General features: G+C 42.9%; 1 protein-coding gene across 1 annotated transcript; it reads right to left on the bottom strand.

Moving 5' to 3' along the window:
- Positions 1 to 3,761: 3,761 nt before the first annotated feature.
- On the bottom strand, positions 3,762 to 46,364 carry SP4 (Sp4 transcription factor). The gene is made up of 6 exons (XM_066627965.1): positions 46,219 to 46,364; positions 45,569 to 45,666; positions 43,625 to 45,152; positions 7,999 to 8,230; positions 7,641 to 7,840; positions 3,762 to 5,929 (listed from the first exon to the last, which is right to left on the bottom strand). The coding sequence occupies exons 1-6, from the start codon at positions 46,223 to 46,225 to the stop codon at positions 5,682 to 5,684; spliced, it is 2,313 nt and encodes a 770-aa protein (XP_066484062.1). The 5' UTR covers positions 46,226 to 46,364; the 3' UTR covers positions 3,762 to 5,681.
- Between the last annotated feature and the right edge of the window lie 14,584 nt (positions 46,365 to 60,948).

Genomic DNA, 60,948 nt, shown 5'->3' with positions numbered 1-60,948 from the left:
CTTTCATTTTTGGAACGTCAGGGAGCCCAGCAGATCTTTGCGCAGGGTTCTCCGTACCCCCGGGAGGCTGCGACAGGGACTGGTGAGTACATCCCAGTCCCTGAAGCCCCCCTTAGTGACACGATCCTGGGGATTGCATCACTGTCTTCCCTCTGCCCCTGCCCCTTAAGGGGGCAGAGGCCAGGGGGTATCAGGCTGGGGTGTCATGACACCCAGTTTGAATAGCTCTGAGAAAGGGAACAAATGTTCCCTTACATGGAAGAGGCCTCCATAAGTGCCTGCTCACTGCAGGATGCAGCACGTGCTCTCTTGGCATGCCTGCACTAGTGCTGGAAAATTGGATAGGATTTGGCCCTCAGTCAGGACATTTGCTTTTATGTATAAAGGTTCTTATATGCTCATTGGTGTAATCTGTGAAGGTTTTTTTAATCATGTTTTTCTTTTATTGTTGTGCAATCTGAGTGGGTACAGAGCAGATTCTTCTACGTTATGGTGGCTGCCATCCAGTGGGATGCCCCTCAGTTTGGCTGCCATCCCTCAGTTGCAGATACATTCTACCACCTTTATCACCGTCTGCCATTTTTTTTTTAATTTTCGAAGGCATTTTGTGTTATTGGGAGCCCAATCCTGTCCATGTCTACTCAGAAGTATATCCCATTATAGCTAATGGGACTTACTAACAGGAAAGTGTGGATAGGATTGCAACCTAACTGACCCAGTCCTATGGGTGGGACACAATTATAGCACTTACAATTCATCATTGCCTCCCATGGGCTGCTGGCATGGCAGCAGCTCTGGAGAGCTGGCATAAGCACAAAGGCCCAGAGGATGTGCACAGGTGCCAGTGAACCCCATATCATCTGCCACACCCTTAAATTGGGGGGGATGGGGGGAGTAGGACAGGCTGGGAAGAACTCAGTGGCGGCAGCAGCAGCTAAGATCTTTTACTCCTGGCCGAGGCTTAACATACCCCCTTGGTCCTGCCATGTTTTCACTAGCTCTCTGAGCAAATCCATTGGATCTCAGGGGGCAGTGGAGTGGGTAAGTAAAACATTTCTTTACTTACCTCTCTGCTACTGCCTGGTCCCAGCTGGCCTGTGGGATGCAGCGGAAACTGTGTTTACGCCACTGAATTATGAAGCTTGCAGAGCATAGGATTGGGCCATATCCCTGGTTAGGAGTAGGTTAGAAGTGTGCTGTTGCTGAACTACACTGTGCTTTTATTTTTGTTTTTGATAAATGCCATTTGGGTGGCTTTAATGTTGTTTTATTGTATGCTTCCTTGAGGGTTCTGTTTTTAAGTAGAAATGTGATTAAAATGTTTTAAATAAGTATACACAGTATATGAAAAAACCAAGTATTTAAGTAAACATACAAGTAAACTCAAGATAATTTTAATAGGTTACTTGCAAACTGTTATTGCAGGCAACAACGTCTACACAGTTTTAGTTTGAAATCCACAAAAACACACAAAATTTATACAAATTAGCATATTAAAAATGTTTGCCTTAGAGGCTTGCTGGCAGAATTAATTTGTAGATTCTAGAATGGGTGTTTCTTGTACTTTTTTCTTTTTTCCTTTTTCTTACAAAAAATTTACAAGTGAAATATTAATACAAAACTTTTTATAAGGATTTTCTGCAAAACATTTACAATTTTACCACCAACTATTTCTCTGTTTCAAAATCATTATGTAGATTTAACATCCTATGCTGCACATCAATTTTTGTGGGATGACAATTTAGTGACATGCATTTAAAAAAAAAATCACAAGGCATTAGAAATGGAGACTTAAATACAAATATTGTTGCAATAAAACAGTTAAAAAATTGAAAAAGAGGACCCAAACATCATGCTTACCTAAGTTTGACAAATAAAACTTTTTCTCCTAGATTACACACTTTAATTACTTCTCTCATGAAACAGTGTGATAAATAATGACTTAACACCAATTTCTAATGTAATCAGAAAACACATACACAACCTTATCCCAAAAAAGTATATTGTAAGGAAAACAAAACAAAAACAATTTCAACACTGAAGTTCTACCATGATAAATACACTTTGCACTGATAATTACAACAAAGCAAAATTTTATAATGGTGGAAAGGGAATGAATAGTGAAATGCTATTAAACAAGCTTCTACTGCACATCTGTGCCCTATTACGTACAACAGTTACATCCCACTGAGTCAAATAAAGGACACTGAAATTTACGATCCTTCTAAGACTGAAAAGTGGACTCAGAATGGTATGCAGAACAGACTATCAAAATATTTCTAGTTCCAGGGTAAATAAGTGCACCTGCTAACACAGATTAATCTATATTGGATTCTGTGATGCCAATCAGATTTCGACACACTTGTAATAGGGTTTTTGAAGATTAACAAATAATTTCCATTTTACATTTGCATATGAAGTATGCAAAAAGTATATCTAACAGCTGTGCAGAGTACTCATACCTTCAGTTTACAAAAATTATTTACTTCTAAGTAAACATGATTCTATATGGACATTTTATTTGTGTAACTAAATTTTAATAGCACTGATTGTGTAGTATAATTATAAAATATATATTTGATGTTTTTCATTTGCAACAAATTAATTAGCATTACCCAGTGGCCATCTAAATTAAATGTATCATCTAATTGATTCTGATGTTTTAAAGCCAGGTACATCAGTTGAGGATATTTTAAATAAAATACACAAAATAATATACAAAAACTCAACTAAAATGTGAAGACTTTGTTAAAGTCTACAAAAAAACCTTGAAATTCATAACCACAGTGTAAAATTATTTGCTATTTATGTAAACTGAAAGTATAAAAAAAAACTTTCAGCTTCACATTTTACTACACAGGATATCCCTAAAGTGTACACAGTACAAACAATTATCATTAGATCTTTGTTTTTATAATGCATGCAATGCCACAAAACTGATACTTGTATAAGAGTATAAAAAGGTATGTGTTTAGTTTCAAACAGCTCTCTACAGAAATGATATATTTTAAAGGAAAAGTTTTAACTTCTTGCACTGTACTTAAGTAAAATCACCAAAATATTTTGGTGTAAAATTCAGTCATGAGATGTTTCGCAACTAGGTAAATTTGCAAATGTAATTTTTATGCCTATGGGAAATATTTAAGAATTCAAAGAATATTTGGCCAAACTGCTGCTGTATATTCAAATTTACACGAAAGGGGTTATAAGCTAAGGGCCTAATCCTATCCCACTTTCCAGTGTCGACGCAGCTACAATGCAGCCCCAAGGTAAGGGAACAAATGTTTCCTTACCTTGAGGAGGCCTCTGTGGCTGCCCCCAGCCACTGCAGGATGCAGCACATGCCCCATTGGCATGGCTGCATCAGTGCTGGAAAGTTGGATAGGACTGGGTCTCAGTTTAGTCATGACTAAGTTCCACTGATTTCAAAGGGACTTACAGCCCAATCCTGAGCTGCCCGGGGCTCCCAGCCTTGGCTGCATGAAGAACGGCTGCCACTGGATCCTGTGTGCCCAGATCCTGTGACTGCTTTCATCCCCTTCTCCCAAGTAAGATAAGCAGCCCTGTAATGGGGCTACTCACTTTACCGCCGACCTTAAAAGTGTTTGCGTAGGGTGCCGAGCCCCACACAAACACCTTGGATCCAGTGGAGCGGAGCTCTACGGACCCGCCTCCCTCCCTCCCCAGTACGCCTCCTCCCCGTCCTCTCCCCGCCCCCCACCGGCTTCTCCCCTCCCCGGAACGCCTCCGCCCCACCCCTGCTTACCATGCCACAGCTCGGTGGTCCGTGAGACCACTGAGCCATGGAGGCTGGGCACTGTGCTAGCATGGGTGGCTGGTGCTGGGTTAGCATGGGCGGTAGCCTGGCGGTGAGGCTCGCAAACGTGCCTTACGACAGAAGCCATGGCACTGAGCCCAGGATTGGGCTCTTAATCATTACCTAACCATGGATATAAGCCAGCTGCTTCAATCCAGCAAAGATTAGTCTTCTACATGTGTAGTTGATATGGATGCAGTTACTTTATATCCAGTTACTGTGCATCCTAATCCATACACTGCAATGCTTACCTAAAGCTATAGGCACAATGCCACTCACCTCCTTTGCATCTTGTTACCCTTAGTATGCCATTAGCATACAACCCCTTTACCTTATTAAGGGGTACTAACTATTCACCCAGCTAGTTTTCTGTGATCAGGGCTGGATCAAGACCAGATATTAAACTGGGGGATTTTTTTTCACCTTTTTGATCTCTGCTATAGTAAAGGAACACATAAAGGGAACATAATCATTTTTCACTACTGAAACAAATCAACTTTTTTTTCTAATATGTCTTCTGACTAATGAAACAAAATTATTGATAAAGTAGGGAATTCCTTAAAGTAACTCTTTACTTGCCTGGTTATAACCCTTGCAACCAATTACATGTGCCCAAACAGGCTTTGGGCGAGTTTCTCAATCACCAACTCCCTATGCCACGTAGCAAATCAGATTTGAAACAGGAGGGCCTTTCAAAAGTAGTATTTTAAATGGTATGGGGAACTATTGTATAAAAAAAAGGGTAAAAATTTTTAGGGGATTTCTGCACAGACCAATTAGTATCTCCGTAGATTTTGGCCATTACTTTTAAAAGAGAATAGATTAATTCAGAGTTACACTTTTGGTTGAAGTTATTCATCCTTTTCTTTGGCTGGTAATGTCAAAATCTAAATAATTCAGTACATTATCCACAATATTTGATATTGACAAAAGCTTGACAGTGGTGCATAAGCTTTACAACATTCTACATTCCAACATTTCCAAGTATTCTAATAAAATTTAAATATTTAAATTACACATTCTGTAGCTGAAGTGTCTTGAATTGGGACAAATTAAGGAATAGGACTTTATCACATAGGTTCTCATATTTCATTTTTATATAGAAATTAATTAAAATCTGAGGTCAATCTACTTCTAAGTTTCAGTATTTGCTACAGTATCCACTGGCTCTACAAATCTCTTACCTCTCTCAGGAAGAGAATAATCTGTGTTTACTGATTGTCATTATACACACTACTATAATGTAGTGGCCAAAATTATCTGAGATTCACCTCAGACCCACAAAGCAGCTGTATTGCACCTGCTGCCATCTGAATTATTTTTAAAAAATGAGTAAAGATGGCCAAATTTATTATGTATGTTTCACAAACTAAAAAGAAACAAAAAGTGTTCAACATCACTAATTATGCGTCTTTGTTGTGCCTTTTGGAGAAACAAAGTTTCCATGAAAATACTAGAGACCTTCATGTGAAAACGACCCTAACCAACAGCCATTCTGTTGCATATTTATACTGTTTGTTGCTGTAACAAACATTAACATTTAATGTTAAAAGAGAAGAAAAAAGCCAATTACAAATTCTTTACGTGATACTGCAATAGATTAATTAGTACAGTGTGGAAGCAATATTTTCCTCATCTGCTTTATCCATAATTTATTCATGGCAATTGGCCCTGTTTTCAAGTTTAAATTTTTTGTCTTGTACAATGTACACTTCCTGTGCTATTCCTCCAACTTGGAATACTTATAGAAATCAAGACTGACTACATGATTTCCTGCTCTGTAACACACTTTAAACAGCCCACTTCCGTATCTTGAAAGGTATGTAAACTTAAGTGCAGCTCTAGGCATTAGTATAAAGTTCCTTCAGAATTCTTCCATGTTTGTTGAAACATTGGGGGTTGCTGGATTCGAATCTTGAGAAATGGCTGCAACTGTGACAATCCTTGGAGATCCAAGAACCTCAGTAACTGAAGAGTCCAATTCACCTGAGGTAACAATAGCAAGGGCTGTTCCCCCACCCTTCTTGTTCTGATGAGTTTTTACATGCTTGGAGAGATGGTCACTTCGCATAAATCTTTTACGACACTCTGGACATTCAAATCTTTTCTCACCTATTTAAAAAAAAAATGTGACTCCATGATTTAATGGTTCAATAATAACTTTTTCTACTAACATTATGGGGCAATTATCTAGATGATAGTGGTATAGATGGTAGTGGTAATCAATAGTGGTATACCATTTATTTCAACTGGTGAATTTATCTTTCTGTTTTAACATCCTAAAAAACAGATTTGCCAGGTCTCCTAGGGTGTTTACATAGCAATACTACAGAGAAATTACATGTCCAGCCTATTTATGCACTGATTTTTAATACATGGATTTGACTCAACAGGAATGGCCACTGCAAATGAGAAGGAATGTGCTGATCCCTGGAGAAGGGGAAAAATGCACCCCTTTAAAATCAGTTTAAAAAACTGAACAGTCTTTTAACAATAAACCAGAGGCTTTCAGAGGATGGGAAGGGTAGTGGGAGCAAGCCAGGCATCACTCAATGTCACAGGCAGGGGCAGGCAAAGTGGGGAGAAAGCAGGCCATTACAGGGAAAGGAGGGAAAGTTATTTGTAGACATTTATCTGTAACTTTCATACTCATAGAGTTCAAACTTGGGTTCTGATGGCCTAGCAGCAATGTGCTTTACAGCAGATGCAAAACGTGATCTGCCATTCTACGCAGCCTGGCCGCTGCCACAACCAGGGGGCACTGCATAGGGGATGGGTAGAGAGGAATGGGGTGGAGACCAAGGTAGAGAGGGGGTATGTCGAGGCTGGGAAGGGGGGAAGTATCGGCATTGGCAATGCCAATGATATCCTATCCTCCTTCCCAGCCTCGATCCACCTTCCTGGGTTCACTTGGACTTGAGTCAGCTAAATTGTTGGTGCAGGTCCAAGTAAACCAAGCCAATGGAGGTTTACCCTGGGACAAGGGAACAAATATTCCCCTACTTTGTGGAGACCTCCATGACCACCCCTCCCCCCCTTGCAGGATGCAGCCCCAGGATTTTGATAGGCTTGAGCTGTCAATTATATTTACAACTGGATCCCTAGTAAAGATCCAGTAAAGGTCATAAATGACCACAGCAAATTACATTGTATATGCCAGGGACTGCTGTCAACAACAGATAACACTTTTAAAGGAATGGCTTGATAAGGTTGGGTAGTATCCAAAATCATTATCAAAATAGCTGAATTTCATTTATCAAATATTGTAATAATAGTTCAGTATACCTGGTCATAAAATTTGCTATCATTTATAAGTTGAGCCAATATAAATACTGAGGATTGCAGCTATTCTTTTACTCATGCAAGGAGAATTGCTCATGTGGCCATTGTCACATAAGCATTTTGCACCCAGAAATCTAAATGGAATTCTAACTGGCTTTGTGCTTGTGCAACACAATACATAAGATGTCACACATAATCCTCATTGTACCTCATTGTGCACCTCAAAAATCACACGAAGAAAAGCCCCAAATTCCACCTTTTCGGATTATGTTCTTTAGGATACAACTCTGTGTATATTGTTTAAATTATTTAAAATACGTTTTAAAAGCTCTGTTGATATATTTTTTCTTTGCATTAGTCATACATCTATGGTGCATAGAGCAGCCAATTCCTAGAGCGTAACCATTCCTCCCTTTTCTTCTCCAAAAGATCTGATGAGAAATCACATTTTTAAGTTCTTTTATTAAAAAATTAGAACTCCCACATTAGATATTTTCCAAGGTATAAAATACCCTTTACACTGTACAGACAGCTCACTGACCTGTGTGGGTTCGCCTGTGTCTTTGCAATTCATCACTCCTTGTAAATCTTTTCCCACAGAACATCCAATTGCATATAAATGGCCTTTCTCCAGTATGCCACCGAAGGTGTGCTCGGAGATGAGATGTTTTCCCATATACTTTTCCACAACCTTCAATGTGGCAGATATGCTGTTTCTTTTTTCCTGGCTCATTACTGCCCCTATCAAACACAAAAAATGAACAGTAATGCTAAACGGAACTCAGGAAAAGTACCCAGTATTCAGATAATCAGTTTTGTCATGAAAAGAAGTAAAAATCATTCAAAAACAAAAGCAACACCTTGGATGCCTAATATCTGACTGCTATCATGGTAGTTACCTTCCTTCTCCTTCTCTGCAATTTGGGCACGAACAAGCAACTCTTCTCAATCTTTTGCCAGGCTGCACTTCTGCATCAGAACCTTGCTGGGCTTGTTGCAACTGCACCTGAGTTATCTGGTCAGGACTAACAGCACCAATTGTTGCATTAGCAATGCCTCCTACTGCTACAGTTACAGGAGCTATTGTGGCTTGCTGTACTTTCACTCCTCCATCCTGTCCTTGTTGTTGACCTGTAAAATAAGAAAAACTTGTATCATTTATCAATCACATCATTGCCATCCTAGGTACTCCATTACATGATAGAGAAAACTGACATGAGATTTTACTTCACATGCAAAATATTTTGGGGTGGACTTCCCCCCCCCCCCAAGCAGGATAATTACCTTGTTGTGAGCTGATTTGGGTGCCTTGGAAATAGTAGGAAAGGCGGATAGAAATATTTTTAAATAAATAAATACAAAACACCAGATACTGTACATTAAATAAGGAAACCACTGAGTTCTCATAAATATATTGTGATACTTTCAAACAGTGGGTGGAAAAAGGTTCTGATAACAAAATGACTGCATTCCTTAACTTAGACAAGTTAACTTGACTGCAGTGCTATAAAACCACTGTAAGTAAAGCTTGCTGTCAACAGTGGGCAAGTGTCATGGAAGAAAATTAAAGTGTTAATAATAAAATTGGGCACCACTTCCAGAGCTGTTGTTCTTTAATAAGGTTTTGTGAGTTTAATGATAATATTAACTGACACGTTGCAGATAAGGATGAATGGTATTCTAATAATTTAATAATGTGACAATGGGATTACAGTACTTATTGGAAACCCAGGAGCCTCTCTCTCTCTCTGAAAGGTATTCTGCACCTCTGCACATGCTCTGAAAGGAGAGTGATAATAGGGGCAGGAAAGCAGGATATGTGACTATACAGAAAAACCAGCTTTAAAGATGCCACACTTGGAAGGAAGCGAACACAGTCACAAAAATGTGGTCAGACAAGAGTGGTGGATAATGACAGATTCACCTAACAGATTATTTCTAATTTCTCCTTTGGTGTTATGCATTGCAAAGTATATAGAAAAACGAGACTTGCGGAAGGATAATTAGCATAGCGTCTGTGAAGTCCAGTATCACTAACTTCTAGAGCAGGGGTTCTCACACATTTAGCACTGGGACCCATTTTTTAGACTAAGAATCTGTCAGGATCCACTGGAAGTGATGTCATAACCAGAAGTGACATCATCAAGCAGGAAAACTTTTCACAGTCCTAGGCTAACATCCTACCCACACTTACCCAGGAGTAAGTTCCATTTAATAACATTGTTAGAAGAATAAACATAGTAGCTTGTTAAAAGTACATGTCTGTAACATTTCCCCAAATGTAGTCACATACCATGGTAGCATCAAGTCTATTATATTAAAAATAAAATATTGAAATGAATGGGGACCCACCTGAAATTGGCTTGTGACCCACCTAGTGGATCCTGACTCACAGTTTGAGAAACACTATTCTAGAGCAGGCATGTCCAACTTCAAACAGGTCGTGATCACAGGTTGTGATCTACTTTTTCTGGCCAAAAGTGCCGGTGATCTACCACCATGAAAATTAAGTTTCAAATTAGTTTCAAATTAAATTTTAACCCAATAAAGTTGGAGGATTCCCCCCCCCATTTTTAATGAACCTTCTGTCATTTACTTGGATGTGATCAGCTGTTAAGCAAATTGTTGGCAACCTTCAGTCTCGAGAGACTATGGTATCGCGCTCTGAAAGGTGGTTTTGGAACATCGTCTAGTGTGGCTGAAAAGGCCAATTTGGGAGTGACAATCCCTTCCACAACGGGAGCAAGTGCAGTCTGTCCCTGGTCTGTCTCCCTGGCTATGGGCCTTCCTTCTTTGCCTTTTAGCCTCAGACTGTTGGCCAAGTGTCTCTTCAAACTGGGAAAGGCCATGCTGCACAGCCTGCCTCCAAGCGGGCCGTTCAGAGTCCAGGGTTTCCCACCTGTTGAGGTCCACTCCTAAGGCCTTCAGATCCCTCTTGCAGATGTCCTTGTATCGCAGCTGTGGTCTACCTGTAGGGCGCTTTCCTTGCACGAGTTCTCCATAGAGGAGATCCTTTGGGATCTGGCCATTATCCATTCTCACGACATGACCGAGCCAACACAGGCGTCTCTGTTTCAGCAGTGCATACATGCTAGGGATGCCACGTTTTCCAGACTCACAAAGAGAGTCTGGTCCAACAAGAAGCTGATGGAACATACCAAGATCCAGGTCTACAGAGCGTGCGTCCTGAGTACACTTCTGTACTGCAGCGAGTCATGGACTCTTCGCTCACAACAGGAGAGGAAACTGAACGCTTTCCACATGCGCTGCCTCCGACGCATTCTCGGCATCACCTGGCAGGACAAAGTTCCTAACAACACAGTCCTGGAACGTGCTGGAATCTCTAGCATGTATGCAGCATGTATGCACTAAGCAAATTAAGCAAAAACAAAACAGAGAGACGAAGATCCAGTAAGAACTGCGAGGGGAAATGGAAAGTACATTTTTTCTTAAAGTTTTATTGAGTAATAACTTTCTTTAATTGTCTTAATAACTTTCTTTAACTTTTATTGAGTAATTTGTGTTAAATTTAGGTCAAGTATTGATCCAGGCTGATCTTGCACAATCTTTAATATTTCGCTCTTGCTCATTAGTGAGACGTCTGAGCCTGCATTTCATCCACCAGCTTTTTGAAGTTGGGTGAATATTGCATGAGGGCCAGTCTCAGGGAATCCTGGAGATGTTCATCTGTCATGTTGGAACACTGTGTACTCTTTGTCATTTTCAGATGGGAAAACGCAGATTCACACAAATAAGTTGAACCAAAACAGGAGTGTACAGCTTCACTGCATCTTTTCAAGTTGGGAAATCTGTCTCTAGGCACTAGCTTCCAAAATGATTCTTGCTCAGCACGGGTCTTGCGAAAAATGTCATTTTTAAGGGTTAATATTTCGTTTTCAAGAGATGGCTTGTTCAATGAGTAATTTTTACTGATAGCAGCTGCAGTTACTTTAATGCCCACATCTACTTTGAATGGGTATGACAAGTACTCCACAACTGTTCCAATTGTTTGGAAGTCACAGAATCTATTTTCGAATTCCTGGATAACGGATCAGATTTTTGTCACATACTTCTTGTTCTGAAAAACAAAATTTGGATATTGTCCCAGATGGTCCTGCATATTAGGAAAATGATCAAAAGTGTTGTTTGCAAGGTCAGTCATCATTAGCTCAAATTTGCTCTTGAAGGATGAAACTGTACTCATCGTCTCGCCAATGCATTTGTTTTTACCTTGTAGTTCAAGGTTCATATCATTTAGTTTGCATGTAAAGTCAGCAAGAACTGCCAGATCACATAACCACTCCTCAATCTTCCAACTCTGCTTGGTCATCTCCCCTCTCCTTCAAAAAACTTTCATTCAGCAAATCACGAAATCTTTGCAGAAATTTGTGCCTACTTAGCCACCTTACATCTGTGTGCAAAATGATTTCCGCTGCCCCTTCATCAAGAGTAAGATTGAAAAGCTGTCTTTGAAGTGATCTTCCATGAAATGAATTTACAATTTTGAAAGTGATGTCCATGACAGTCTTTGTATTGAGTCTCTTGCTTGCCAAAACTTGCTGGTGAATGGTGCAGTGGTAAGAAAGGAAATCTGGGAAGTCGTCATGCTGTCTACAGAGGACTATGAAACCGTTAACCTCACCTGTCATTGCTCTTGCTCCATCAATAGTGATGGAAACAAGTCTATGCAATGGAAGATTACACTTTGTCACAAAAGAATGGAAAGAACTGAATATTTCCTGACCAGTAGTTCTCCCTTTTAAAGAAATCATTCCAAGTAGTTCTTCTTCTTGGATGGTTTTCAAAAACCATCTGGATAAAGACTAGTAACTGGGCTATGTCTCTTATGTCTGTAGATTCATCCAGTTGGAGTGAGAAAGCAACACAATTTGAAACATCCAACAATTGTTCAGTTGTGTCTCGACACATCTTTTCTATTCACCTCACGATGGTGTTTCTTGACAATTGTACTTCTTGAATAGCAGCTATGATCTCTTTCTTATTTTTAAATCCTTCAAAAAGATTGTCAGCTGCTTCAAGAAAACAATCTTTTACAAATTCCCCTTCAGTGAAAGGTTTGCATTTCTTTGCGATCAGGTTGCTGACCTTGAAGGATGCTATGGTTGCATTGACCGAATGTGACCTTGGCTTCACCATCAACTGTTGCTGAGTAGCCAATTTCGATTTAAGTTCTTTGAGCTTCAGTTTACGAATTTCACTTTTGGTGGAAAATCAGCATCAAACTTATTGCTATGCAGAGCCTTATAATGACGTTCCAGATTACCCTTTTTGGGCAAGGATACTGGGGCGTTACAAATTAGACAGCAACACTTGTCTTTCACCATGATGAAGAAGTAGTCCATTTCCCATTCATCATGAAAGTGGTAGGTTTTGCTCTTCTTTGGAACACTCATCTTCGTTATACTGGGGTGGATGGATGTAAGAAAGCCAAATCTGCTAAGTTAGTATAAACACTGGCTGAATCTGGTCTAAAAGTGTCACTGTCCCAAAGTATTAAAGATCAACAGGAACTGAAGACCTCTGGATGATGTGCAATACAAGGATTGGTGATGCCAAACCCACACATGCAGTTCTAAAAGTAAAAATAAGAATTCATCATACTGGCACCAATCATCAAATACCACCAAACAATCAAAAAAACTCAAACACCTGTCCAGCAAACCAGATAAAATCAAATACCGCCAAACAAGTTCAAATATCACCACACGTGATTTAATAAATTCTGCACACAGTGTGGAATCAATGCAAAAGCAATGCAAAATAAAATTGCAGTGTAGAATCAACACAAAGGCTAGGCAAAATAAAATTGCAGAGGCAAGCAAAAGTCACAGTGGTTTGAACCAATTCGAAGGCAAGGCATAGGCAAGTTAGAACAAAATTGGAAAAGCTCGCCAAAATCACCAAATTCTTGACACTTTGTTCTGTCTGCCTGAAAGTGTTTAATGAAAGCGAACTATAAAGCAACCAACGACCAGCACACGGCACAACTAATACGGTAAGTGTATTCAGTTAAAGCCCGGCCGAATAGATATCACCCGGTATATAACACACTTCTAAGGGGTGTTGGAGCGGGGGCAGGAATGGGTGATTCTGAGAGGCAGGAGACCAAGTATGACGCGGGGCCTGTGGCGTCTTGTTGCGGGGCACGGGCCCCCTGGGGTACCCACAAACTATTGGCACGAAAACAACAAGCGCCCCCAATACACCCGCAGGCAAGATTCCCGCAGGCAGGGAGACAGGGAAAGGATCAGCAGCGGCAGCAAGCCCTCGGCAGATGACCTGCCGGCACAAGCTCTCCCCTAGCAACAGGGCGAGCTGCTGGAGAGATGGAGCCAAGTGCGGCTGGCGATCTACCCCTGACCCCTCCATGATCTACAGGCAGATCGCGATCTACCTGTTGGACATACCTGTTCTACAGTTTCTGAGAGTGTCAATAAGCATGTGGATAGGGACAACTCCAGTTGATGCTATATGTTTGAACTTTCAAGATGTTTTTGACAAAGTAAGCCACCAAAGGCTCTTAAGTAAACTTCACATTAAGGGGGAAACATGATTTGTCCTTTTACGGATTGGTAATTGATTAAATGGGTATCAGAAAGTAGGAACAAATGGGAAAATTTCATAGCGGAGGGAATAAACTGCCTTGGGTGCCCTTCAGGGAGAAAGGTGGGATATAAATCAGATAAATAAAATAAAAAGTGGGATCCCCCAATGACTGTTTCTTTTTACCTTGTTCATAAATTATCTGCAAGATGAAGAAAGCAAAGAGGCCATGTTTGAAGATGATACAAAACTATTCCGAATGGGAAAAACCAAAATAGATTGAGGAAAAACTCCAACAGGACCTTTCCAAATTGAATGGATGAGCAAATAAATGGCAAATGAATTTCAGTATCAATAAGTAGAAAGTGTTGCACAGTGGGGGAAAACATCTCAACTTTACTGATGGGATCTAAGTTGTCAGTGATGAACTATGAAAGAGATGTTAACATTGTGGTGAATAGCTCAATTTTATTGACCCAGTGTGCAGCAGCTGCACAGAAGGCAAACCTCATGTGCGCAGTCATAAGGAAAGTGATCAAGAATAAGATTAATATTATATACATCTATAATACAGCCATATTTGGAATATTGTGAACAGTTCTGACCATCACACTTCAAGAAAGACTGCAGAGCTGGAAAAGGAAAAAAAGGGGGTGAAATCATCAGAGGGCTGGAACACATTCTTTATGAGAAAAGGTGTGGTCGGTCTGTGGAACTTCTTGCCGCAGGATGTGGTGCTGGCGTCTAGCCTAGACGCCTTTAAAAGGAGATTGGACAAGTTTCTGGAGGAAAAATCCATTACGGGGTACAAGGCATGATGTGCATGCGCAACCTTCTGATTTTAGAAATGGGCTATGTCAGAATGCCAGATGCAAGGGAGGGCACCAGGATGAGGTCTCTTGTTATCTGGTGTGCTCCGTGGGGCATTTGGTGGGCCGCTGTGAGATACAGGAAGCTGGACTAAATGGGCCTATGGCCTGATCCAGTGGGGCTGTTCTTATGTTCTTATAAAGGTTGCAACATTTGAGGCTTTTTCACTTGGAAATAGGGCAAATAAAGGGGACACATGATTGGAACAATTTTGCATGGTGTGGCGGGAATAAACATTTTCTCCCTCTTTACAATACTAGAGCCAGGGATGATTATTGAAACATTAGTGGGAGATTTAGGACAGACGAAGGGAAGTGCATCTTTACACAATGCATAATTACATACTCTGGAATTTGTTGCCACAAGCTGTGGTGATGGTCACTAGTTGGCGTGGCTTTAAAGAGAAATGGAACAAATTAACTGAGGGCAAGCCTATCAATGGTCATGATGGCTATGTGCTACTTTCAGGTTCAGCAGTAGTATGCCCATGAATAAGAGCTGCAGGGAAGCAGTAGCAGGATAGTGTGTAGCAGTGTGCCTTTTTCTCCTCCTTGTGGGCTTCCCAGAGGCAGCTGGTGGGCCACTGTGGGAAACAGGGTCTGGACTAGATGAGATTTTGTTCTGAGTCAGCATGTTTTTCTTATGATTTTAAAATATATACACTGTTTCTCAACGAGATAAAAAACGCAGAAAGCAGTTACATAGCTAAATAAATGGTTCCCTGTCTCCTAAGGGCTCATCTAAAATGATTTTTTTTGGGGGGGGGGGAAACACCCGCAGACAGCCACTAAGGGTGTAATCCTAACTCGCACTGGGACAGACAGGCCAATAGGCCTGCGCTGTATCCAGCGCGAGGTAGGTTGGGGCTGGAGCGCAACTCAGAGTAAAGGGATTTTATTCCCCTACCCCGAGAAATGCCCCGGGCAGCCCTATGGGGCTACTTGGGTCTGCGTCCATGATTTCACCAGCACAAATCTCAGCAGCCCACGTAAAGCTGCTTGGGCTGGGGCCGGGGGTTAGGATCTGGCCTACGCTGCCTTGGCTGGTCCCACCTTGCACTCAGGCCTGATCCACCTCCTGGGTCTCCCTCCCCCCACCCAGAAACGACCCCTCTCCCAACCTCATTCTGCCTTCCTTCCACCCTCTCCCACCTCCTGTGCCGGCCTGCAGGCAGCACATACTGCATTCAGATGCTGTGTCTGCTGTGAGGCCTGAGCATGTCTGTGCACTGGTCCCCTTCCTCCTGAGTCACTGCAAACATGCTTTAAAGTACGTTCACAATGGCCAAGAGCTGGCACAAAGGACTTGTGCTGCTTCAGGGGGAAATAGAAGTGCGCTGTAGGAGAGACACTATACTGGAATGAATAGGGACAGTTGCTCTCCCTCTGCTAAATATAAGAGATGCACCATTTAAAAGGTAATTCTTGGCCTAATTAGCAGGGCTTATGTTCTCTGAGTAGTGTGGAATAGAATCAACTTTCATTTTCCACACTGACTACAAGACCCAGGTGCTAAAGTATATGAAAAATAATTAAGATATGAAAACATGCATATGTGGATTATTCGGAAAGTGAACAGTTATGAGTGAAGGACACTTTGAGAAGACCCGCCATACTGTAAGTGGATTCAAATTACAGAATTCCCTTTCCCAGATGGCCCAAATGCTTCAGGTATAGGTGACTTTAAGAGTTTAGTGAAGACATTTCTTTCTAGCAGGTTTTTTATTTAAAATTTGCTGCTTCTGTTTTTAGCTTCTATCCTGCTTGTGTCTTTACAGTCATGGTCTTTTAAATGGTTTTCCTTTTAAATTGACTTTGTTTAAACAGTTTTATTGTTAACACTGTGTGCCACCCTGGTGGCCTCTGCCAAGGCAGAAAGACAAAACAAATTTTTAAAAAATATATATATATATATGTAGACCAGAGGATAGAGCTCTTTATTTTCTGTAACAGAGTACAATTGCTATATGAAAAATGCAGCCTGTGTACAGGCTATAACTATAACTGTGTACAGTTATACTGTGTACAGTAACTGTGTCACTATAACTGTGTACAGGTGGGGAAGGGAAGAAAAAGAAAGTTGCAATGCTTAATGGGGTTTCTAAAGAGTTGCAGTACTTAATGGGGTTTCTAAGAGGTGCTCATTGTATACATACACTTGTATATACAAGTACATACAAACAATGCAAACTACATGTCTTGCATTCTGTGAAGAACACTTTGTTGTTCTCAATTTTTTTTTTACTTATCTCTGCAAAGGCATTCTGGCCACCTGGCATTCTGGATCATGCCATGGATCCAAGTCCAAGGAGAGACAGAGGGATTCTGGGGCAGGGTTATGGGGACAGGATCTGGTCTGTGAGAGTGCTGCTGGATAACACTCTCTACATTCCCTAGTACTTCTCTGGAAATGCCTCAATCCTACCTGCCCACAGCCCTCCCCTGTCACCAACTTACCAGTACTGGCAGAGCATCCAGTCAAGTCTGGTGCATGTGTGGACTTACTGGCTGTTTCTGTAAGTGGCTCTATCGCACAATAAATGCATAAGGCCCATAGGATTGTGCTGTGTATGTCATTACAACTGTGAAAGAAATTAGCCACATGAAGCCAAAATCATGTAACAAACAAATACTATACAGGTGGGCCCTCCGTTTCTGTGGGGGATCTGTTCTCAAATCCCCCATGAATACAGAAAATTGTGGATAAGGAAATTTGTAATCTTTGGCCCCTTAAACTCTCCAAAGGGGACTGGAGGAAGCCTGCAGAGGCTGCATGTATCCGCTCATGGATTCTGCAGACTTCAGAATGGTTCGCAGATGCAAAAAAAGTGACTTCTGGTTTTCTGAGCAATGGTCTGGTCACCTTCGGATGGTTCAGGTGGGGCCACATCTGGCTCAATGCGGGTCCAGGGGACCCGCGTTAGCCAGATCGGCAGATGTAAAATCTGCAGATATTCAGGCTCCAACTGTATAGGCGCCCCCCCCCCCGTATCCATAGGGGATGTATTCCTGGCCTCCTTGCAAATACCGAAAACCACGGATAAGAGAGAACCCTATCTCCACAGCCCCCCATGCCCTATTACCTTTGTTTAACTTTGGGCGCAATCCTAACCCCTTATGTCCATGCTTTCCAGCCACTGGCATAGCGGTGTCAATGGGACATGTGCTGCATCCTGCATTTGGGTCTCACTCATGGAGGCCTCCTCAAAGTAAGGGAATGTTTGATGGAAAGCACTGACATAAGGGTTAGGATTGCGCCCTTCATTACACTTGCATGAAAGGTCTCTTACTTTAACTAAACAAACAGGCTGGCAGCCTCTTGCAGTTACAATTACATCTCTTGCTTTAACAGACAAGCAAGCAGACAGAACACTAACAGGAAGCAGGCAACGTTCACTTCTTGCTCATCTGTTAAAGCAAGAGATATACAGTAATTGCAAGAGGCTGCCTGCCTGTTTGTTTGGCTAAGGCAAGAGACATCCTGCCTGACTGTAATGGAAATAAAAAAAGTTAATGGACAAGCGGGCCACAGGGAACTATGGATAAACCGACCTGTGGATACTGGGGGATGCCTGAAAATACTACCATCTCAAGCCTCCTTTTTCTAATCAGAATCAGTCTCTAAAAGGTCATTAATTTCCAATTCAAAACTTTTTTTTTTTTAATTCTATGGACTTCAGAGAACTGAAGATCTGCATGGATTGAAACTTCTCCTTTTTCATGTGTTAGCTTGTTTCTTGATTTGGTGTGTATATTTCTAAATACAGACATTTCTTCCACATTCTGCAATAGATGGAGAAACCTGAACAAGGCAAGAGGATTTGGGAACTTTCAGGTCCAACCCTATACCACTTTCCAGTGCCAATGTAGCCTCTATGCAGCCCTGAAGTAAGGAAGCAAACATTCCTTGACCTTAAGGAGGCCTCTCTGACCCCCCCCCCCCGCTGTGACCAGTTTCCTTCATAAACAGTAGGGTTGTAAAACTTGTTTCATACAGACAGCCAAAGTTAGCATTCATGCCGCCTGCTTACAACCGGAAGTGACACAATTAAGCAAAAACTGACATCATTAAGCAGATGATGGCCAGAAATAAGCAGTTTGTTCTCACACAGAAACTCATTAGCTGCAAATTACAGAAGAGAAAATGTGCAAATCTTGTTCCTATTTTCAAGATATGAGAGTCCAATTATCATGCTGAGAGAGCCCAATTATCATGGGGGAGGATAAATTGCTTCTGGGGACTGTATTCAGCCCATGGGCCTTATGTTCGACACACCTGATATACAGAGTATTCTGGAAGACTAAGCTTGAGAGTGATAACTGAATTACAGTTAATTCAGTTATCAGTTAATTTACCATATTAATTCTAGAATTCAGATCTGCTTATCCTGAGATTTGCAGCATTCTAATGGAAAATTTGTTTTATCCTTTATTTTATCCATAGGAGCTAAGCTGGAAGTCCTGAGCCCTTAAGGTTTCATTTTTCCTTCTAAACCAGGGGTGGGCAAACTTTCAACTTTAGGGATCCTAGACCTTTAATAACTGTGTAGAAGAGGGAATTTCAGCAGGCGCAGTCTGTCATATCATAGATGATAAGCATAAGGATCTCTAAAGTTGAAAGTTTGCCCACCCCTGTTCTAAACCTTTGTCTCATAGGTTATCTTCTGAATCCATTACATCACTAGCTACCCTGTCAGTTAGGTATGAAGTCTTTATTTATCAGTCTCCTTTTTCCCATATTCCATCTTTCACGACTGAAACTCAGTAATTCTCCCTGTGCAACTCTGTAATAATCCTCTTTCCTATCCTTAGCTTTGGCTTGTGTACTGGTCATCATTGCCCACTGCAACCTTCTTCTTTTGAGTCTTCCTTGTCTAACCTTAATTCTCTCACCTCTATCCAGAACCACAGCTTAAATTCCAGCAATCTTGCATTTAGCCACTGTTCTAGAAGGTTATGTTGGTGATATGATTTAGCTAAAACTGGGGGCAGACAACTAGGGTTGAGATGTGAGAATTTTATAAAGTATCCCCATAATTATTTGCCTACATAATCAAAACATTGTTCAGAACAATACTTTCAAGATTTCAACAATACCTTTCACTTTTCTGTTGTGATGTGTTTCCCCAAAAACCTGTACTGGATTACCTTCCCCTTCCCCAGCAAGCAACACAAATTCCTTGTCATTACCTTGAAAGTTTTATTCCAATTTACATGACTATGACCCTTGATCTACTAACAGCCATTCTCAGCTATTCCAAGGTATCTTAATGACTCCACCCATTCTCCTTGTTGTCCCTTATCCCTGAAATGGTTTTTGAACCTCACAGGAAAGACAAATAATGTTCATTACTAACATTCATTCATAAATAATCTCAATACAGGGATGGAAAATGACAAGCTCAATAGGCAGACGAAACCCAAACATTTAAGATAATAAAATCTCCAGGTCAGAACTTTCCACACTTGGTGACTGAGCATTAGAATGGCAGGTGAAACACTAAGTGTGAACACTAAGTCACACTTCTGAAGAGATTGTAAAGGTTATAGTCAATGCAAAGGATGCCTGCACAACTTGAGTTACACCAAACTAAACCAGCAGTCCAATCCTAACTTGCGCTGCATCCAGGTTGGAGGCAGTAGTGTAGCTAATGATCATGAAGCCCAGTGCCAAGCTCAAAATGTTGCCCTGGAAGTGATGTCACATCCAGAAGTGTCATCACGCCTGGACTTTTAAACAAGTGAAAATTAGGAGGAACCCACCTCCTCCCCCCAGCAGCTCACCACCCACTTGCTCTGCTGCCTCCCCCCAGTCAGTGCCATAGCTAAGGCATCTATCTGCTACCTGAGGTCAAAGAACATTTTGTAGCCCCCCCTCCTCGCATGATAAAATCAAATTTAATTAAGGAAATAAATAAAAAGTTATTGGTTCCATGCTGTATCATAACATCTCATTGACACTCAGAGCAGTCTCATAGGTCAGTTTGGAGTAAGGCAAATCCACTTTTTGTTCCACAAGACAGTTGCGTTTTCATTTTCTGGTTAATTGACCATAACTTTTGATAGAATACAGGTATTCCAGTGCTGTTTGTTTCATTGCAATCTGCATTAAATTACCTTTCCAGTGATATATAACATGATGGTATTATTCATACATACCAAGATTTTCATAATTTTGGTCACTAGTGTCAAGCTCAGCTTGTTGCCCCCCTAAAGCTTGATGCCTGGTGCAACTGTTACCCCCTGCACCCCCTTAGCTACACCACTGGTTGGAGGTCTCCTTGAAGTAAGGGGATAAATATAGAGTAGCCCTATGGGGCTAGTTGGATCCCCGCCAGCTATATAGCTAGCAGAAATCTGAGCAGCCTGGTGTAACAATGGCTGGCTCAGGGTGGATGGGTTAGGATATGGCGGAGGAGGTCGATAGCTCATCAAAGAGAACAACCTTGGCAGATTTAGCAGCACTGCTGATGGGCTGACATGTATGGCTGGTATTTAGTCAGCAACAAGTTCAGGTCTGGGTAGAGAATGATACTGGGCAAAGAACAGTAGTTCTAAATTGAAGTGCACTGTTTAACATCCTTATATTATCTCTTGCTGTGCAAGGAAAGGTGCAATAACCTTTATTCTTAGCCTGGAAAAATATACCCACTTTATGCCACTGGTGTTTGAAGAAGGAAGGAGTCATCATTCTGGTTTATTTTTTACATTTCTGGTTAGTAAGATTGACTGAGAAGCATTTTTCCTTGAAGTAAGTTCTAGGGGAAGTAAGACCTTGTATAATTTATGAAACAGTCCTTGGTTTAAAATAGATCATCTAGAGATTTCTTTACTCTCAGGTGAGTATTTATGAGCCTTTAAGACAGTGGCATGTTCAAAGAAATATGTCCCGGGCACAAAGCTTACTATGGGATTAAATGAAAGATATATGACTTGTTGGTGAAGTGCAATTTAGGAAGCAGAAGCAAATTTTATAACTCAAACTAGGCTGAAATCAGAAGGCTTCCATCTGGACTGCACAAACTATCAGCTAAATATTAGCAGGAAAAGATGGACCCTTCAAAAACAGAAACATCACAACATCATTAGATAAAGTTGTGGAATCCACAGTGGCTCAGTCAATCTGAAGCTAAATAATCTTACTTAAAGCTAATTACCATTTCAGCAGAACTTACTTTCAAGTGAGTGTGTTTAAGGCACCAATTCTAAACACACTTATTTGGGACCATTAAGCCTATTAAGTCTCAGTTAGATTTCTAAATAAACATACTTAGGATTGTGCAATAAGACAATAATATTATTTATGCCTCTGCAGGTCAGTATTTTTCTCTAACCCTGAATTCCCAACCTATGGGTTGTGACCCCCAAGGGAGTTGCAAAGTGTTTTTTTTTGGGGGGGGGGGTCACCACAGTTATTTTTGGTTGCAATTACAGGTGTGGGCCACTTAATAACAGGGATGCATTCTCTTATCCCTGTTGTTAAGTGAAGGGAATAGCACTGCAGGATTCTCAAGTTTCCTCCTCAGAGGTCGCAGCGTGATCCATTCCCTCTAACCCCCACATACCTTGCAAAGTCTCCTGATTGCTGAAATGGAATTCCTGCTTCCCTAGAGTGTCCTGATGAGCACAATTCCTTGATCTCCAAGATACCTTGCAAAGTCTCCTGATTGCTGAAATGGAATTCCTGCTTCCCTAGAGTGTCCTGATGAGCACAATTCCTTGATCTCCAAGATCTGCAGAATTAAAGCTAGTGCAACCTCTTGCTGCTGTTCAGTGCATGCCTCACTTCTGCTGATCTCAAAGATAAAAAAAATAACACTCAGCAGGACATTCAAAAGGAAAGCGGCTAGTTCAGCAAGTGAACACGGGCAGGAGGTCTGGTCTAGAGGGTAGAGCCTCCATTTGCCTGAAGATAACATCCAAAGGTTGCCAGTTCGAGGCCACTGGCACTGTTAACAGCGAGACGTTGAAGCAGCTGACAAGCCTAGCCAAGTTATTCTGAGTTATTCCACCTGCTCTTTGGCCGCTGTCAGCCTGTGTGGGAGGAAAATGGAGGCCAGAATGTGATACCAGATCATAAAAGATCCATCTGAAATGTTGTGGTTCTTGAAAGACAGAACCTTCCTCAATTGTAAAAATCCCTATGTAAACCGCCTTGAATTAAAGTCCAAAGAGAGATCCGATGACCAAGAAAGGCGGTATATAAATACCTGTATTCACAGTCCATACAAAGTCCAGCTGAAATGTCTGCGTGACTTCCTCTTTGCCGACGAAATGCAGCTGTCACCACCCACACTGCCAAAGATCTCCAGCAGCTCATGGATCGTTTTAGCAAGGCCTGCCAAGATTTTGGACTGACAATCAGCCTGAAGAAAACACAGGTCATGGTTCAGGATGTGGACTCACCTCCCTGCATTACAATCTCTGCGCATGAACTGGAGGTTGTCCATGACATTGTGTACCTTGGCTCAACGATCTCCGACACTCTTTCTCTCGATACCGAGCTAAACAAACACATCGGTAAAGCAGCTACCACGTTTTCCAGACTCACAAAGAGAGTCTGGTCCAACAAGAAGCTGACGGATCCAGGTCTACAGAGCTTTTGTCCTGAGTACACTTCTGTACTGCAGCGAGACATGGACTCTTCACTCACAACAGGAGAGGAAACTGAACGCTTTCCACATGCGCTGCCTCCGACGCATTCTCGGCATCACCTAGCAGGACAAAGTTCCAAACAACACAGTCCTGGAACGTGCTAAAATCCCTAGCATGTATGCACTGCTGAAACAGAGACGCCTGCGTTGGCTCGGTCATGTCATGAGAATGGATGATGGCCGGATCCCAAAGGATCTCCTCTATGGAGAACTCATGCAAGGAAAGCACCCTACAGGTAGACCATAGCTGCGATACAAGGACATCTGCAAGAGGGATCTGAAGGCCTTAGGAGTGGACCTCAACAGGTGGGAAACCCTGGCCTCTGAGTGGCCCGCTTGGAAGCAGGCTGTGCAGCATGGCCTTTCCCAGTTTGAAGAGACACTTGGCCAACAGTCTGAGGCAAAGAGGCAAAGAAGGAAGGCCCACAGCCAGGGAGACAGACCAGGGACAGACTGCACTTGCTCCCAGTGTAGAAGGGATTGTCACTCCTGAATCGGCCTTTTCAGCCACACTAGATGCTGTTCCAGAACCACCTTTCAGAGCGCGATACCATAGTCTTTCGAGACTGAAGGTTGCCAACATACATAATTATTATTATTCTGCTTGGATCAGGATGCTCCTGTTGAGCATGGATGCTGGATCAGGATGCTTAACAATTACATTAAATAGTAAGAATTATATTTTGAAAGAATATATTTTAATGAGTTTTTGTTACCCCATTAAAATGCCTTTTAATGCAAATGTGGCAGGGAAGTCACTTCAACGGTTGTGGCTCTGAGCAGTCTATTCTCTGCCCTCTTTGGTGATTGGTGGGAGACTGCTTGCTTGGTAAGACACTGGAAGTGATCAAAGATGATTTTTTTTTCCTGAGACCTCATGGACCACAGGTTGGGAACTAGTGATCTAGATCAGGGATCTCCAAACTTTTTGGTAGGAGGGCCACATCATCTCTCTGACACTGTGTTGGGAGCCAGGAAAAAAAAAATCAATTTACACTTCAAATTTGAATAAATTCACATAAATAAATATATTTAGAGATGGAACTTATATGAATGAATAAAGGTCTTGCAATAGCTCAAGGCCCATAAAAGGCCTTGCACAAAGCAAGGCTAGCCTTGTCTTTGCTGCTGCTGCCGCATCACAAACATCAAACAGCAAGCAGTGGAGGGAGCCCTCATCCCGCAGCTTACACAAGAGGTCAAACTGTCATCCTCACACTGAGAGCAGTTGCATGACACCACCATGGGCTCCAGCAAGTCTCTGGAGGGCGAGAGGCTCACTGAAGACTGGGGGCTCCCTGCGGGCCAGATTGGGAATCCCCGAGGGCTGCAAGTGGCTCCCAGGCCAGGGTTTGGGCACCCCTGATCTAGATGCTAACTTCCACTATATGTTATATAGGATTGATAGTGCTAACTTGGAAGCTTACAGTACAATCCTAGCTACAACTACTCAGCAGTGTCCCACTGAGTATAATAGGGCTTACTCTCAGATAAGTATGTTTAAGATTGCAGTCTTAAAAGATTATCACTTCCAGCATCTGATTAAATACCAGCCTGAATTCATAGCATTCAGGATGTTGGAAGGCTTTTCTGCTGGATTGGATTTAGATGGCCAGATCTCAGCCACTAATGGCACAATCTTGAAGTGCTGATGGGCTGGTGCAGGTCCCTTGTGCTGGCCCACTGGTGTTGAAAAAGTGCTGTAAAGCACTTTTGCATCACCAGAAGAGCAAGGTCTGCGCATGGATGTGTGCTGGCCTCTGGAGACTGACATGGGACCCACTCAGCCAAAACAAGCGATAAGTTCGCACCAATTGAGTCAGGCCAACTCAGGCATCTGGAGGGGTGTAAAAAAAGCATTTTGGGGCAGGGCAGGACAGCCAGCAGGTGGGCCTGTGGGCAGGTGGGGGTTGAGTGGGGGCGGGATCTGGCACTTATGCTGGATCCTATCCGCGTTCCTGGGCAGCCCAGGGCAGCTCTGAGTAGCCTCATTGGGGCTGCTGCAGCATTTCCCAGGGTAAGGGGACGCAATTCCCCTTGCCCTGGGCTGAGCCACTTTTGGCTCCAACCCTGCTGTGGATGCAGGGCAGGCCTGCTATAAGGGTTTTTTAGTATATGCTTTAGACCAGGGGTGCTCACACTTTTTTGGCTCGAGAGCTACTTTGAAACCCGGAGAGCAAGGCCCGGAGATCTACCAGAGTTTTTTTTACAATGTTCGCGCCATCATAACATATAACATTTATGTGTACAATGTATGTTGGTGTACCTTGAGCCCCACTGAGTATAACAGGACTTACTCCTGAGTAGACATGCCTAGGATTAGGCTGTGAGGCTGCAATCCTAGCCACACTTACCTGGGAGTAAGCCCCATTGAGTACAATGGACCTTACTCCTGGCGTTTCCTCCCAGAGGCACCTGAAGGGGGGGGTCGGCACTCCGCAATCTACTCATTTTGCCTCGCGATCTACCGGTAGATCACGATCCACCTATTGAGCACCCCTGCTTTACACCAGGGATGGCCAAACTTGCTTAACATAAGAGTCACATACAATAAACTTCAGATATTTGAGAGCTGAACAAAACTTCAGATGTTTGAGACGTAATATTTAAAAAACATTTAAATTCTTAAATATATTTAGTCACCATGAACATTAAACTTATATTTTAATCCAGTGGACTCTCAGTTTATACCTGGTAAATTACAAAGCTTGAAAGTTTCTTATTTACCTTTTATATTAATTGTGATGCCAAAAGGAGCTCAGCCAACATATTTCTGAGAGTTGCACATTATACGTCAAAGAGCCGGTGTGGCTCATGATAGATTTTTATAGCTAATGTGTTTCTGAACCATCTTGTCACTTGTATCTAGTAGTTACAACAGCACAGGTTTAAATAACACTAAATCTTCTGTTCCACCTACTTGGTCTAAAATTCTATCATCCAATCTACAAGAAAATACTTTTCCAAATTCAGTTCTACATCTTGTTTGGTTTCTTTACACAAGACAGCACAAACCAACATATGTTCCCATGCAGCTAAACTGCTACTTGCTCTTTAACACTTTATAATTTGCTAGAACTGCCAGCCAGTAGAGGTTGCTTTCTGCTCCTCTGAACAGATTGTTCAGAGGCAGCAGCATTATAGTTAGTAAATTTATAAACTATAAATTTATAGTTATAAAATTATTATATATATAGTGCAAACAGAATTTACAAAAGATGAATATAGCGGTGGTTTTTTTCCCAATTGACTAGATCCTGGAACATATTTTAGTGAGAATTTTGGTTATTTGAAACACAGTAATGATCAACTAATTGGTCAACTAACTGACCAACTGATCAACTAATTGGTAACATTAAGTCCTGAGGTCTCTTCAACAGTAGTATGTAGTGTTGAATATAATTTTATGTAGCTGTTTTATTGTTTACTAAGAGCATTTTCTACTGTTTTAAATCCTTTTTATGGTGGTTATTTCTTTTGTTCCAAATTGCTTGGACTGTAATTACTACAGAAAAGTGGGATACACATGAAATAAATAATAATTCCAAGCCAAGTTGTAAACAGAAAGAACAATTAGAGTTTATTAATAAATTTAATATCTTAAATGATTTGTACAGGTGAAGTCTGAAGATAGATCTGAGTGTACTTCAGAAAACATTTGCTGGACATAATGATTACTTCAAAAATAACAGCAAAAATTGGTCCCCACAATCCATTGTACATCAACATCTTTTTTCAATAATATTTGAAGGGAATATGATATCCGAAAACATGCAGTAAACAAATTGCCAGGAATTACAGCCAGTTTACCATATTTTCAGATCTTTGAATAACCTTCAGATTATAAAAGAACATAGTCTTTCTCCATAAATGTAGATACATAATTTACTGTAATGTCTGATGTAGCCCTGATTCAGCCCCTCTGAACATACAAGTTTCCAGAACACAGAAGGCCCCTTAGTCAGCATATAGTACAAGTGACACAGGCAAGAGGTCACCTTTGCAGCACTCTTTTTCATCCAGCCTTGCCCAGAGCTACAGTAGCATTGCTTACTCTCTTACACTGCCAAAGACAGATAAGCTGCAGTAGTTGGTGTGTTTCTTGATGAAGCAGTGCACAGGTACAGAAAAAATACTGCAAGAAATATCGCCAGCCACTGCCATGTATTCGCTCCAGATTTCTAGAATCACTAAGAATTTATAAGTAGGACAATGAGGAACCTGGTCCAGTTGAACAAATGACACCTACATTCTCCTCTTTTGCATCTACCATTCTTCACAGTTATCATTTTGGTTAGCAAACCTATCACTCTGACAGGATGCTATGAAGGGGTTGGTTACCCCGACACATGGACACTTTAGCCTAGTGCTTCCCAAACTCCTACAAGGGAGTTAGAAGCACTGTAAATGTGTGCAAGGAAGTGGCTATGGGAGCAACATAATCCCCAGGACCGCTGTGCTGCCAGTGTGTGTGTGTGTGTGTGTGGGGGGGGGGTTTCAACTTACCTGAGGGAGTGCCAGCCTCTGGGGGGGGTGCAGGGAGCACCCCCGGCAGCAGTGCGATCCTGGGTATCCTGTTGATGCCTTTCCCTCTCTCCACCCCTTAAAGGGGCAGGAACAAGTGCCTTCTTGGATGGTGGGTCGCAACCCACCAGTTTGGGAACCACTGCTCTATCCTGTCTGCAGAGCATGACAAAGTTCCTGAACTCCACTCTTCTCCTTCTTTGGCCCAGCTTAGTTAAGTGAAAGAGCTGCTGTTTCATTCTCTCTCGCTGCTGTAGCTTTCAAAGCCATAGCAGAACCAGAGTACATTTTCTTTGGTTGCAGAATCCTCACTACCAAACAGTATAGAGGGGAGTCACACAGGAAAGTTGTTACAGGTGCCTAAATACACTGTGCAAGCAGCCCTTTCCCCTCCCCGTCGGAGCCATTCTGGGCAGTGAAAGCAAAATGGAGGAGACATCTCCATTTTGCACTCACAGCCTGGAATGGCTCTGAAGAGGAGGAAGAGGGGCCACTTGCATGGCAATTCAGGTGCCTGCAAAAACTTAAGACAGACAAGCCCTCTAGCTACATTACTGCCACCAAAAAGAACATGAGATGGTTGAAGCCATCATCTGCATAGCAAAATCTGACCCAGGAGGAAGAGACTGCTATCAGTAAACACAGACAAAACTCCAGGTACCAGCGATGAATTTTCATTTCCCAAGTGACCCAAGAGCCAGCACTTTTCCAATCATGATTAGAACATGAAGAACAAATTATAAGTATTTCTCTATGAAACATTCTACTGAAATCTATTTCTGAAGATACACTGACTTTATAGATGTTCTTTAATGCTTTCCAGAAGTACCTCATTAATTTCTTGGGTATAATCACTGTGTACATTTGAATACACACACCCATCTTCAGAACTTCAAGATTGTTTTCAGAAATCAGGGTGAGATGTAGAGAAATTCCCTTAAGACAGGTGTAAACTTTCCAGGAACCCCCTGCGGATTCCAATATCTGGATTTTTCAGCCCTCCAAACCTAACCAAAACACAGCTCTGGTCAGGTCGAGAGGCCCTTCTGAGTGCCAGGGAAGGTCCCCAAAACTGGAAGGTCCTTCTACTGCCTCCCCAGCCATCAGAAAGGCTTCCAGACCTGACCAGAGCACAAATCTGGTCAGGTTCGAAGGGCTACAGGTGGCACTCCCCACTGATATTCAAATCCGCAGGTACAAACTTGTGGAGAATGTGGGCCAACCTGCACCTTGAAATTTAAAATAGTTTGCAGTGCCCCTGTAAATTCATCAGGGTGCCATGGTGTAGTTCAGGAACAGCAGCCACAAAATATTTCTGCATGGTTGAACCAGACCTCTCTAGAGGTTTAAAATTACAGTAGAACCTCTTTAAGTTGACCACCCAAGGGACTGGAGGAAATTGGTCAACATAGGGAGGTGGTCAACATACGGGAAAAAAGGCATTTAAATATTATCATGTTTGGCTCCCAGGACAACAAATGCAAGGCCAAGTTATTATTTAGATTGGATTTTTTTTTAAGTTTTATTGCAAATATCAATGAGAATTGATCCTCTTGTGATGCTTACTATGTATTTAGTATGTATATAGTACATAGAGAGCCAGGGTGGTGTAGTGGTTTGTGAGGTAGACTCAGACCTGGAAGATCCAGGTTCAAATCCCCCCTCAGCCATGAAGCACCCTGGGTGACCTTGGGCCAGTCACTTTCTCTCAGCCTCACCTACCTCACAGGGTTGTTGTGAGGAAAAAAGGGAGCTGCCATGTACACCACCCTGAGCTCTTTGAAGGAAGGGCAGTATAAAAATGTGATAAATAAAATAAATAAATAAAATATATCATCTACATCAAGAGACAGAGAATAAACAGCCCACAATCAGTGTTTAAAAAAAACCCTGAAAATTCATAAGCTTAAAAAAATTGTAAAGTTAAAAAAAAATACTTGGTTTCATAGCAGACAGGCAAATCAATGCTATCCCTTGCCAGCCCATAGCATGTAACATGTTACATAGCCCCAACAGCTAAAAAAAACAACACACTTTTTTACTTAGGCTGCCTGGCGTCCACTGGGTCTCTTCAGATTCACTAAATGCCAGAAGGTGTTTGATACGGTCCCTCACTAAAAGCTGTTGAGAAAACTCCACAGTCTGGGAATAAGAGGACAGGTCCTCTCATGGATTGGGAATTGGTTGAAGACCAGGAAACAGACAGTAGGTGTCAATGGGCATTTGACAAAAAAAGTGGAGACGTGGAAAGTGGAGCGCCTCAAGGATCTGTCCTAGGACTGGTACTTTTCAACATCTTCATAAATGACCTGGAAACAGGGATAAGCAGGGAGGTGGACAAGTTTGTGGATGACACTAAACTTTTCTGAATGGTGAAGACCAGAAAGGATTGTGAAGTGCTCCAGAAGGATCTCGCCAAACCGGGAGAATAGGCAGCAAAATAGCAGTTGTGTTTCAATATAAGTGTAAAGTAATGCACTGGAGATGGGAACCAAAGGACAGTGGTTTCACTATGCACAAGCAACCTCATGTCCCTCACAACTTGGTACATGTCCAGCTACAATGGGCAGCTGACGCAGGTCTGTTGGCTATGTGCAGTGTGCCCACCTATGAAAACCCTTTTGCACACGTGCTAGCAGGTGTAGGGGAGGGATTGTCACGTGGCTTCTTGCTTTTCCAAGATGGGACAAACCAGACAAAACACACGCCCAAAGTATTGCGTTCAGTGAGCAACTTACAGAGGGTAAATTAATACTCTGTGCAATGGCTGAAGTGGTCAAGATACAACTTACAGAGGTGGTCAATATAGAGAGGTTGGTCTCCCATAGTGTATATGCAGTGTCTGTCCATACTGTGAAAATTAGGTCAACTTAAGAAGGTGGTCAATACAGAGAGACGGTCAACTCTGGAGGTTCTATTGTAGTATAATTTGATATGACAAAATATATTTTGTTTTGTTGGTTCTGAAGTCTATTTACAGGATTCTTCAACCCAGCTTACTTTGAAAGATAAACCCACCCCATTATAGAAGAGATTGTATGGTAGGGTAGGAAAAAAGGTCAAAAGAACAATGAAACAAATGAACTGTACCTTGTGGTCAGATTAAACAAGTACAGGAAGTTCTCACTTAATGCTGTTTCCTTCAATGCCATTTTGTTTTAATGTTGATGAGGAAAAAAAAATCCACTCCACCCCCAGGAGTAACAAGTTATAAGTTTTTATTCCCCCCAAAAGTCTTACGCTACAGCACAGCCTATGTAAAACTGAGCTGCCTCCAACAGCCACATTCCTGACAAGACACCGCAGTGGTTTTGCTAGGGACACCAGGACTTGCTTTGACATAAAAGCAGGGAAAATAACACTACTATCAAAAGTATCCCATCATAAAAAGAAGGTACACTACCTAAAGTAAGGCAGCCATTAATTGGAATACACTCCTAAAGTTTTCCTACAATGCCCATGAAGCCCTAGAAGCCTACTATTCCCTCTGGACAGCCCTCTACTTTAACTCTTTAGCTGCATAGATTTTGGCATTCTTTCATAAAGTCTGTGATGAGGTTGAATACAAACATGTACATTATATCAATTCGCCTACTATAAAATTGGTTTTAAGTCACTTCATTTAAAGTTGCAGTTTCCAAGAACCTACTGATATTAAATGAGAACTTCTTGTACCTGTAATTGTGCATTACAAAAGATATTCTGGAGGAAAAATCCATTACGGGGTACAAGCCATGAGGTGTATGCGCAACCTCCTGATTTTAGAAATGGATTTTGTCAGAATGCCAGATGCAAGGGAGGGCACCAGGATGAGGTCTCTTGTTATCTGGGTGCTCCCTGGGGTATTTGGTGGGCCGCTGTGAGATACAGGAAGCTGGACTAGATGGGCCTATGGCCTGATCCAGTGGGGCTGTTCTTATGTTCTTATTGATACAGAAACTGACTTGTTCACTGTCAAGAGGTTCATGCACAAGCCATTAGAAGACTTGTCCATGAAAAACATGAAATTAGAATCAATACAAAAAGCAAATTTGGCACCAGGCTATACAACTGTCTCCAAGAAAAAAATCCTACAAATAATTTTAAAAGTTTAAATACAAACTGTTCAGCACAGTTTGAAAAACTGTTATTTAGATATTAGTACTACTAGACAATTTATTGACCTATTGTTAAGAGACCACCTGAATTTATGTTACTCCCATGCTGTGGAGGAGAGTTGAAGATTTATAACATAAGACTCCAAAAAAAACAAAACAAAAAAACCATTTTTTTGCCAAGGGTGCTTAGACAAATTTAGGATATTTTTAGGGTGTCAAATCCAAAAATGGCATAGGTTTTTCCCAATTAGCTCTAGTTTAGGTGTACAGTATAGCCACTTTATATGGCTTCTTCACAAGAAAGCTGCTTGAATCTATATAAAAATGAATGTCCTGACTGACTCATTAACACCCAGCCCAAAACTAGAAACATGAAATACAGAGAGTATGTTCCTTCCATGATGGAAAGGGCTACTAAGAAGGGATTTTTAGAAATTCAACCTCTAAGTGGGTAAAAGGGGGTAAAAAGTGTTTTCACGGATTCCTCAATATCTCTTAGGCCCAATGAGATATCGACTTGGTTTTTGCTTACAAAGGGTAACCACACAAATGATTAAATTCAGGATATCACCATAATCAACCCCTAAAGGGGCAAATCTAAATTTGGAGATGAATTATAGAGCCCTCCCTATTATTTGGGCCTGCTTTTTACCCCGTGCTACTGCCCGACACAGGCTTGAGGCCTACATGGCAAATAAGGCCCGTTTAAACAAACCCTTTTTAAGTTGCTATGGCAAGGGGTAGTAACAGTAAAATAACAGTAATTTTAGTGACTACTCTGAACAGTAAAATGAAGTATATTTCTGGCTCAATGTGAAGTTTTGCTACCTCAAGATTTTGACAAGCATTTCTCCTGAGAACTTGTGCCATCACCAACCTTTGTCCTGCTTATCCCTGCGTTCTGGTGAAAGAAGAGTTAGGAAGGGGCACTGACTCAAGAATTGGGTGGAAGAGTCTCACTTCCCTCACAGGAGGCATTGCTCTGCTTATCCCTGTGTTCCAGCGAGAGGAGAATTAGGGAAGGACACTGGTTCGAGAGTTGTATGGCTTGCCTTGATGACAAGGCTGCTGCCATTAATTACACTCTATTTATGTTGATCGAAGGGACAGGAGCACAGGTATGTCAACTCGGTGGTGCAAACTGATGATACGGTCCGCTACCGCATGGAATTCCTCAACACTCCTGGCTTCGCAGCCAACAAGCTTCTCCTCAGTGGGGGACACTCCAGTAATGTTGTTTCAGAACCTCAACATCCCAACTCTGTAATGGCACCAGGCTGTGAGTGAAGGCCCTCTGCAGGAACGTCATCAAGGCCAGTGCTCACAGGCTGTGCTGGGGGGGGGGAGGGCAGGGCAGCATTCATATCACTCATACCATCAGAGTACTCCTTCAAGTTCAAGAGGATGCAGTTCCCACTCAACATCTAGTTTGCTATGACCATCGACAAGTCCCATGAGCAGTTGCTGAAGGTGACCGGGATTGTGTCTTGAGTGAGAACTGCTTCTCACATGGGCAGTTTTAAGTGGTCTGCCCCAGACTGAGCTCACCCAGCAGGCTGGTGATCCAAGTATCCGAGGGGAGAACCACTTTGGTCCACAAAGAGGTCCTTAAGTAGAGAACCAAAGGCCATAAATATTTTTCGTGATTTTTTCCCCACTACAATCTTCTCTTTCCAAACAAACTAAGGCTTTCATGGCTGGATGAGTTCAAAACATAATTTGAAATGTTTCTCAAGTCTTTAAGCCACAGATATAAATTATGTTTTGAAATCTTCTTTGCTATTTCTTCATCAAATGTTATATTTTGATCCTGTGCAATATGCTGCACAAGCACAAAGCCAAGCCAGGATTCCATTCAGACCTCTGTGTGCAAAACCTTGCATTATCACTTCCATATGTACAACCCCCCCCAAGCATGCAAAATGATAAATTAAACAAGCCATATTTCCCCCAAATATGAAAGTTTAAAACTCAGAACAATGTCCAATTTAGATAAGTTCTCAGATGGAGATGGTAATGAAAACAAACTAGTACCAAGAATTGATCAAGACAGAAATTTGAACAGCAACTAAAAATGCGACAACAATGGTATCAATAGTTTTTTCTTGTGAGCTGCTTTGAATGCCCTTTTGGGTAGAAAGATAGTATAAAAGTACTAAAAGTAAATGGCAGCAGTTGCAGCAGAAGCTTATACATCTCCAGTACTTCAGTTCTGGTATGTAGCCCAACTCTGTGTACAATATAACTCATTGAAAAGACTAACAATGAAAGCAACCAGTCCTTTTGAATGAGGTGGGAATTGCCTGAATTCACTTAATGGGGTAAAGGATTGACTTTGAGCCTTACATGATTAAATGCACATCCAGTCTTGTTTGACACAAGTAAATGATTTGAGCTTTATTTGTGAGCTCAGGGTTTCATATAGAGATTGTAGTCAGGCAGGTAGATAGTATCTGAAATTTTTCCACCTTACCTACTACTGTACCTGCATTTTCTTAAAGCAGAGCTAACAACAGGGAGATGAAAGAGAAGGCAATTTAGATTGGGAAACAGAACAGGAGAAGGTTAAACCTCAAACATAGCGTGTTGGTGACTGTCAGAGACTGACGATTATGTATCTGATGTGTTCACTGGCCCATGTCATAAACTCAGTCCCTACAGATGTCATTACTCTTTTTGTTTTCAGAAATAATAATTAGTTTGTAGCAGAAAAACTACTAAAAATAGGAGAATAGAAGGAAACATTTGTCACAGCAAAGTCAATGAATACTGCCCCTAACTTTTAACTAGACTGGTTTCAAACTTCATTTCCCCACTTTTATTAGTACAGACTAAGGCAGAAAACCAAAGACTCCTGAATAAATTTAAGAATCAGTGGATAAGAGGACAAGTTCTCATAGTAACTAATCTATATGAAAGCAGAAAGGCAGTTCTCACAATGGAGAAAAGCAACATTCCCCCAAGGATCACTGCTTTGTAACTTGTTCACATATGACCTAGAGATGGAGGATAAATAGTTAAGGAGCTACATTTGTAGATGATGCCAAATTATTAGGAGGTAAAAACCCAAGCGAATTCAAACTGGATAAATGGGGAAAAGTCAGTGTAAAGAGAGGTACATTGGGGCAAAAACATTCCTAACTTCACATATACACTGCTTGGGTCTGTACTGGAATATTAACATGAAAAGTGACCTTGGTACCACAGGGATAGCTCATTGAAGATACTGACCCAGTTGCACAGAAGGCATTCCATAGTAGGAGTACACCAAGCCCCCTGCAAACGTACCAGGTTCCAGAAGACTGTAGGTAAGTTGAAACATATTTGGCCCCAAACACACAGCTCTTGCTGGCCCAGTGTCATCAGGCCAATGCAAAACCACCACCAAAGGAACTACTTTGCCTGTGCAAAAGCACGGATGCAGCCACTCAGGGAGCCATTCTAATTAGGAATGGGACTTAAAATGAGACTGCTAATATTATAATGCCATTATAAAGATCTGTGGTATAGCCACATTTGCAACGCTTGAGCAGCTGAAACTGGAAAGAATCAAACTTTTTTTAAAGTCTTGTAAAAGCCAGGTTGGTCCCAACAGCGAAGTAGGTCCCAGCGCTAAAAAGTTTGGGAATGACTGGTATACACCATCCTGAGCTCCTTAAGTGTATGTAAAAGTATATAAATGTGAATAATCGTGGGTCTTTATTAAAAAAAAATTTTAAATCCTAAGGAGGGCACACAAGAGATATTTACAGAAGTATGCATGGTGTAGAAGTTTCTCTTACCCCACTAACATTACAGCTTGAGATCATCCAATGAAGCCAGTCAGTAGTCAATTCAGGATGAAAATAGCTCTCTGCACATTGCACAATCTGTCTATGGAACTCACTGTTACAACGTGTAGCGATAACAATTAGCTAACATGTCTTTAGCTAACATTCTTTATGAACCCACCTGTTAGCTAATATCACTATGTGGGACCTCCAGATTCAGTAATCACTCAATACTATCTGCAGAGGAAGGCTACTACATTGAAATCATGTTTGTGGGTTTCACAGAAGCATCTGGGTTGCTACTGAATGAGACAAGATGCTGGACTACATCAAGGGTCTCCAAACTTTTCAGTATAAGGGCCTCTTTGTATACTTTACACATTTTCGTGGACCAAAAAAATCGGTTTTATGAATAAATGAAATTTTACTTGAATCTTTTTTTGGAATCAGCATGATACTATTCAGAACAAAAATGAAATGTGACAATTACAAAGAAATAATGATGTGCTTAAGCTGAGAAATGATATAGAGAGAGTAAAAATGTCAAACATTAGCAAATGTTCTGACAAAAAAAACAAGTTGCTGTGGGCAGGATAAAATCATGTGGCAGGCTGTATGTGGGCCCAGGCTGTAGTTTCGAGACCCCTGAAGTAGACAGATCTTCACCTGACTCAGTATGGATGTCCTTACATAAAAACTCTTCGGGGTAAACTATACATTAACATGTAATATACAAGACAGTTTCAATGCCTATATATAAATGTTGCACTGAATTTTAATTGTAAAAGTGGCAGGGCAGGAGTGCTTAATCCTTTCCCCACTCTGCTTTTGTAGATTTGGAATGGAGAAAGATATGCCCCAGATTCATATTGCATGTTTATATCTAAATTCAGGCTTCCTGAACTGTTTTTCTTCTTTAAAGAAAAACAAAAAAACCACATTAGGGCTCTCTTACATGAAGCAACCCTGACTGTTCATTGGAAGGACAGATGCTGAAGCTTAAATACTTTGGTCATCTCATGAGAAGGGAGGACTCTTTAGAAAAGACCCTGATGCTGGGAAGAATTGAAAGCAAAAGAAGGGGACAGCAGAATATAAGATGGTTAGATAGTGTCACGGAGGCAATGAACATGAATTTGGACACACTACGGAAGTTAGTGGTAGATGGCGGGCCTGGTGTGCAGTGGTCCATGAGGTCATGAAGAGTCGGATACGACTTACGACTGAACAACATCATCAACATGAAGCAGCAAGCAACATCTATGGTGCTCAGACTGAAGTAGTAATCTTCACTAGCATTTATGAAACTAACATATAAAATTAGCAAGGTATTACTTTTGGTTTCAATTTGAGATAGGTTTTTAAGGTTTCTGAAGTTTTACTTTTCCAGAGTCACTTGCCCTTCATATGCCTCAGAGCAGATTCACATTGTATTTCCATTTTGCTGCCTAGATATTTTGAAGAATTTTGATCTGAAAATGATAAAGGAATCTGTATGAACTACGCAAGTCAGGCTAAGGCAGCTAGACAAAAAAGTGTGTGCAGGTATCCCCCGGTATCCATGAACCCCACAGTCTCCCATCCCACTACCTTTGTTTATGTTCATAACAGCTGCACAAAAAGGCACTTAGTGGAGTGTGAACATTAACAGGAAACAGGAAGTTCACTCTCTGTTCTAGCCTGCTTGCTTGTCTGTTAAAGCAAGAGGCAGACAGGAATTGCAAGAGGCAGTATGCCTGTTTGGTTAATTTCAGAGCCCTTTTGTGCAACTGTTACAAACATAAACAAAGGTAATGAATGGGCAATGGGGGGGCATGGAGATAGGGTGCCCCCTTATCAGCAGTTTCCAGTATTCACGGGGGGGGGGGGAAGGAAGGTATTCCCCACAGATACCAGGGAACACATGCATACATTTTCTAACACAAAACATTTAATTTTAAAAAAACCTTAGCCTAGTCTTATTTATATGGAAGAAACAAACTTCCCAACAGACATTTAGTTTAAATATGTACAAACCATAAACCTCCCAGGGCTGGAAGTATGAGGAATAAAAAGTAGCAAACTTGGCAGAACATACATATAAATCCCAGTAATATTATAAATAACAGGTGGAGGAAAAAATTCCAATAGTTCTCTTAAGCACCATAGATCAAGTACAGGAATTTTTATATATGGGGGAGGAATTGATGGTAAGGCTACATTTGGAGCATTGTGTCTAGATCTCGTAGAATTAGAAAAGGTGCAGGAGCAACTAAAATGCAGAGTGGGCTGGAGAACATCCCTGATGAAGAAAGGGTATGTTTAGGGCTCTTCAGTCTAGAAATAAGGCACCTGGATGGGGGGACGCGATTGAGACATACACAATTGTGCATGGGATGGATAAAGGGAAGTTCTTTTTCTTCTCACACAATACCAGAACCAGGAAATATTTGTTTACCCAACATGTAATTCATCTGTTGTACTCCTTGTCACAGGATGTTGTGATGGCACCTAGCCTAGATGCTTTTAATGGAGAAAAAACCCATCACAGGTTATAAGTCATGATGGCTGTATGCATCCTCTGAGGTTTAGAGGCAGCCTCTCTCTGTATGCAAGGGAGTGGTAATAGTATACTGATATCTTGTTTTGTGAGTGCCGAGAGGCATCTGGTGGGCCTCTGTGAGATACAGGAAAGTGGACTAGATGGGCCCTAGGCCTGTTCCTGCAAGGTTCTTCTTACATAAAAAGGGAAACTAATATTAGTTGAGAGATTACAGCCAGACATGTTTGATTGTATCAATTTCTAAAACATAATGCATCGACTACTGCCTATATCAGTGGTTCCCAACCTTTAAGAGCCACTGAGATAAAAATTGGAATTGTCGTAGACCACATGTAACTCCACCCACCCCAGCACACAAAATATACAATTAAATTTGTAATAATTAGATAAGATTTATTAAAGATTAGATTTTTTCATTATTGAGAAGTTGTGTGGGTTGCTGTTTCTGTTGCCGGTTGTGGGCAGTCTGTTCTCTGCCCTCTATGGTAGACTGTCAGGAGTTATCTCCTGAGTGAGCGCTCCCTATGGACTACCAGAGAGGGCAGAGAATGGACCAGCCACAGCCACCACTTCAGTGCCAGCTGCAGGCAGTCCATTTATTGTCCTCTCTGGTGGTTCATGGGGGAGCGCTCACTCTGTGAGACACTGGAAGTGACTGAAGGCTATTTTTTTCCTGAGACCTTGCAGACAACTTCTCAGGGTCTCACAGATCATGTGTGGTCCACAGACCACAGCTGGGAATCAGTGGCCTATACTGAAAAGAAAAGAACATGGGAACTAACTACCTTCCTCAGCTTGTTTTCTTCAGTTTCAAATCATTTCCGATTGAAAATTTGCAGTTCAAAAGCAGAAATTTTTGGATCTCTTTCAATCAATTTAAGTAGGTTGAATCACCACTCAACCAGCCATATTGAGCCCTTCTATTATAATGTGTAATATGAAACTGCAAGTTGAACAGAGGTAGTGAGAACCCAGACCAAAGTAGAAACTTCAATAGAACAGTAAGGGTCAGATTCTGTGCTTCTTGCACCGGCTTGCCACCAGCACGCACTGTTGCAAACGTGCTATAAGGCACGTTTGCAAGCTGTACCTCAGGCCTGGTGCCAGAGTTAGCTCAGTGCGAGCCTGCACTGGGCCTGCTCCAGCACCAAGCCCGTGTTCCACTAACCACAGTCGCCTGAACTGCAAGGCGACAGAGAGGTGAAGTGGGGGTGGGGGGAGGGCAGGGGGAAATGACGGGGAGAGAGCGGTGTGGAACCAGCAGAGCTCAGCTTCATCAGATCTGGAGGCCTGTGTAAGGCTATGTGGCCTGACATGGGACTCCTTGATTCTGTGGTAGCTAAAGAGCTGCCACATAACTGAGTAGCTCCATTGTAGGGCTACTTCCCTTACCTGTAGAATGGGACTAAAGTTCCCTTCTCCTGAGGAGCCTGCAGGACCTGCCTGGCTCTTTCAGGATCCTGCAGTAGTCATTTTGGTGCCATGGGAGCCCCGCACACCAGGCAGCTTGGGATTGGGCTGACTGTCACCAGCGAGTAAGTCTTTAGCCTACCTGAGAATGAAAATGTGTTCAAAGTATCTCAAGTGCACCATTTCAGACTGCAGACGAGGGACTCAGTTTTTAATGCCCCTTCTTAAAACACACACACAACTCATGCAAGTAATAAAAAGCTAGCACATCAGAGAAAGGTTCTAACCTAGCAGTATCACTGTACAGAGGCTTGCATACCACACAGAACATTTTAAAAAAATGTGATCATCCACCCACAGCCTCAAGTGACAGAATAGTTGCTATCACCTTGTTCTTGTCAATGAGTAGGACAAACCTTAAACAACAAATACAGAAAACTCTCTCATGCTTAGAATTATCTTAAAGCCACTGGTCTGAGGGAGGGGGGCAGTGTTAATTCAGGACAATCCTGGATTATGAAGATACTCACTGCCCATCTTCAATAAAGAAAATTCACATTATCATTGAACATCAAGATATGGAAATCTTCAATCTGCATTAGTTGCCATCTTGATATCTGACGTACAACATCAGCAACAATTGCCACATGTCAGGACAAAACCCTGTGGGTTACGTAATCAACAATCTCTAAATCTCTTTCTAAGGTGATGATGGGTAACTTACTATGTCCAAACTTTTTTTTGGTTGTGGGGGTGGGAACACACAGACCCTGCAATGTTGTCAATGAATAATGAAAAATATTAGCAGTGATTTTGTCAAGTGTGCAATATGATCTATAGGAGATTACAAATAACCAGATAATTAGCCTAAAATTTACATATTAAATCGAATGCCTATCTGAAGAGTGATCTCAATTTTCTGGAATATCATCTTTGGTTTTTAATATATACACATTTTTAATTCATCTAAAGCAGGGGTGCCCAAACCCCGGCCCTGGGGCCACTTGTGGCCCTCGAGGACTCCCAATTCCGCCCACAGGGAGCCCCCAGTCTCCAATGAGTCTCTGGCCCTCCAGAGACTTGCTGGAGCCTGTGCTGGCCTGACAGCAGTGGCAGTGAAGGAAAGGCCAGCCTTGCTTTGTGCAAGGGCTTTTATAGGCCTTGAGCTATTGCAAGACCTTCATTCATTCATATAAATTCCATCTCTAATGTATTCATTATGTAAATTTATTCAAATTTGAAATGTAAATTAATTCTTTTTTCCCCATTGCCTGAGACAGTGTCAGAGAGATGATGTGGCCCTCCTGCTAAGCAGGGGTCTCCAAACTTTTTGGCCAGAGGGCTGCATTAAATACTTGGCACGGTGTTGAGGGCTGGAAAAAAATTTAAATATAAAATTTATATAAATAAATTAGAGATAGATGAGTGAATAAATGAATGAATGGGCTCATTCATTCAACCTCTCTGGCCCTTAGAATACTCTCCAGACACAACTAGAGCATAGTTCCTGTCATGTTCAGCCAAGTGGGCCAGAGGCTTTCAGGGAACAAGAGGCTTGCCGCGGGCCGCATCTGGCACCCGGGCCGAGGTTTGGAGACCCCTGATCTAAAGAATGAGGAATACATCAGGAAAAGCTTGCATTACTTTTAAAATTTTATAGCCAACTCAGAACACTACACCAGGATGCAATTCCAAGACTATGGCCACAAACACACCTTCATAGAAGCAATTTTGTTATGTTTTACTGAAAGTTAGTCAATAGGAGCATATAGCTAAACACAACTTTAGAAGACTTGTGTACAATTCCCACTTCACATCACAAGAAGCCACTGTAACTATATGTGAATTATGATGCACAACTGTGGTACAGTAAGATTTCACAAAAGGGATAATCCAAGGTATGCCCTTTTTAAAGCGTTTTATTTGCTTTAATGCATGGACATTGTGTTGCACATTAAATATCTGGCAACATGTCAGATCAGTACAGCCACCAGTTTAAAGGAAAAAGGAGGGCAGCTATTTTTTCAGCAGTAACTAATGGGCAAACTAGGCACATGGATTATATGAAACCATCACATCCTCCCCCCTGGAGGAAACAGGATCCAGGGTCAAATACATGAAAGGGCAAGGATCCTCATCCACTGCCCACCCTTTCTGTGCTCAAAATCCTTTTCATCTTGCTTTCACCATTACACATTCTCACAGGTTGTACCACTGCAATATGTAGTTAAGAATCATGAAGATTTATATCAGAACTAAACCTAACCTTAGGGAACAATTTCATTTATATGAAAGACAGCTAGAACACAACTTTCACTCTGAAAATAAAGTGCTAGTTTAAAGTAATCCAGATGTACTATTTTGCAAGGGAAGAGAGACTAAGTTCCCCCAATGTATCTGATCTACATCCCAGGTGGAAAAAAATGGTTTCACTCAATACTTTTAGGCCTCTATGGAACATTAGAAGGGAACTTACCATTCAGAATGTCAGTATCCAATTTATGCAATGGACTTCTTGTGTTGTAATTCATCTACTAGCTAAATGAGAGTTGCCAGTCATGAAATTTTTCTTAAAGCAGTGTTTTTCAAACTGTGGGTTGAGACCCTCTATGTGGGTCGTGAGCCAATTTCAGGTGGGTCCCCATTCATTTCAATATTTTATTTTTAATATATTAGATTTGATGCTACCATGGTTTGTGACTGCATCTGGGAAAATGTTACAGCTCTGTACTTTTAACAGGCCATTATGTGCAGGTGTCTGCTGCTTAACAACGGTTTGCTTAACAACAGGCCGAATATATGATGGTAGTCAAAGCAGAATAAAGATGCTCTTCCTGAGGCAATCACATCTCCCACAGCCTGCGCAGAGTGTCTGTTCACACAACAAAGAGGCTCTTAATGCAAAGAAGAGGAAATCTATCTCCAGTAGCCAGCCTGTGCAGTCAGCTAGTATCTGGCAGGAAGTGTCTGTTTACACAGTAAGGCAATAGATTGGACTGAATGTTCACTTAATGACCTAATTGCATAACGGGGATTGGAGAACGGATCCCATCATTAAGTGGCGCATATATGGTTTTACTAATGATAGTAAATGGGACTTACTCCTGGGTAAGCGTGGGTAGAATTGCAGCCTAGGATTGTTAAAAATTTTCCTGCTTGATGTCACTTCCGGTCATGACATCACTCTGGTGGGTCCTGACAGATTCTTATTCTAAAAAGTGGGTCCTGGCGCTAAATGTTTGAGGACCACTGTCTTCAAGTATTAAAAATTAAATATTCAGCTAAATTACAATGGCTAAAATTGTAAATTCCAGCTGATTTTGACAAGATTTGTTGGCCAGTCTTACATCTACATAAATATTCTGTATTCCTCTTCTACCAGGATAAGTAAGTTGAAGTTTCCCTGAAAGAATCAATAAGTATAGTTTGCATATTGAATTCTAGGCTCCTGAGCAGAACAGTCTCATATGGAAACATATACTATGTACCTATTAATTCAGACATTTTATTAAACTATAGTATTGTTAGGTTGCATAACCCATTCATGTTATAGTTTTAAGACTAGTACCAGTATTTTAAAAGATAGTGGCAAGTAACTGTAAACCTTAAGTCACATGCTTGTTCTTCATCCAACCACAATCAACTGTTAAAATAACAAAACATTTTAAGAGTTTCAGTCAGAACTGTTGGTGGAAGTGATAAAGAGATAAACACTCAACAAATCTGAAAAGCAGTGCAATGTAACTTGCAAAACAATAATCTGTTCTGTCTCCCAGAACACAAATATGTTCCGTTAGATTCACACAGGCTTGTTGACACCTCCATCACAGCCCCAAACATCCTCAAAAAGGCACTTCTGAAGGGCAGGAGACCAACTGGTGGAGCAGCCAACACGGTGTAAACATCTGCAGGTGGAAGGGGCAGAAGCAGCAGACCCTCATGTGTAAGGGACACTTTGGGTTTACAAGTGCACTGCACAGGACTCCAGTCTACTATTTTGTCAACAAAGGCTAATCTGCTCATATACATTAAGATCCATTCTGTTATTACATAGATGCAACACTATTCAATGGATATTCTCAATAGAGAACTTACCTGCAACACTAGTAATGGTGACTGGAACGCCTTGCACTTGAACACCTGCAGCGCCCAAGTTGGCTACGCTTACTGTTTGAAGATTAGGCACTGATGCTATCTGGGCAGCATTAAGTGTTATTGGTGTACCAGCAACAGCTACTGGTGCAATCTGAGCTATAGTACCACCACTCGAAGACACTGGGGTAATGGTTAGTTGCTGGGGTATTCCAGCATTTTGAACTTGAAGATTTGAAAGACTTTGAAGATTCTGGACCTGCACCGTCTGCCAGCTGATCTGCCCTGATGGGGTTAAAGTTGGTGCTCTTATGAGTACTTGAGTTGGACTCACTGCTTGTAGCTGAACATTTTGCAGAGGCTGCTGCTGAATGGTCTGAATAGTCTGTCCTGACGGAAGCTGAAAAGATTGTGGAGAAATAGCCTGAATGATCTGCTGCTGTGGCTGTTGGATCTGTATCTGCTGTAGAATAGGTTGACCTACTATTTGCACCTGCTGCAGCGAGTTTGACTGATCCTGCACATTTTGCAGTCCATTAGACTGAAGCTGACTGGAGTTCTGGGCCTCTGTTTCTGATGTGGTTGTTTGAGGTTCTTCGTTGTTAGGCTCAGAACTATTTGCTGTGCTTGTATACTGGCCTGTTTCTGCAGTGCTTACTAAAGTTTCACTGCTTGTTAATGACGTGGAGGCAGTAGTTGTGGAAGTGGAAGAAGGAGAATCTGGCATAGTACTAACAGAAGCTGTTGTGGCGGGCGTTGACAGTAGCTGACTTCCATTAGAAACACCAGTATCAGTGGACTGGGTAACCTGTCCAGAACCACCACCAGCTGCAACATTTATTACAGGTAACGCTAGAGTCACTCCCCCAATGTTTATAGGCAATGATGTTACAACTTGTGCCTGAGTACCTGCAATAGGCAGCTGCAATGGAATGGAAACACCAGGTCTAATCTGGACTGGAACTGTTTGATTTGCTAAGTTCTGTGCAATAATATTTCCAGAAGCTGTCCTGTTTGTAGTTGTAATAATAGCCTGATTATTCCCTGCAGGGATGAGCTGAATTTGACCCTGTAAATCTTGCAAAGCAGTGGTGTTAGCAGGATTTATCTGAATTTGTTGACCTTCCGTTGTCTGAATCTGTGGAATCACCTGGTATTGAACACTACCACCTGGGTTCTGTACTTGTATGACTTGAAACTGTCCCGGAGTTGCTCCAGAAGAATTGCCTGGTTTTGTTTTTGAAGGAGATGCATTTCCATTGCTGCTGGAGGGACTTGCTGCACTTGAAGCAACAGAAGATGATTGTTGGACATTATTCTCTTTTGAAGCAGGAGCAGCAGCAACAAGCTGCCAAGCATTTCCAGCAAGCTGAGTTGTTACTAATTCTAGCTGCTGTGGCTGATTTTGAAGCTGCACTAAACCTTGACTAGGATCTATAATAATCTGTTGTCCAGTTGCTTGATTCTCACCAGGAGTCCCTATTTTACTGCAAGTTGCTGCCAGCAGAGCCAGAGGGGAAGGCTGAGAATCCTAACAAGAATACATACAGACATGATACAGACAGCATATTAGGAGATAAAATGATATCTGAACAAAAAGCTGTAACAGGAATATCAAGATCTGCTTGAAAACAAGACAGCTAGACACATAGCCATGTACAAACCTATCATTCTAGTCTTGTTATAAAAACCAACAAAAAAACTAAGAAGCAATTCATTCCAAGTAAATGGAAACCCAATCAAGAGTGTCTTCCTCCGCTAAACTTTTCATAGGCCTTTGCAGTAAAGTGTTGATAATAAAACACACCCTTAAAAAAAGTGGGCCCCAGCAAGAGGAATTTGTGTCCATAAATTAGCCACAACAACTGTTCATGAGATGACCAGAATGCAGAGACTAGTTCTGATTTTTTTACATTAGCAGCTTCCCTGCTTTCCTATACGTTTTACCTGAGAGGCTCCAGTTTTACTTTTCTTGTTGTTGCTACTGCTTTCCGCCTCGGGAGACTTCTCTCCCTCCGAGGGCATCGCTTCCTCCTTCTTTTGATCTGCGGAAAGCCATTAAACATGGTTACCTCGATTTGCACGCAGGCAGTGGAAGAAATCAGGGCAGTTTTGCCAGGTGCCTGCCCTTCATTCTGCTTGCCGAGGATGGAGCTTTCCAGTTCATACTACAGGGAAGGGGGGAAGAGTCCTGAGAAACGTGGTTTGAAAGCCAGCCCAGGGGGGGTGGCTGGTGAACACCCAGAAGGGGGAGGCTTGACAGGCTTCTGCTCTGAGAGGCTGAAGGCGAGGGGGGGAACCACCCACAGCCCTCTCCTCCTCCTGCCCCGAAGCATCCACGGCTACTGAGTGGCCCAGGATGCTTTAGGGGCAGGAGGAGGGAGGGGAAAAGGGGAGGCAGCGGCGACGGAGGAGGGATGGCTGGGCTCAGGAGGAGGGGGAGGAGAGGAGGAGGGACGGAGGGAGGGTGGACCGGCGAGGCAGGGAAGAAAGGGGACCCGGCGGGCTGGGGGAGGCGGGCTGGGGCGGCGCACAGGGAGGGGGCCGGCGAGGGAGGGGGCAGGGCCGGGCGGGCAGGACGGGGAGGGGGTACGTACCGCTCATCCCGCATGAACGCCCGCTGAGGCGCGGCTCGAGGAGGAGGGGAGGGACGGAGGGCGGGGTGCTGGGGTAGCGGCGGGGAGAAGGCCGGTCGCTGCCGGAGCTGGGAGGAGCAGGTCGGCCTATTTTTCCACGAATGGCCGCCGCTGGGCTGTGGCGTAGCTGCCCGTCTCTCCGCCCGCCGCCGCCGCCCGCCTCAGCCCCCGCCGCCTGATTGACAGCTCGGGAGCCTGACGAGAGAGGGGGGAGAGGAGGGGCGGGGCCTCGCGAGGCCCTGACTGACAGACACCCACTGAGGAGTGTACGAGCCGCAGCCCGGGAAACGGAGGGGGCGGCGCGAGACCCGCACGAGCCTTCACAACAAGCAGGCCTTGACAGCGGCGGGGGGGCGGAGAAGGAGGAGGTGGGCGTGGCCAAGGCGGCGCGAGCTCGCACAGAAGAGCTGGGGGGCGAAGGAGCGGGGCGACCACCGTTGCGGCTCTCTTTTGCCCGCGCTCCCTGACAGGCATAGGCTGGCTCAGGGAGGGGGCGCAGCGACGCGACGCCGCAGGTGGGCTTTTCTGCGACCCCGCCCCTCCTCCAGGAGCGGTCGAGCCTAGTGATTGACAAGCGCGAGGGACGAATGACAGGGCCAGGCGAGACAGGCGCGAAGCGAGTCGCGCACGCCTGTAACTGACAGCGCGGAAAGCGCGCGCTGCCACAGGCGCTGTCCACGGGGAGGGGGTTTAGACAGGCGCTTCACCACTTTTGAATTTAAATCCTCGCGTTCTGATTGGTCGAATCCGCTAACCGAACTGTCACTTGGCAGGACCTAGAAGAGAGCTGGTTGCCCACCTCAGCTACCCACCCTCAGAACTCAGTGGGATTTTTTCTAAAGCGGCTTCTGATTGGCTCGAATGAAGCGTAGGGCATGCTGGGAGTTGTAGTGTTTGGCTGTATCAGGCTTGAGCTAAGCAACACCAGTGGGCTTTAATGAAGCGTGGGGCATGCTGGGAGTTGTAGTGCTTGACTATCAGGCTTGTGCTAAGCAACACCAGTTGTGGTCGTGCACACATACACACTAGAGACATGTGGTGGTTGGGGAGGTAGGTGAAGCAGAACCACCCCACCAGGAGAGAAGGGTTTTTTACACGCCCACGTGCACATACGCATTACTGCTGCAAGCACATTAATTGCTCCTCCACTCTTGTTGCATTTTAGTTGGGAAAAAATGGGAGATCTAATTATACATCCTGTGTAATGTACAGCATAGCCTCGTGGAAGAAAAGAAGCTTTGCAGGCCTCTGGTTGAAGATGCCATTGCTGGTAAAGACTCTTGCCTAGCACACTCAATATTTATTGCTAATCAAAGGGTACCAGGTGATATCATCTGGCTCACTGCAAGGTGATATCATCTGGCTCACTCCTTACACCCTGGTTTTCCTCCCATTTTGTCCAAACTATTCCTACCATAATTATAGTCTTCCTGATGTGCCATTAGTTTATTGTTGGTACCAGTGCTTTTTTTGTAAAATAAAAGGTGCAGGAACTCACAACTTGTTAATCTTTTTTATTTATTTATTTATTTATTTATTTATTTATTTATTTTTAAACCATTTTTTATTGGAGAAATAAAATATTTTTTATGTGATTTCCCCCTAAAGATGAACTTACTTCTGAGTAGACATGCATAGGATTGGGCTGCCAATCTCCACATCCCCTTCCCCCTAGCTACTTTTTCTACACAAGGGGAAAAATACTGTACAGGTGCACTTGTAGCGTGTAGTATGTAGTGTGGCACTACTTCGAGGAGAGGAAGCAGTGAATGGATTCCAGAAAATGGCTTACATGAGTTCCATGTAGTAAAATTACTCTAAGCAACTGTGGGAATAAGAACAAAAAAAGGAATTCTTACACAAGAGGGGTCCTTAGGTGCACATAGAAACAGCTACGTTTGCAAACAAGCAATTAAATATGGTTTAATTCAGGTATCAGAATACTCTGTGTCTTTGGGAAGGTGCTTGGCATGCAATTGTATGTTCTCTGCTGCCCTGAGCAGCTGCTGTGCATTGCTGGAGAGGCGCTGCAAACGCTGGCTGGCGGAGGGCATGCTTGTGGGGGAAGGATGAGGAGGATCTCTGGCAAGGCTGGACAGCACGTTGTACACACATAGAATCCGTTTTCACCTGCCCTTAGCAGGTGAAAACAGGTGCAGATATATATCTCTGCCAGGATTAAGAGCCCAATCCTAGGTATGTCTACTCTGAAGTAAGTCTCGTTCTAGTCAATGGAGCTTATTCCCAGGAAAGTGCCTAGGATTGCAGCCTAAGAGCCCAATCCTATGCATGTCTACTCAGAAGTCCACTTTAGTGAATGGGGCTTACTGTGGATAGGATGGCAACCTTAGAGTCCAATCCTGTGCCTGTCTACTCAGAAGTAAGTTCCATTATAGTGAATGGGGCTTACTGTGGATAGGACAGCAGCCTCAGGGCCCAATCCTGTGCCTGTCTACTCAGAAGTCAGTCCCAGTAGAGGCAGTGGGGCTCACTCCCAGGAAGGTGTGGAGAGGACTGCAGCCTCAGAGCCCCTCCTCTGCCTGTCTACTCAGGCTGCAAGGCTATGACACTTTCCCGGGAGTAAGCCCCATTGAACACAATGGAACTTACTTCTGAGTAGACATGCATAGGCTTGGGCTCTCAGGCTGCAAGGCTATGCACCCTTTCCCAGGAGCAAGCCCCATTGAGCACAATGAGACTTACTTCTGAGTAGACACGCCTAGGCTTGTGCTGCAGATTGGCACGGGGGCTGCACCAGCCAGCTTCCTTCCCCTCCTCCTCCGCCAAGCCAGTACCTGGGCGTTCCGTGGTTGCCACAGCCCTTCTCCCTGGCTGTCCGTCGTCCTCCTCCTCCTCGGCGTCAGTGCGTGTCCCCTGTGCCTTCCACCCTCCTCCGCCCGCCCTTGGAAGCTGCGCAGGGAAGCAGAGCGCAGGGGGAGGGGAGGCGGGCTGGGCTCAGGCAAGAGCTTGTGGGGCAGGAGGGGGTCGTTGTGTGGTCAGGCAGGGGCCAGGTGCCCGCCCACCCTGCACCCCCCAGCACCCACCCAGCAAATGCCTCCGTTTTGCTCCCCCCCGGAATGCCTCCGAAGGAGAGGGGCCCCTCAAAAAGGTGCTGGAACTCCGTCCCCCCGCGTTCCATTAGAAAAAAAGCCCTGGTTGGTACACATTTTTATGATAAAACCCTGAGCAACAATAAATATTTTAACAGAAACATAGACTGCAAATTATATTTGGCAGCCAATCACAGCACACCTACTTCAGTACTAAAACCTCTGCCAGAGAGACTAGAGTTCAGATGCTAGCATGAGGCTATACCTCTCGTCTCTCAAAGGGAAACTTTGTTGATGGGAACTATGGTGAAAGGGCATGTAACACACAAAGGGAGCACTCTGCACAAACAACCTCTTGCTCCTCACAACAATGCCAAAATATCTGGTTAACACTTGTCTTCTCAGAGTTCTTATTGCAGGAACTCTGCCCCAGGAAGACTCCATGCATAGACACTCTACTAGAATGTCTATATCACCACCCCAACAGGGGAATCAAACACAGTGGACCTCATAGGAAAGCAAGGGAGAGGGAAAAGAATTACATGCCACAATATATTGATGCAGCATCAAAGATATTCCTGTTTACATGGGGATTGGATGCAGGGATTCTTAGCAGGTCTTTGTATTTGCCCCTGACATTACTGTAGCTCCTGTAGGGAGTGGGGAGCTGAGGCAGATGTGCCTGTTGCTGTATTGCTCATTCCTAGTGGCTGGCAAGGAGATGCTCCCCCCCTGCATTGTATGCTTACTGGTCCTTTGTCTGGCCCCCACTCCCTGTTCAGTTCACCTGGTGGCACTTCTCTGGTTACTAGCTTTGACGCTGCCTGGATGTGGGGATTGGCTCCTTGGATATCACACCAATGATGCATGGACGTAACATCAATGGTGCATAGATGGCACACTGATTAAGTGCCTGTGTCAAGATTTCCATTGAAGCTGGGGGAGTTACTGGGAGGGCTGTGCAGCATCCAAATAGTACTGGGCCATTAACTATTGGCCATTAAGTGTACATGGGTGTAAAGGGGGAGCTTATCCCAAAATAGTAATGTGTTCTCACGGGAGTTTTTTTACATGATTTCAAAGTTGCAGAGTGATGCTGTATCAGGTTGTCTGAATGAAAGGCTGCAATGCTAAACACACTTATTTAGAGATGAGCATGAGTGAACACAATGGAACTTATTTCTGAGTGCTATGCATAGAATTGCACTATAAATATCTCATGGTTTTAACACACGAACAGTGCATATTCCACACATGTCTACTTAGAATTAAGTGTATTCAATTCAATGGGACTCACTCCAATGTAAATGTATATTGTAGTTGCAATCCTGTACACACTTACATGGAATCATGCACCTGTGAACACAGGATGTTTCTGAATATGCATTCATAGGTAGAGGAGGGTGAAAATGATTTTTTTTGCAGATTTTGGTGTATTCCAAAGTTAGAAGGGCAGAAAGTGGTGTTATGTGTTCTTATTTCAAAAGCGCACTTTTATAAATTATAAATTATAATTGCTTTAGAAGTGTACTAGGTAGGTGATATAGGTGGTATAGTGTCAGCAGGTGCAGCCACGTACGTGTAGAGGTGTTAGAAAATGGTTTTATTTTTTCACAGAATTTGGGTTCCCCCCCCAAATGAAAAGTGCAGAAGGGGGTGTTATGTGTTTTTATTTTGTCATCAACCTCTATCCATAGGATTGCCTTCTAAGGGCCCAGTCCTATCCAATTTTCCAGTGCTGGTGCAGCTGTGCCAATGGGGCATGCACTGCATCCTGTAGTGGGGAGGCAGTTACAGACACCTCCTTTAGGTACAGAAGCATTTATTCCCTTACATCAGAGTTGCATTGAGGCTGCACCTGTGCTGGAATTTATTTATTTAGCATATGGCATATAATACATGGACTTATATAACATTTAAACTAGATCAAATATCAATGTCCAGTTCATTCAGCCATTCAAGGACAGTTACCTTCGTTGAAAAAGTGAGACCATGAGCCAGTATACGCCTTCAGTTTGCAGCCAGACACAATGTGGTATATGGTTTGGTGAGGAAACCTGCAATCACTCTGTGGGGTTAATAGTAACCCCCATTTAAACATTGTCCTGACAAACACCATGTAGGGTATGAATCCTGTTCAAAGTTTTCCAGTATTGGTGAAGTAAGTCGAAACCTGGCACCTTAAGTATAGGATCGTCTATATATCTACCTGTTTCTGGGTGTTCAACTGCCCATTTAACATTCCATTGGGCATTGATGTTAAAATTATTGTACAGATGTTCCTGGATTTAAGCCTACCAATTGATAGATGAGGAAGATCAGCATGCACTGGCAAAAGTGGATTGTTGGTGATTTTTCTATATTCTTTCACTAAAGCTTCTTGCCTATGTAGGGCTGGTGGTGCTATGTGGCTCAGAATGGGGAGCCAACAAATAGGAGTTTTTAGTGCTGGAAAATTGTATAGGACTGGACCCTAAGACAGTAATTTTATGCAGTGATGTGTACCTAAGGCCACTGATTGAAATGTCTAAGTAGCCTTAACACTATAGGATCAGGCTGAATGAAAACTTCCATGCACATAGATATGCATGTATGCAATATAACCTTTCACAAATTAGTGAGAGTATAATTTTAAATATCACACATTATCTTCGCAATACACTGTAGCATCTACACACTAAAAGATAATGGCTTTGTGCCAAGAGGAATTTATGACTCTTCAGAACCAGGTAAGAGACACTAACCACAATGTATCACGAATGAATGTCTGCATATGACAGAGAAATTACACTTAGGGCCCTATCCTATCCAACTTTCAGGTGATGATGCAGCTATGTCAACAGGACATGAGCTGCAATGTGGAGGCAATCCTGGAGGCCTCCTCAAACATAAGGGTACATTTATTCCCTTACCTCGGGTTGCATTGCAGTTGCATCAGCACTGAAAAGTTGAATAGGATTGGGCCCATATTTTGCAAATGATTAGTAATGAATATAATAAATACCACTTTAATTTTCACTAACAAAGCTCAACCAACAGCTCAGTTCTTAACCCATTTAAACTGGAAGTGCTATTGACTTCCAAACAGTCATCACCTCAGAAGGATGGTTGTAATTGAATTTTTTCCCCTTCTGTTTTAAGGGAACATCAAGAGCAAAATCTGCGAAGAAAATGGTCCTGTTCTGTGGTCATACTTGGGGGGTTTTTTTGATTGAATTATGACAGACACATGAGAAGTGTGTTTTATTAAAGAAAAACATAGAGTTAAAAAAATCAAATTATAAATCATATCAAAATTCTTGCTTTTTCTTCAGGGTTTAGTTATTATGTGCGAGAGAAAAGAAAATTGCTTTCTGATACTCTTTGGAATTATGTGATGCTCTAAAATGTCGTTGCTAAGGAATAAGAGAGTTCAACCTCTTATACTTAAAGGTGGGGAAAGAGCATGGCCATGAACGGATCTCCATCTACCTAAGAAGTGCACCTTGATTTATGGTTGTGTGTACATATTTTTTATCTCAGAGCACAAGCTTAGAGCACAGTTGTCTGACATCAAAGGCAGCTTTCCTAAGGTGCAATTTATTGTACTTTGCTAGTACCAGGAGCTGCACGCTGCTGCAAGCAATCGACAGAGGTGGACAGAACTAATTTGACACTGTGTAACCCAGACACTTTAGTCTACCAACGAAGAACTACTAAAGTGTTTTTATGTCAAAGTTGTATCTCCTGTAATGGTAGATAACAACTGTAAACTACCAAGACACTTCAATAGCTTTTGACTGCTCTGAAAGCTGAACAGGAAATCCTAATTCAACTGATGTTGCTTCCTGCTGAAATGCATGCTTGTGGTGACAAATGAAGACTAAGTCAAAGTCGTTAAGTCCATTCCAATGAAACAAAAAGACCATTAGCCTAAGAAAAATTGGGTTGAACACACAGCATTAGCATTCAGAATTGTGTATTACTTTAGTCAATGTTCAGAAAGGTGGACATGAAATACAAACAAGTCAAAACATGAACAATTAATCTATGCTAAGTGTTGTGAATCATGCACTTCAAGGGTGCATTCCAGCTTCATTAAAATAAATGAGAGTTGGCAATAAATTTTAGTGAATGTGAATGGAACCCTAAGAAGAAAGGGTGGAAGAGTGGCTGATGAACATTTCCATGTGTTTGTCCAAGGCAAAGAACATTATAGAAGCTTAGTACCTGTTGAATAAAGCTTTACTTTCCATGTGGAAAGCCCTTTGTGAAAGAGGCCACATGTGGTGGTGTATGGATTGTGCAAGATATTTGCAGTCCATCCTGTGAAAATCAGAGTATACTCTTAATTCCTACTTCTATAGATAAAGCTCTTCATGATTCTACCTCATGTTTGCACAGATGAACTTCCTTCTCCAACTAAAAAATGCTGTGTCCAGTGGAGCCTTACATACTAATAAAACAATTGTGGCATGAGCTTTCATAAGCGATGACCTGCATGCACTGAGCAACTCATAAGAGCAGAAACCAGTTTTCAAAAGTGACATTAAAAGACAAGCAAACACACAATGAAATTAGAGGTATGAGACTTGTGTTAGTGAAATTTAGTTCTCTACTTAGTTCTCCATTTTATACTATATTTTTATTTTATACTATATTTTTATTTCCCTCTTTAAGTAACAGAATGATGAAAATACAGTATATCAGTATTTTGGTCAGCCGTTTCCTCTGTCAGAATGTTTGGATTCTGGTCTGTGTTTATGACTCTGTTTCTGCACTGCTGCTCCTTCCTTCCTCCTGTTCCACCTTACTCCAATTGCTGCTTCACCTCATCTTGCCCTTCTGTGAACTAAGCTACAGTACTAGACCCAGCTAGCTCTTGGTCTGCAACTTACTTTTAAGAACCTGCATTTATCACTTGGGCTACCCATGAGGTGCTCCTTGCCAGATCATATCCATACATTTCTTTATAGCCAATTGGTGTGGTCGGTTTTGTCAGTTATTAGACAGTGTGAAGGGACTGAATTCAGATCACTCTCTAATTCTCCAGCAACTAAAATGTATTTTAAGAATCAGTATCTTTAAACTGTCTATCTGATCTTGATCAGTGGTTTTTAATCTTTTCTAGAGTCACAGATGCAGGACATGGGCTGTGTTCTCGCGCCGACCTTGTTTGGGATTTTCTTCGCTGTCCTGCTAAAGCAGGCCTTTGGAACTGCAACAGAAGGCATCTATCTCCGGACCAGATCAGACGGAAAGCTCTTCAACCTCTCTAGACTGAGAGCAAAGTCCAGCTGAAATGTCTGTGTGACTTTCTCTTTACCAATGATGCAGCTGTCACCGCCCACTCTGCCAAAGATCTCTAGCAGCTTATGAACTGTTTTAGCAAGGCCTGCCAAGACTTTGGACTGACAATCAGCCTGAAGAAAACACAGGTCATGGTTCAGGATGTGGACTCACCTCCCTGCATTGCAATCTCTGCGCATGAGCTGGAGGTTGTCCATGACTTTGTGTACCTTGGCTCAATGATATCCGACACTCTTTCTCTCGATACCGAACTAAACAAACTCATCGGTAAAGCAGCTACCACGTTTTCCAGACTCACAAAGAGAGTCTGGTCCAACAAGAAGCTGACGGAACATACCAAGATCTAGGTCTACAGAGCTTACGTCTTGAGTACACTTCTGTACTGCAGCAAGTCGTGGACTCTTCACTCACAACAGGAGAAGAAGTTGAATGCTTTCCACATGCACTGCCTCCGACGCATCCTCATCATATCACCTGGCAGGACAGAGTTCCAAACAACAGAGTCCTGGAACGAGCTGGAATCCCCAGTATGTATACACTGCTGAAACAGAGACGCCTGTGTTGGCTTGGTCATGTTGTGAGAATGGACGATGGTCGGATCCCAAAGGATCTCCTCTATGGAGAATTTGTGCAGGGAAAGCACCCTACAGGTAGACCACAGCTGTGCTACAAGGATATCTGCAAGAGGGATCTGAAAGCCTTAGGAATGAACCTCAACAGATGGGAAACCTTGGCCTCTGAGCATTCTGCTTGGAGGCAGGCTGTGCAGCATGGCTTTTCCCAGTTTGAAGAGACACTTTGCCAACAGACTGAGGCAAAGAGGCAAAGAAGGAAGGTCCATAGCCAGGGAGACAGACCAGGGACACACTATACTTGCTCCCAGTGTGGAAGGGATTGTCGCTCCCGAATCGGCCTTTTCAGCCACACTAGACGCTGTGCCAGAACCACCATTCAGAGCACAATACCATAGTCTTCCTAGACTGAAGGTTGCCAACAGTGGAGTCACAGAGCCCTTTGGGAATCTGATAAAAGCTATGGATCCCCTCCTCAGAAAAATGCACATAAAACCAAACATGCAATTTTTTTTTGCACCCTGTTCATGGACGCCCTGAAGCCATCCATTGGCTCCTTAGAAGTCCATGGACCCCAGATCATTAACTCCTGATTTAGGGCCCAATCCTAAACTGGGCCAGCACCGGTGCTGAGCTCCAGTAACAGCACTAGGTGTCGCAAATGTGCCATAAGGCACATCCGCAACACCCTCCGCAGAATCAGCACCAGTGCCGGCCTATTGCCTGTTGGCGCTGAGCCTGCACCGGCCGGACTCTGCCTGGTGCTAGGTAAGAGCTCTGAGGGTAGCACTGAGGGCCTCAGGGTGGGGGGGGGGAAGGCATTCCAGGGCTGGGGAGGATGGGATGGGGGGAAACTGGAGCAGGAGGAGAGTGGGACTGGCAGAGCAACCACTGGATCCTGAACTCCGTGTCAAGCTGGAAGGCCTCACATGGTGTCTCTCAAGTCTGCACTGGCAAAATAGCCATTTTGGCACTGCTGCACCTGGCAGAGCCGCTGGCTTTAGGATTGGTCTGCCTGATGAATATGCACTTATTCATTATTGTATTTAATTAAACAACCAGAAAAAATGTAAGTATTTTTAAATTTATGTATAACAATGATATTGATCTGTAAACCTACTAATTTCAGATCTTGTTGCTTATCTGCTGGTCCATTTTTTAATTTTATAGTCTTTATTTTTATTTTTTCTATTTTTTTTTTCTTTGAAAGGCAACAATATACATCTGTGAAATAAAATAAATGTATATTTCAGATGTAGACTGTAATAATTTTGAACATAAATAGCTCATTTTATTCCAATACTGGATTTCACCATTGCTAATTCACACCCATGCAAGTCAGGATCTATATAGAAATCTCTTGCTGGGGATATGGCATTTAACTCAGTGGGCAAAAGACAATAAGTGTACTTTGATAGAAACTCAGATTCTATTTTTAAAAAGTTGGTGCCCATCTAAAAGTAATAGCTTCAGTTATGGAACATATGCACAAAAGCAACAGTTATACTGTAGATACTCATCTATAAGGTGATCACACAAATCTCACAGGCATGGACAGATTTGCAGTCAAAAATCATGGAATGTTCCATGGCCCTTGGAGAAGTCAGGGATAAAAGTAGGGGAATGGTGCTTGTGAGGAGGAGCTGCAGCTTGCCCTGGAGACTGATTGAAAGGGGAGAATCTGAGCCACGCCACTGTTTTTGAAGACACTGTTTCCATGGAACGTTCCATGACTTTTGGCTGAAAATCTGCCCATGCCTGTGAGAAACTTGTCTGAAATTTTTTCAAAGTTTCAAACACAGTTTTTGCTTTAAAAAAAACCTAGGTTTGAAACTGCAGAAAAGCATTTGCTGTTTTAAAAACCATCCAAAACAAATGCAGCATCAATATAAAGCACCATAAACAGCTTACCTCAGCATAACACCCTGCTTCAATTGCTGCCTGACAACTTTTTATACACTGTCGTTTTAAAAGGAACTCCTGGGTTTAGAGTTAACGAACATACTTGCAAGACTCTACAGTGGAGCTCCGAGAAATGTAAACAAAGCTGCCTGCTTTCAAGCTATCTACAATCACTCAAAGTGTTCCTCAGAAACTTTCCAGACCTGCCCTAGGCACTTTTAAAGCTCCTCTGGGCTCTTCCTGGCTGCCGCATCAGCCCGAACAGCCCTGACTCCTGAGTTATCCACAGATAAGACAAGGTGTCAATCTATGCTTGATTTAATTGGTAGAAATTTCTCACCTTATAGGTGAATTTCTATGGTAGTTTAGTGGCTGAGTGCTTTCTGCACAAAAAGTCCCAGGACTTTCCAGGCAAGACTGAGAAAATCCCCTTCTGAAATTCTGGAGAATTATTTCCAGAACTCTGTGTTAGATGGTGCCCCACTTTACATTTTGCCAAAAGGATAATTCCATATCAAAAGGGCTGGGGAATAGTGAATTGGGATCCTTCATATTCAAAAAGAACACCACACAGTTGCCTGTTGTAGAATAAGGGGGTTTATGACACATTTTCGATGCATCAATGTCCTATTCCATAAGTCTCTTATTCCTCTGAGTCCCTAGTTCTCATTAGGGGCTGCTGCCAGAGTCCTCTCATATGTCCCCCCCCCTTCCTGACTAGGGGGTTTGGATTGCCTGGGAGCAAAGGGAGTGTCCACTGACAACCCCCTTTAAGGTGGGGGCAACAGACCTCGTAAGCTGCAGGAGCGGGGGATTCTATCCCTGACCTCCCCTTGCCGGAGAGGCCTCCTGCACAAGGCTTGAGAAGAGCATGATCTTCCCTCTCCCCCATCTTACTCTCCTGTTTCCTTTCTCATCTTGGGTGTCTACTTCTCACACTCTGGTTGTCTGGCTCTTTACTCCCTTTATTCCTTTGTGGTACCTCTTTACTCTACCTTCCTTGTTCTGTCTGCGTCCTAGATACCTCGCTCCGACTCTCGGACTTTGCCTTTCTCCTCCTTGCTACATTCTCTCTTTCCTTCTCCTGCTCTGGTAGAATTATCCCTTCTTGTCTCCACCTTTCCCCTCAGCAGCAGACCTGCCAATGAACAAAAGGGGCAAATGCCCAGGGCATGGAAACTCACATGCCTCCAGGACCACCATGCGAGAAGCTTCCTGAGGCTCCTGACACAGTCAGAAACTGGACTTCTGGACTTCCGGAAACACAGTTTAAGACTTCAGGAAAGCCTCAGGACACTTCTGCAGTTGGTCCTGGAGTCGTGCAATCCAGGTAAGTGGGAGGAGCGGCTTTGTGCATGGGAGCGCCAGCACAGACCTTTGCCCTAGGGCACTGTGGGGGCAGATCTGCCACTGTTTCCATGTCCTCTATTCAGCTGCCTTTAATGTTTCTGGCCTCTCCCAGGTCCACCCCCTCCCAATTAGCTACTTCCACCTGCAGCAAGCCCTAAAATGTCCAGGGCTGATGCCACATCCCAGGGGTCCCAGAATTACTCAGTTGGCCAGGCCACTCCCACATGGATCACATGACCTTGCTGGTGGCACTAGAATCCCACAGATGGATATAGGAAGCTTTCTTACACTGAGGGGCCAATCCTATCCAACTTTCCAGCATTGATGCAGTCATGCCAATGGGGCGTGTGCTGCATCCAGCAGCAGAGGGGCAGTAGGGGGCAGTCAGGGAGACCTCCTCAAGATAAGGGAATGTTTGTTCCCTTACCTAAAGGCTGCATTGTGGCTGCATCAATGCTGGAAAGTTGGATAGGTTTGTGCTCTCAGCCAGGCCACTGATCCACCTAGCTCAATATTGTCTGCATTAACTGGAAGCAGCTCTTCAGAGTTTCAGACAGGAATCTTTTGTCTAGAAATGCCAGAGACTGAATTGGGAACCTTCTGTATGCAAAAGATGTGCTCTGCCATTGAGCTACAACCCCATCTGTGATGGTGACAAGCAGGGATAGGAACTCAAGTCAGGTGACTCGGACTTGAGTCACGAAAATGCGTATTTATTTTTTACTCGTGGACTTGTGAATCACGTATGTGGAACTCAGAAAAACACTCGAGTCAGGGGCCCCTTGACTTGTGACTTGCATTCCACTCCGATGACTCGAGTCGTGCACAACGGACACAGGTTGCACTGCCTCTCTCGCATGAAAAACCTCTTGCGTTCATCTGGAAAGCTGTTTTTAGCATGTGTGAGCAATTTTTTTTACCTTTTTTTGTTTGCTCTCCAAAAAATTGGCTAGATCTTGTGATGCAGCACCTGTTGCGGTTTCTCTGCAAAATGTACATTTGAGCTGGAAGTTGCAAACAATCCAGACAACAAGGTGCCTGCAGCAACTTTCTCTGTATCTGTGGAACAGAGGATGTGTCTCCTGGAGAGGGAAGGGGACAGGAGGAGCTGTTTTTCCCCATAGGAACAAGTGGGTTATGTAAGGAGAAGGGGGACACAGGAGGTGGGGACAAGCGGGGTGACTTTCTATATTGAGAGAATCCTTTCCATGTCTATCTGTTCACTGAAGAACCTCTTCAGGTCTGTAATGGAATCTCTGCATCACAAAGAATTCTAGCGTACACATTCTGTTCATACAGAGTGCTGGCTGACTCTGTTGACTCTCACTTTCACCCCATATTTATTTATTTATTTATTTATTTGATTTATTCTCTGCCTTTTTCCCACAAAGGACAACCAAGGTGGCTAAAAATCAATGAATAAAGAGTACAAAAAACACTAAAATATAATTAAAGCTATCAAAGATAATAAAAATGGTATAAACAGTAAAAACAGTATAAAACAGAGCAGCCAGCAATAAAAAATGCCAATAACATTAAAATAGATTCATAAGACCAGTGATCATAGGGCCTCAAAGGCTTTCCAAAATAAAAAAAGTCTTCAGTCCTCTCCAGAAGATTAAAAAGGAGGCTGTCCTCAGCTCATAGAGGAATTAGTTCCATAACATAGGTGCCACCAATGAGAAGGCCCAGTTTCTGACTGCGATTCCCCAAACCACTGGTTCTCAAACTAGGGCATCATGACACCCCAGCCAGAGAGCCCTGGCCTCTGACCCCTTAAGGGGCGGGGAGCTGGGAAGGCAGAGAAGTGATCCACTAGATAGCACCACTTTGAGCAGACGCAGGAGCTTGCTGTCACTTATCAGAGCCTGCAGCAGCCTCCTGGGGCAGCGGACAGCCACCACGCCTGCAGGCCTTCCCATGCTGCAGTGAGTAAAAATTGCAATCGCAACCACTTATGGTTTTGCAAATGCAAAACTGGAAGTGGTCGCAATCGCAATTTTGAGAGTCTCCGCAGTGTGGGGAACCCTGCAGAGACCAGCGTGGTAGCTCCCCGCACCCCTGGGAGGCTGCTGCAGGCTCTGGTAAGTGGCAGTAAGCCCTGTTTCCCTCCAAAGTGGTGTGATCCAGTGGATCGCATCACTGTCTTCCTCTTGCCCCTGCACACACTTACTGTAGCTCAAACTCTACTGAGAGTTTGAGAACCACAGTCCTAACCTCTCTCAATGGTGGCATAACCAAAAGAACCCCCTCCAATGACCTAAGAAAATGGACTGGATTATACAGAAGGCGGTCTCTCAAGTATGCTGGACTGAAGCTTAGGGCTTTAAATCAGCACCTGGAATTGGGCCCAGAAACGAACTGATAGCCAGTGCAACAGCTGGAGCAGTGGCATGAGTAGCAGTTGCCACTGACCTCCAGCAACCACATGAGCCACTGCATTCTGTACTAGCTGTAACTTCTGGATTGTCTTCAAGGACAGCCCCATATAAAGGGCATTGCAATAATCTAATTTTGATGTCACCATG

The sequence above is a fragment of the Tiliqua scincoides genome, chromosome 5, assembly GCF_035046505.1.
Source record: "Tiliqua scincoides isolate rTilSci1 chromosome 5, rTilSci1.hap2, whole genome shotgun sequence".
NCBI classification, from domain to species: Eukaryota; Metazoa; Chordata; class Lepidosauria; order Squamata; family Scincidae; genus Tiliqua; species Tiliqua scincoides.
This window is presented reverse-complemented; position numbering and strand designations above follow the sequence as displayed.

Excerpts from the sequence above, each read along its gene's own strand:
- SP4 (XM_066627965.1), bottom strand. Across the intron at positions 45,153-45,568 it reads GTAAAACTGGAGCCTCTCAG|GATTCTCAGCCTTCCCCTCT; the intron begins GTAAAACGTATA and ends TATTCTTGTTAG. Across the intron at positions 7,841-7,998 it reads TGCAGAGAAGGAGAAGGAAG|GGGCAGTAATGAGCCAGGAA; the intron begins GTAACTACCATG and ends TGTGTTTGATAG.